This window comes from Zea mays, chromosome 6 (genome assembly GCF_902167145.1).
Source record: "Zea mays cultivar B73 chromosome 6, Zm-B73-REFERENCE-NAM-5.0, whole genome shotgun sequence".
NCBI lineage: Eukaryota > Viridiplantae > Streptophyta > Magnoliopsida > Poales > Poaceae > Zea > Zea mays.
In genome coordinates this window covers 41064838-41136926 of record NC_050101.1, presented here as the reverse complement: position 1 = coordinate 41136926, position 72089 = coordinate 41064838, and the positions used below count along the sequence as shown (strand labels likewise).

General features: G+C 44.2%; 2 long non-coding RNA genes across 4 annotated transcripts; both read left to right on the top strand.

The window, feature by feature from the left end:
- Positions 1 to 28284: 28284 nt before the first annotated feature.
- LOC103629214 (uncharacterized) lies at positions 28285 to 37656 on the top strand. Its single transcript, XR_554227.2, has 2 exons — positions 28285 to 28592; positions 37303 to 37656. It is a non-coding gene; the product is annotated as an uncharacterized lncRNA (long non-coding RNA).
- Positions 37657 to 42161: 4505 nt separating this feature from the next.
- LOC103629215 (uncharacterized) lies at positions 42162 to 51292 on the top strand. 3 transcript variants are annotated; one of them, XR_002263226.3, is made up of 7 exons: positions 42162 to 48557; positions 49085 to 49126; positions 49244 to 49949; positions 50015 to 50123; positions 50217 to 50304; positions 50547 to 50766; positions 50877 to 51292. It is a non-coding gene; the product is annotated as an uncharacterized lncRNA (long non-coding RNA). The 3 variants fall into 3 exon arrangements; XR_004850109.1 differs by having other exon boundaries at positions 42169 to 48557; positions 49244 to 49411; positions 49893 to 49949; positions 50217 to 50766; positions 50877 to 51285; XR_004850108.1 differs by having other exon boundaries at positions 42165 to 48557; positions 50217 to 50766; positions 50877 to 51285.
- The last annotated feature ends 20797 nt before the right edge of the window (positions 51293 to 72089 follow it).

The window sequence follows — 72089 nt, the reverse complement described above, 5'->3', positions numbered from 1 at the left end:
ATTCTAGCGATGATGAAGTAGACTATACTGATTTATTTAAGGGGTTAGATAGAGCAAAAGTAGATAAAATTAATGATTTAATTGATGCTCTAAATGAAAAAGATAGATTGCTAGAGAAGCAAGAGGACATTCTATATGAAGAACATGACAAATTTGTTAGTGTACAAAAGTCTCTTGCTTTAGAGGTTAAAAGGAATGAAATATTATCTTCTAAATTATCTGCTTGTCATGAAACTGTGTCTAGCTTAAAAAGTGTTAATGATGATTTAAATGCTAAGCTAGAAGTAGCTAATAAATCTAGTTCATGTGTGGAACATGTTGTAATTTGCAATAGATGCAAGGATTTTGATATTAATGCTTGTAATGAACATCTTGTATCCATTAGTAAATTAAATGATGAAGTGGCAAGTCTTAATGTTCAACTTAAGACTTGCAAGATAGATTTTGATAAATTAAAGTTTGCTAGGGATGCCTATACAATTGGTAGACACCCCTCAATTAAGGATGGACTTGGCTTTCGAAAGGAAGCCAAGAACTTAACAAGCCAAAGGGCTCCCATTCCCAACAAGGAGAAAGGAAAGGCCTCTATGGCTAGTAGTAATCAAAAGAATCATGCTTTCATGTATAATAGGAAAATTGCTAGTCATAATAGGAGTTATGATCATGATTCACATGCTATGTTTGCTTCTAGCTCTACTTTTGTGCATGGTAGAAATAAGCCTAGGAGACATCATGTTGTGCATTATGTGCCTAGGAAAGTATGCAATGAACCTTCTACCATTTACTATGCTTGCAACACTTCATTTGCGCTCTTATGTAAAAATGAAAAAGTAGTAGCTAGAAAATTGGGATCCAAATGCAAGGGAGATAAGACTTGTATTTGGGTTCCAAAGGCTATTGTGACTAACCTTGTAGAACCCAACAAGAGTTGGGTACCTAAAACCCAAGTGTAAATTACCTTGCAGGTTTATGCATCCGGGGGCTCAAGCTGGATTATCGACAGCGGATGCACAAACCACATGACGGGGGAGAAGAAGATGTTCACCTCCTACGTCAAGAACAAAGATTCCCAGGATTCAATCATCTTTGGAGATGGGAACCAAGGCAAGGTTAAAGGATTGGGGAAGATAGCCATTTCATTTGAGCACTCTATTTCAAATGTATTCTTAGTAGAATCATTAGGGTATAATCTTCTGTCTGTAAGTCAATTGTGCCACATGGGCTACAATTGTTCGTTTACAAATGTTGATGTTTCTGTCTTTAGAAGGAGTGATGGTTCATTAGCTTTTAAGGGTGTATTAGACGACAAACTCTACTTAGTTGATTTTTCAAAAGAGGAGGCCGATCTAGATGCATGCTTAATAGCTAAGACTAGCATGGGCTGGCTGTGGCATCGCCGTCTAGCACATGTAGGGATGAAGAACCTTCATAAACATCTAAAGGGAGAACATGTGTTAGGACTAACAAATGTTTGCTTCGAAAAAGATAGACCTTGTGCAGCTTGTCAAGCAGGGAAACAGGTGGGAAGCACTCATCACAACAAGAATGTGATGACATCATCAAGACCACTGGAGCTACTACATATGGACCTCTTCGGACCCGTCGCCTACCTTAGCATCGGGGGAAGTAAGTATGGTCTAGTAATTGTTGATGATTTTTCCTCTTCACTTGGGTGTTCTTTTTGCAGGATAAATCAGAAACCCAAGGGACCCTTAAGTGCTTTCTAAGGCGGGCACAAAATGAATTTGAGCTCAAGGTGAAAAAGATAAGAAGCGACAACGGGTCCGAATTCAAGAATCTCCAAGTGGAAGAGTACCTTGAGGAGGAAGGAATCAAGCACGAGTTCTCCGCTCCCTACACACCACAGCAAAATGGTGTGGTAGAGAGGAAGAACAGGACGCTCATCGACATGGCGAGGACAATGCTTGGAGAGTTCAAGACGCCTGAGCGGTTTTGGTCAGAAGCTGTGAACACAGCTTGCCATGCCATAAACCGGCTCTACCTTCATCGCCTCCTCAAGAAGACCTCGTATGAACTTCTTACCAGTAACAAACCCAATGTCTCTTACTTTCGTGTATTTGGGAGCAAATGCTACATCTTGGTGAAGAAAGATAGACATTCCAAATTTGCTCTCAAAGCTGTAGAAGGATTTTTACTAGGGTATGACTAAATACAAGGGCATATAGAGTCTTCAACAAATCATTGGGTTTGGTTGAAGTCTCTAGCGACGTTGTATTTGATGAGACTAATGGCTCTCCAAGAGAGCAAGTTGATCTTGATGATATAGATGAAGATGATGTTCCACCGGCCGCAATGCGCACCATGGCGATTGGAGATATGCGACCACAGGAACAACAAAAGCAAGATCAACCTTCTTCCTCAATGATGGTGCATCCCCCAACTCAAGATGATGAACAGGTTCCTCAAGAAGAGGCGTGTGATCAAGGGGGGCATAAGAAGAACAAGTTGTGGAGGAAGAAGCACCACTGGCCCCTCCAACTCAAGTCCGAGTGACAATTCAAAGGAATCACCCCGTCGATCAGATTCTGGGTGACATAAGCAAGGGAGTAACTACTCGCTCAAGATTAGCTAACTTTTGTGGGCATTACTCGTTTGTCTCTTCTATTGAGCCTTTCATGGTAGAAGAGGCCTTGCAAGATCCGGACTGGGTGTTAGCCATGCAGGAAGAGCTCAACAACTTCAAGAGGAATGAAGTTTGGAGCCTGGTGCCACGTCCAAAGCAAAACGTTGTGGGAACCAAGTGGGTGTTCCGCGACAAGCAATACGAGCACGGGGTGGTGACAAGAAACAAGGCTCGACTTGTGCCAAAAGGTTATGCCCAAGTCGCAGGCTTGGATTTCGAGGAGACTTTTGCTCCTATGGCTAGGCTAGAGTTTATTCGCATTCTATTAGCCTATGTCGTTCACCATTCTTTCAGGTTATTTCAAATGGATGTGAAGAGCGCTTTCCTCAACGGGCCAATCAAGGAGGAGGTGTACGTGGAACAACCCCCTGGCTTTGAGGATGACAGGTATCCCGACCACGTTTTTAAGCTCTCTAAGGCGCTCTATGGACTTAAGCAAGCCCAAAGAGCATGGTATGAATGCCTTAGAGATTTCTTAATTGCTAATGCTTTCAAGGTTGGGAAAGCCGATCCCACTCTTTTCAATAAGACTTGTGACGGTGACCTTTTTGTGTGCCAAATTTATGTCGATGACATAATATTTGGTTCTACTAATCAAAAGTCTTGTGAGGAGTTTAGCAGGGTGATGACACAGAAATTTGAGATGTCGATGATGGGCGAGTTGACATACTTTCTTGGGTTCCAAGTGAGACAACTCAAGGATGACACCTTCCTCTCCCAAACAAAGTACACTCAAGATCTTCTCAAGAGGTTTGGGATCAAGGACGCCAAGCCCGCGAAGACGCCGATGGGAACCGACGGACATGTCGAGCTCAACAAAGGAGGTAAGTCCGTTGATCAAAAGGCATACCGGTCTATGATAGGATCATTGCTCTATTTATGTGCTAGTAGACCGGATATTATGCTTAGCGTATGCATGTGTGCTAGATTTCAATCCGATCCAAGGGAATGTCACCTTGTGGCCGTTAAGCGAATTCTTAGATATTTAGTTGCTACGCCTTGCTTCGGGATCTGGTATCCAAAGGGGTCTACCTTTGACTTGATTGGATACTCAGACTCCGATTATGCTGGATGCAAGGTTGATAGGAAGAGTACATCAGGGACGTGCCAATTCCTAGGAAGGTCCCTGGTGTCTTGGAGTTCTAAGAAACAAACCTTCGTTGCCCTATCCACCGCTGAGGCCGAGTATGTTGCCGCAGGACAGTGTTGCGCGCAACTACTTTGGATGAGGCAAACCCTCCGGGACTTTGGCTACAATCTGAGCAAAGTCCCACTCCTATGTGACAATGAGAGTGCAATCCGCATGGCGGATAATCCTGTTGGACACAGCCGCACTAAGCACATAGACATCTGGTATCACTTTTTGAGAGACCACCAGCAAAAGGGAGATATCGAAGTGTTCTTGATAGTCGCCTAGAGGGGGGTGAATAGGGCGAAACTGAAATTTACAAATATAAACACAACTACAAGTCGGGTTAGCGTTAGAAATAAAACCGAGTTCGCGAGAGGGTGTAAAACAAATCGCAAGCGAGTAAAGCGGTGAGACACAAGGATTTGTTTTACCGAGGTTCGGTTCTTGCAAACCTACTCCCCGTTGAGGAGGCCACAAAGGCCGGGTCTTTTTCAACCCTTTCCCTCTCTCAAACGGTCCCTCGGACCGAGTGAGCTTCTCTTCTCAAATCACTTGGGAATCAAACTTCCCGCAAGGACCACCACACAATTGGTGTCTCTTGCCTCAATTACAAATGAGTGTTTGATCACAAGAAAGAATACCAAAGAAAAGAAGCGATCCAAGCGCAAGAGCTCAAATGAACACTACAAATCACTCTCTCTAGTCACTAAGGCTTTGTATGGAGTTGGGAGAGGATTTGATCTCTTTTGGTGTGCTTTGCAATGAATGCTAGCTCTTGTATAGTGGTTGGAAGCTGGAAAACTTGGATGCAATGAATGGTGGGGTGGTTGGGGTATTTATAGCCCCAACCACCAAACATGACCGTTGGTGGAGGCTGTCTGTCGTATGGTGCACCGGACAGTCCAGTGCACACCGGACATGTCCGGTGCGCCAGCCACGTCACCAATGCCGTTGGATTCCGACCGTTGGAGCTTCTGTCTTCTGGGCCCGCCTGAATGTCCGGTGCACACCGGACATGTACTGTTCAATGTCCGGTGCGCCAGTATGGGCGTGCCTGACTTCTGCGCGCTTCTGGCGCGCATTGAATGCGCCTGCAGGTGACCGTTGGTGCGAAGTAGCCGTTGCTCCGGAGTTGCACCGGACAGTCCGGTGTACACCGGACATGTCCGGTGAATTATGGCGGAGCAACCGCTGCAAATTCCCGAGGCTGCCAAGTTCCGAAGCCGCGTCCTCTTGGAGCACCGGTCACTGTCCGGTGTACACCGGACAGTCCGGTGAATTATAGCGCGCCGGCTTCAGGAAAATCCCGAGGCTGAGGAGTTCTGCGCGAGGTCCCCTTGTGCACCGGACACTGTCCGGTGCGCCACCGGACAGTCCGGTGCGCCAGACCAGGGAGCCTTTCGGGATGCCTTTGGCTCTCTATTTTGAACCCAACTTTGGTCTTTTTAATTGGCTTGTTGTGAACCTTTGACACCTGTATAACTTATACACTAGAGCAAACTAGTTAGTCCAATTATTTGGGTTGGGCAATTCAACCACCAAAATTATTTAGGAACTAGGTGTAAGCCTACTTCCCTTTCAATCTCCCCCTTTTTGGTGATTGATGCCAACACAAACCAAAGCAAATATAGAAGTGCATAATTGAACTAGTTTGCATAATGTAAGTGCAAAGGTTGCTTGGAATTGAGCCAATATTAATACTTACAAGATATGCATGGATCGTTTCTTTGTTTTTAACATTTTGGACCACGCTTGCACCACATGTTTTGTTTTTGCAAACTATTTTGTAAACTATTTTGTAAATCTTTTTCAAAGTTCTTTTGCAAAAAGTCAAAGGTAAGTGAATAAGATTTTGCAAAGCATTTTCAAGATTTGAAATTTTCTCCCCCTGTTTCAAATGCTTTTCCTTTGACTAAACAAAACTCCCCCTAAATGAGATGCTCCTCTTAGTGTTCAAGAGGGTTTTGATATATCATTTTTCAAATACTACTTTCTCCCCCTTTTGAACACAATAAGATACCAATTTGAAATTTACCAATTGAAAAATCTCCAATTTTTAAAATTAGGTGGTGGTGCGGTCCTTTTGCTTTGGGCTCATACTCTCTCCCCCTTTGGCATGAATCGCCAAAAACGGAGTCATTAGAGCCCTCGAGTTGCTTGGAGTGATGGCGAAGGAAGAATTACGGAGTGGAAGCCTTTGTCTTCGCCGAAGACTCCAATTCCCTTTCAATACACCTATGACTAGGTTTGAAATGGACTTGAACACACATTAGTCATAGCATATGAAAGAGACATGATCAAAGGTATATAAATGAGCTATATGTGCAAGTCAACAAAAGAAGTTCCTAGAATCAAGAATATTTAGCTCATGCCTAAGTTTGTTAAAGGTTTGTTCATCAAGAGGCTTGGTAAAGATATCGGCTAATTGATCTTTAGTCTTGATGTAAGAAATCTCGATATCTCCTTTTTGTTGGTGATCCCTAAGAAAATGATACCGAATGGCTATGTGTTTAGTGCGGCTATGCTCGATGGGATTATCCGCCATCTTGATTGCACTCTCATTATCACATAGCAAAGGGACTTTGGTTAATTTGTAACCGTAGTCCCGCAGGGTTTGCCTCATCCAAAGCAATTGCGCGCAACAATGGCCTGCGGCAATGTACTCGGCTTCGACGGTGGAAAGAGCGACCGAATTTTGCTTCTTTGAAGCCCAAGACACCAAGGATCTTCCCAAGAACTGGCAAGTCCCCGATGTGCTCTTCCTATTGATTTTGCACCCCGCCCAATCGGCATCTGAATAACCAATTAAATCAAAAGTGGATCCCCTAGGATACCAAAGCCCAAACTTAGGAGTATAAGCCAAATATCTCAAGATTCGTTTTACGGCCGTAAGGTGAGCTTCCTTAGGGTCGGCTTGGAATCTTGCACACATGCATACGGAAAGCATAATATCCGGTCGAGATGCACATAGATAGAGTAAAGAACCTATCATCGACCGGTATACCTTTTGATCCACGGACTTACCTCCCATGTCAAGGTCGAGATGCCCATTAGTTCCCATGGGTGTCTTGATGGGTTTGGCATCCTTCATTCCAAACTTGCTTAGAATGTCTTGAGTGTACTTGGTTTGGCTTAGGAAGGTGCCCTCTTGGAGTTGCTTTACTTGAAATCCTAAGAAATACTTCAACTTGCCCATCATAGACATCTCGAACTTTTGTGTCATGATCCTACTAAATTCTTCACATGTAGACTCGTTAGTAGACCCAAATATAATATCATCAACATAAATTTGGCATACGAACAAGTCATTTTCAAGAGTTTTCGTGAATAAAGTAGGATCGGCCTTTCCGACTTTGAAGCCATTAGCGATAAGGAAATCTCTAAGGCATTCATACCATGCTCTTGGGGCTTGCTTGAGCCCATAAAGCGCCTTAGAGAGTTTATAGACATGGTTAGGATACTCACTATCTTCAAAGCCGGGAGGTTGCTCAACATAGACCTCTTCCTTGATTGGTCCATTGAGGAAGGCACTTTTCACGTCCATTTGGTAAAGCTTAAAGCCATGGTAAGTAGCATAGGCCAATAATATGCGAATTGACTCAAGCCTAGCTACGGGTGCATAGGTTTCACCGAAATCCAAACCTTCGACTTGGGAGTATCCCTTGGCCACAAGTCGAGCTTTGTTCCTTGTCACCACACCATGCTCATCTTGCTTGTTGCGGAAGACCCATTTGGTTCCTACAACATTTTGGTTAGGACGTGGAACTAAATGCCATACCTCATTCCTAGTGAAGTTGTTGAGCTCTTCTTGCATCGCCACCACCCAATCCGAATCTTGGAGTGCTTCCTCTACCCTGTGTGGCTCAATAGAGGAAACAAAAGAGTAATGCTCACAAAAATGTGCAACACGAGATCTAGTAGTTACCCCCTTATGAATGTCGCCGAGGATGGTGTCGACAGGGTGATCTCGTTGGATTGCTTGGTGGACTCTTGGGTGTGGCGGCCTTTGCTCTTCATCCTCCTTGTCTTGATCATTTGCATCTCCCCCTTGATCATTGTCGTCATCTTGAGGTGGCTCATTTGCTTGATCTTCTACTTTATCAACTTGAGCTTCATCCTCATTTTGAGTCGGTGGAGATGCTTGCGTGGAGGAGGATGGTTGATCTTGTGCAATTGGAGGCTCTTCGGATTCCTTAGGACACACATCCTCGATGGACATGTTCCTTAGCGCGATGTATGGAGCCTCTTCATTACCTATTTCATCAAGATCAACTTGCTCTACTTGAGAGTCGTTAGTCTCATCAAACACAACGTCACAAGAAACTTCAACTTGTCCAGTGGACTTGTTAAAGACTCTATATGCCCTTGTGTTTGAATAATATCCTAGTAAAAAGCCTTCTACAGTCTTAGGAGCAAATTTAGATTTTCTACCTCTTTTAACAAGAATGAAGCATTTGCTACCAAAGACTCTAAAATATGAAATGTTGGGCTTTTTACCGGTTAGGAGTTCATACGATGTCTTCTTGAGGATTCGGTGAAGATATAACCGGTTGATGGCGTAGCAGGCGATGTTGACCGCCTCGGCCCAAAACCGATCCGAAGTCTTGTACTCATCAAGCATGGTTCTAGCCATGTCCAATAGAGTTCAATTCTTCCTCTCCACTACACCATTTTGTTGTGGCGTGTAGGGAGAAGAGAACTCATGCTTGATGCCCTCCTCCTCAAGGAAGCCTTCGATTTGAGAGTTCTTGAACTCCGTCCCGTTGTCGCTTCTAATTTTCTTGATCCTTAATCCGAACTCGTTTTGAGCTCGTCTCAAGAATCCCTTTAAGGTTTCTTGGGTTTGAGATTTCTCCTGCAAAAAGAACACCCAAGTGAAGCGAGAATAATCATCCACTATTACAAGACAGTACTTACTCCCGCCGATGCTTATGTAAGCTATCGGGCCGAATAGATCCATGTGGAGTAGCTCAAGCGGCCTGTCGGTCGTCATGATGTTCTTGTGTGGATGATGGGCACCAACTTGCTTTCCTGCCTGGCATGCGCTACAAATCCTGTCTTTCTCAAAATGAACATTGGTTAGTCCTAAAATGTGCTCTCTCTTTAGAAGCTTATGAAGATTCTTCATCCCAACATGGGCTAGTCGGCGATGCCAGAGCCAACCCATGTTAGTCTTAGCAATTAAGCATGTGTCGAGTTCAGCTCTATCAAAATCTACTAAGTATAGCTGACCCTCTAACACACCCTTAAATGCTATTGAATCATCACTTCTTCTAAAGACAGTGACACCTACATCAGTGAAAAGACAGTTGTAGCCCATTTTGCATAATTGAGATATAGAAAGCAAATTGTAATCTAGTGAATCTACAAGAAAAACATTGGAAATAGAATGGTTAGGAGATATAGCAATTTTACCAAGACCTTTGACTAAACCTTGATTTCCATCCCCGAATGTAATGGCTCGTTGGGGATCTTGGTTTTTCTCGTAGGAGGAGAACATCCTTTTCTCCCCTGTCATGTGGTTTGTGCACCCGCTATCGATGATCCAACTTGAGCCCCCGGATGCATAAACCTACAAAACAATTTTAGTTCTTAACTTTAGGTACCCAAACGGTTTTGGGTCCTTTGGCATTAGAAACAAGAACTTTGGGTACCCAAACACAAGTCTTGGAGCCCTTGTTTTTGCCCCCAACAAACTTGGCAACTACTTTGCCAGATTTGTTAGTCAAAACATAAGATGCATCAAAAGATTTAAAAGAAAGACTATGTCCATTTGATGCATTAGGAGTTCTCTTCTTAGGCAACTTAGCACGGGTTGGTTGCCTAGAACTAGATGTCTCACCCTTATACATAAAAGTATGATTTGGGCCAGAGTGAGACTTCCTAGAATGAATTCTCCTAATCTTGTTCTCGGGATAACCGACAGGGTATAAAATGTAACCCTCGTTATCCTGAGGCATGGGAGCCTTGCCCTTAACAAAATTAGACAATCTTTTAGGAGGGGCATTAAGTTTGACATTGTCTCCTCTTTGGAAGCCAATGCCATCCTTGATGCCAGGGCGTCTCCCACTATAGAGCATACTTCTAGCAAATTTAAATTTTTCATTTTCTAAGTTATGCTCGGCAATTTTTGCATCTAATTTTGCTATATGATCATTTTGTTGTTTAATTAAAGCCATGTGATCATGTATAGCATCAATGTTAACATCTCTACATCTAGTACAAATGGTAGTATGCTCAACGGTAAATGTAGAGGGTTTGCAAGATTTTAATTCTACAACCTTAGCATGTAACATATCATTCTTAGTTCTAAGGTCGGAAATAGTAGCATTGCAAACATCAAAATCTTTAGCCTTAGCAAGCAATTTTACATTTTCATTTCTAAGGCTAGCAAGCGAAATGTTCAATTCTTCAATCCTAGCAAGTAAATCATCATTATCATCTCTAGAATTGGAAGTTGAAACATTACAAACATGAGAATCAACCTTAGCTAATAAATTAGCATTTTCATTTCTAAGGTTGGCAATAGTGTCATAGCATGTGCTTAGCTCACTAGATAATTTTTACAATTTTCTATTTCTAAAGCATAAGCATTTTTAACCTTAACATGTTTCTTATTTTCCTTAATTAGGAAGTCCTCTTGGGAATCCAAAAGGTCATCCTTTTCATGAATAGCGCTAATTAATTCATTTAATTTTTCCTTTTGTTCCATGTTAAGGTTGGCAAAAAGGGTACGCAAGTTATCCTCCTCATTACTAGCATTATCATCACTAGAAGACTCATATTTAGTGGATGATTTGGATTTAACCTTCTTCCTCTTGCCGTCCTTTGCCATGAGGCACTTGTGGCCGACGTTGGGGAAGAGGAGTCCCTTGGTGACGGCGATGTTGGCGGCGTCCTCGTCATCGGAGGAGTCGCTAGAGCTTTCGTCGGAGTCCCACTCCCGACAAACATGGGCATCGCCGCCCTTCTTCTTGTAGTGCCTCTTCTTTTCTCTCCTCTTGCCCTTCTTGTCGTTATCCCTGTCACTGTCACTTGATAATGAACATTTAGCAATAAAGTGACCGGGCTTACCACACTTGTAGCAAACCTTCTTGGAACGGGATTTGTAATCCTTCCCCTTCCGTTGCTTGAGGATTTGGCGAAAGCTTTTGATGATTAAAGCCATCTCCTCGTTGTCGAGCTTTGAAGCGTCGATTGGTTGTCTACTTGGTGTAGACTCCTCTTTCTTCTCCTCCGTCGCCTTGAATGCCACCGGTTGTGCTTCGGACGTGGAGGGATCATCAAGCTCGTTGATCTTCATACATTCAAAGCTCACAAAATTCCCGATTACTTCCTCGGGAGTCATTTGTGTATATCTTGGGTTGCCACGGATTAATTGAACTTGAGTAGGGTTAAGGAAAATAAGAGATCTTAGAATAACCTTAACCACCTCGTGGTCATCCCACTTTTTGCTCCCGAGGTTGCGCACTTGGTTCACCAAGGTTTTGAGCCGGTTGTACATGTCTTGTGGCTCCTCCCCTTGGCGAAGACGGAAGCGACCGAGCTTCCCCTCGATCGTTTCCCGCTTGGTGATCTTGGTGAGTTCATCACCCTCGTGCGCGGTCTTGAGTAAGTCCCAAATCTCCTTTGCACTCTTCAACCCTTGCACCTTGTTATATTCCTCTCTACTTAGAGAGGCAAGGAGTATGGTTGTGGCTTGGGAGTTGAAGTGCTCGATTTGGGCCACCTCATCCTCATCATAGTCTTCATCCCCTACGGATGGTACCTGTGCACCAAACTCAATAACATCCCATATACTTTTGTGGAGTGAGGTTAGATGAAATCACATTAAATCACTCCACCTAGCATAATCTTCACCATCAAAAGTTGGTGGTTTGCCTAATGGGACGAAAAGTAAAGGTGTATGTTTAGATATGCGAGGGTAGCGTAGGGGAATCTTACTATACTTCTTACGCTCTTGGCGTTTAGAAGTGACTGACGCCGCGTCGGAGCCGGAGGTGGATGTCGATGAAGAATCGGTCTCGTAGTAGACCACTTTCCTCATCCTCTTTTTCTTGTCCCCACTCCGTTGCGGCTTGTGGGAGGAAGATTTCTCCTTCTTTTCTTTGTGTGAAGAAGATTTCTTCTCCTTTCCCTTGGAGGAGTCCTTCTTCTTCTCCTTCCCTTTGGAGGAGTCTTTCTTCTCCTTCCTCTTGGTGCGAGACTCTTCTGATGAAGTGCTCCCGTGGCTTGTAGTGGGCTTTTCGCCGGTCTCCATCTCCTTCTTGGCGTGATCTCCCGACATCACTTTGAGCAGTTAGGCTCTAATGAAGCACCGGGCTCTGATACCAATTGATAGTCGCCTAGAGGGGGGTGAATAGGGCGAAACTAAAATTTACAAATATAAACACAACTACAAGTCGGGTTAGCGTTAGAAATAAAACCGAGTTCGCGAGAGGGTGTAAAACAAATCGCAAGCGAGTAAAGCGGTGAGACACAAGGATTTGTTTTACCGAGGTTTGGTTCTTGCAAACCTACTCCCCGTTGAGGAGGCCACAAAGGTCGGGTCTTTTTCAACCCTTTTCCTCTCTCAAACGGTCCCTCGGACCGAGTGAGCTTCTCTTCTCAAATCACTTGGGAATCAAACTTCCTGCAAGGACCACCACACAATTGGTGTCTCTTGCCTCAATTACAAATGAGTGTTTGATCACAAGAAAGAATGCCAAAGAAAAGAAGCGATCCAAGCGCAAGAGCTCAAATGAACACTACAAATCACTCTCTTTAGTCACTAAGGCTTTGTATGGAGTTGGGAGAGGATTTGATCTCTTTTGGTGTGCTTTGCAATGAATGCTAGCTCTTGTATAGTGGTTGGAAGCTGGAAAACTTGGATGCAATGAATGGTGGGGTGGTTGGGGTATTTATAGCCCCAACCACCAAACATGACCGTTGGTGGAGGCTGTCTGTCATATGGTGCACCGGACAGTCCGGTGCGCCAGCCACGTCACCAATGCCGTTGGATTCCGACCGTTGGAGCTTCTGTCTTCTGGGCCCGCCTGGATGTCCGGTGCACACCGGACATGTACTGTTCAATGTCCGGTGCGCCAGTATGGGCGTGCCTGACTTCTGCGCGCTTCTGGCGCGCATTGAATGCGCCTGCAGGTGACCGTTGGCGCGAAGTAGCCGTTGCTCCGGAGTTGCACCGGACAGTCCGGTGTACACCGGACATGTCCGGTGAATTATAGCGGAGCAACCGCTGCAAATTCCCGAGGCTGCCAAGTTCCAAAGCCGCGTCCTCTTGGAGCACCGGACACTGTCCGGTGTACACCGGACAGTCCGGTGAATTATAGCGCGTCGGCTTCAGGAAAATCCCGAGGCTGAGGAGTTCTGCGCGAGGTCCCCTGGTGCACCGGACACTGTTGTGAACCTTTGACAACAGTGTCCTCTTGGAGCACCGGACACTGTCCGGTGTACACCGGACAGTCCGGTGAATTATAGCGCGCCGGCTTCAGGAAAATCCCGAGGCTGAGGACACAGTCCGGTGCGCCAGACCAGGGAGCCTTTCGGGATGCCTTTGGCTCTCTATTTTGAACCTAACTTTGGTCTTTTTAATTGGCTTGTTGTGAACCTTTGACACCTGTATAACTTATACACTAGAGCAAACTAGTTAGTCCAATTATTTGGGTTGGGCAATTCAACCACCAAAATTATTTAGGAACTAGGTGTAAGCCTACTTCCCTTTCAGTTCTATATTAGCACCGAGAATCAGCTAGCCGATATCTTTACCAAGCCTTTAGATGAGAAAACCTTTTGCAGGCTGCGTAGTGAGCTAAATGTCTTAGATTCGCGTAACTTGGATTGATTTATAGCATACATGTGTTTTATGCCTTTGATCATGTTACATTTATGCAATTTGTTGCTTACTCTTGGTGCTCAAGTTGTGCAAGGGATCCCTGGACCTCACAAGTCCATGTGAAAATGATGCACATATCTAGGGGGAGAAGTGCTACAACTTGACCCTTTGAAGGCTAACCTTTGTGTTTAAGTGTGTTTGATATAGTCTCAAAGGTGGATTGAAAGGGAAAGGTGAACTTGGACCATGCAAAGACTTCCACTGCACTCCGGTATTAGTGTACTCACCTCCAAGTTCATTCTTATGCTCTTATTGCCTTTTTGCTCTTAATTGACATTTTTTGGTGAGGCAATGGGGTTAAAGGGCCACTAATGATCCCGTTTTGGTGCTTAATACCAAAGGGGGAGAAGTTAAGGCCAAAGCAAATGGATCAGCTACCACTTGAGAATTTTTCGAAAACAATTGAGTTAGAACTTTTGATTTGTCAAAATACTCCTATTACAAAATTTGGTCTCTTGTGGGGAGATTTTATGATTATGGGAAAAAGGGGGGTTTCTGGTACTTGATCATTTTTTTCATTAGAATATCTCTCCTGTGCCTAAAACAAGTGTGTTTGACTTAGAGATAGGAAAATGAATTTGATTTGCAAAAACAAACCAAGTGGTGACAAAGAAGGATCCAAATATGCCAAATCAGAATCAAAAACAATTTGGTCTTCAATTTGAATCGATGTTGCATGTTTTGCATTGCTTTTTGATGTGTTGGCATAAATCACCAAAAAGGGGGAGATTGAAAGGGAAATGTGCCCTTGGGCCATTTCTATTATATTTTGGTGATTAAGTGTCCAACACATACTAAGTGAGTTGGTTATGTGTCAAACAAGCAAAAAGTGCAAATCATGTAACAAGGTATGTTTCTAGACTTAGTACATTGGTTTGAGTACTAACATATTTTGTCTAAGTGCTAGAAACAGAGAAAAAAGAAGGAGAAAAGGACTTGGCTCTGAGCAGCCAATACTCAGCTCAGTCTGGCACACCGGACTGTCCGGTGGTGCACCAGACTGTCTGGTGGTGCATCAGACAGTGTCCGGTGCGCCAGGTTGGCTTTCGGTGAACTGACCACTCTCGGGAATGTTTGGCGGCGTACGACTATAATTCACCGGACTGTCTGGTGGTGCACCAGACTGTCCGGTGAGCCAACGGCCGCCAGCGCAACGGTCGGCCGCACAATCCATGGGCGACGTGTGGCCCGCGCCAACGGTCGGCAGGGGCACCGGACTGTCTGGTGCGCTAACTGCCACGAATCTGCAACAGTCGGCTGCACCAGAATTGGAAGGAAATCGCGCACCGGACATGAACAGTGGCTGTCCGGTGGTGCACCGGACTGTCCGGTGCGCCACCCGACAGAAGGCAAGGATAACCTTCCTTATTGGCCTCCAACGGCTCCTAGCTGCCTTAGGGCTATAAAAGGGACCCCTAGGCGCATGGAGGAGTCACCCAAGCACACTCTAAGCATTCCAAGACTTCTAGTCCTCATTTTCACGCAATCGTTCATCGTTCTTGAGATTGGAGCACTTTTCGAGTTGTAAACTCCCCGCGCGTGTTTTGTGTGCTCATTTTCTCACTTGTGTGCGTGTTTGCAGTGTGGATTTAATTCTAGTGTGTGTTGCTCTTCCCAACCTTACTCCGTGCTTTCATTGTGATCTTTGTTGTAAGAGCAAGAGACTCCAGCTTGTGGAGATTCCTCGCAAACGGGGAAAAGAGATAAGCAAAGAAAAGTCGTGGTATTCAAGTTGATCATCGAATCACTTGAAAGGGGTTGAGTGCAACCCTTGTCCATTGGGACGCCACAACGTGGAGGTAGGCAAGTGTTATACTTGGCCGAACCACGCGATAAACCACTGTGTCTCTTGTGTTGTCTTTCTCTGTGATTATTGTGATTCGCAAGAGCTCGCTCTATAGCCACTTGGTTCTATTGCACTAAAATATTTATAACCAAGCTTGTGGCAATTTAGTATTGAATTTTGCAGGATCACCTATTCACCCCCCCCCCTCTAGGTGCTCTCACTCCTCCCCTGAGATTCCAGTAGAGATAGCGCCCAATCCGTTGCGCGGCGATGGCGGAGGACAAACACCCTCGACTTCCACGCTAACATATCCCCACATCCCATGCCAACATCCTCATCCGGGAGCCACTAACCATATCCCATTCTGCATACCCCTGCTCAATCCTCTGTCCCCTACATTCCCCCGCCCCCGCCACTGGAGAGTAAGGAGCCGAAGGAGAAGGAGCTTGCCCCGCTGCCGGAGAGGAAGGATATCTTATATTGCTCAACCGCGTAGGCGTCGACCAAGGTATGCCATGAGGCTCGACTCTACACTTTTGTGTGGTATTATTTTTGCTTACTCTGTTTGTTAGGAACCAAACAATCACCAATGCAAATGGATCAGCAGGGCCTGACCTAGCCAAAAAATGAGTTGATTCATTTTTTTGCTAAATTTCTACAACTGCATAAATTAAAAGTACTCTAAGCTAAATAGTGGCACACTCGATTGGTCGATTACTGCATCAATAATATGTTAGTTTCGTGAAACACTCATTTGGTCGAGTACTAATCAGTTGTTACTATGTTTTTTGTAATTTCTATTTTTTCTAAAACATTTTTGTTCCAAACTTGTGTGTATAGGAATGCGTAAGAACATTTACTAATTTCTATTTTTTTGTTCCAAACTTCATGCGAATCCAATTACTGACTGTTGGGACCATGCTTCGTCGCCGAAGGTCCTGCAGGAAGAAACAGCTTCGGCTGAAGCTGTCTGTACGTGATGTCGAAGGGTGTCGTTCATGAAGCTTCGGAATTACAAACCGACTTAAAGATAGAATGACCTTTTAGTCCATAAGAGTTTGAGTCATTGTTGTAAACTTTTATGAGGGGTATGATTGTAATTGCTCACAGGCTGTGTCCTGTGCCTATAAATAGTGAACAGTATTCCTTTACTGTTCACGCATTCCTGTAATTGCAATCACGTCACTCGGAAATTATTCTTTGCCAAGGCAGAGGTATAAATGTACCTAAACATTATATTTGAATATCTTAAGTTTATATATATGTAAATGATGTTGTTTGCTTTTAATTTACTTAACTTTAATGCTTTATGTCTCGTGTTATTTTATATTATCTTTGAGAGCTCAATTACGAAGATATAACCTTCGTAATTGTGTCATTATAACCTTCGTCCGAAGTTCATTAAATTCTTGGGGAAATAATATTTTAGCGGACGAAGGACATTAATATTTAACATTTTATGTTGCCTTGTTCTTAATTCATAGCATTTGAGAACAAGTCCCCAACATTGGCGCCCACCTCCGGTGAACTCACTTCCACTTTTTTGAGCTGATGGCTTCGTTCAACATTCAAGCTGGAGCTGCTTCGGCTCCGAAGCTGGTACTCCCGATAACAGGCGGTTCATGCTCAGAGCTAGCCAACAAGAAGCAGAAGAAGGAGGCACAGAGAAGGGTACAGCACGTCGGGGTGCAAGGACCCTTCATCAAGTCAAGATGGTCTCATATTCCTATTACCTTCGCCCAAGAGGATCTTCAACTCAAGGATTACCCACACAACGATGCTATGGTTATCTCTTGTGTTATCAAAGGATTTCTGGTCCACAATGTTTTGGTTGATACAGGCAGTGCAGCTGATATCATATTTGCTAAGGCCTTCAGACAGATGCAAGAACCCGAAGATAAAATTCTTGATGCCACACATCCCCTTTGCGGCTTCGGAGGAAGGCAGATTGTAGCACTCGGCAAAATCTCAATGCCAGTGACCTTCGGATTTATCAACAACACAAGGACTGAACAAGTTGTGTTTGATATTGTTGACATGGAATACCCTTACAATGCAATCATTGGTCGTGGTACTCTCAATGCCTTCGAAGCAATTCTTCATCCAGCTTATCTTTGCATGAAGATACCTTCGGACCAAGGGTCCATTGCTATTCATGGAAGTCAGGAAGCTGCCAGAAGGGCCGAAGGAAATTGGACAGACTCAAAAGCAATCCATAATATAGATGGAACTGAAGCTTGTGAGCAATACAAGTTCAGAAGGGAAAAGGCTGCTTCGGCTGATCAGCCGAAGCCCATGCTCTTATTTGAGGATATAGCAGAGCAGAAGGTGCTATTGGGATCTCAATTGTCCGAAGAGCAGGAGAAAACCTTGATAAGGTTTTTGTTCAACAATAAAGATGTTTTTGCTTGGTCAGCTAAGAGCATCTCCAACAATGCCTCAAACTAGTGCCTCAAATTGAAATATGGGGCTCTACACAGGAAAAACTACTCCAACAGTGCCCCATTTCATAAAATTTTGTCAAAAAACTATAGGGCACCCTCTCAAGTGACTCAAATATACTACACCGTAGTGGACTGCCCTATAATCTAGATTTGGGGCTTTACCGTTGGAGCGGTGTGTTTTGTTGGTGCCCTAAATTCTATAAAATATACTTATTTTCAAATTATAAAGCATTTTTATAGGTCACGTTGTTGGAGATGCTCTAATGATCTTTGTGGAGTTAACAGGGATGTTATTGAGCACTCGCTCAATGTTGATCCATCCTTCAGACCCAGAAAGCAGAGGCTTCGGAAGATGTCTGATAACAAGGCCGAAGGTGCTCGGAATGAAGTGAAAAGACTCCTCAGTGCCGGAGTTATTAGAGAGGTAAAATACCCAGAATGGTTGGCTAACACTGTTATGGTGAAGAAGGCCAATGGTAAATGGAGAATGTGTATCGATTTTACTGATCTCAATAAGGCCTGTCCGAAGGACGAGTTTCCATTGCCAAGGATAGATTCCTTAGTCGATGCAGCAGCTTCATCAGAGCTTATGAGTTTGCTGGATTGCTATTCAGGCTATCATCAAATCTGGATGAAGAAGGAGGATGAACCGAAAACCAGCTTCATAACCCCTAGTGGGACATATTGTTACGTTCGGATGCCTGAGGGGCTTAAAAATGCTGGAGGAAGCTTCAGCAGAATGACAACAAAGGTTCTCCATTCTCAGATAGGCAGGAATGTGCTAACTTATGTTGATGATATCATTGTAAAAAGCACGAAGCAAGATAACCACATTGCTGATCTGCAGGAGACCTTCGCTAATTTTAGACAGGCTGGCTTAAAGCTGAATCCAGAAAAATGTGTCTTCAGAGTAAAGAAGGGGAAATTTCTTGGTTGCTTAGTTTCAACAAAGGGAATTGAGGCTAATCCAAGCAAAATCGAAGCTATACTTCGAATGGAACCACCAAGTACAAAGAAGGGGGCCCAAAGATTGACGGGAAGGCTGGCATCTCTCAACAGATTCATATCTAGATCAGCAGAGAGAAATCTACCATTTTTCGAAGTGCTGAAGTCAGCCAAAGTTTTTTAATGGGGACCAGTCCAACAGAGAGCCTTCGAAGAACTGAAGCAATATTTGATAGATTTAACAACATTAACTCCACCAACGCCAGGGGCTCCTTTGTTATTATATGTGGCAGCTTCGCACTCAGTGGTAAGTGCAGCACTTGTCCAGGAGAAGCTTGAAGGCCAAGTTAAGAGGCAGGCCCCAATATATTTTGCATCCGAGGTTCTTAGTTTATCAAAGAAAAATTATACAGAATTGGAGAAGGTACTGTATGCTGTTTTGATGGCCTCTAGGAAGCTTCGGCATTATTTTCAAGCTTACAACATAATTGTTCCTTATTCGCAACCTCTGAAGGATATTATGAGAAACCGAGAAGCTACTGGAAGGATTGGAAAATGGGCTGCAGAGCTCAATGAATTTTGTATTGATTATGTCCATAGATCTTCGATTCAGTCCCAAGCGTTGGCAGACTTCATTGCTGACTGGACGCCAGGGGCTCAGGAGGAAGAAACAAATAAAGATGCCGAAGCATGGACAGTGTTTTGCGATGGGTCTTGGGGAACCTTCGGAGTAGGAGCGGCTTCTGTGTTGGTTTCACCATCCAAAGTTAAAACTTGTTATGCGGCAAGACTTGATTTTAGTTGCACAAATAATATCGCTGAGTATGAAGCTCTGCTCTTGGGTCTTCGGAAGTTAAAGGCAATGGGAATCAGAAGGGTCATTCTTAAAACTGATTCTCAAGTTATTTCTGGTCATGTTGACAAGAGCTATAAAGCAAGAGACCCGAAGCTTGAAAAATATCTGGATACAGTCCGAAGGATTGAGGCTTCCTTCGAAGGTTTCTCTGTCAAAAATATTCCTCGTGGAGAAAATGAATATGCTGATCTATTGGCCAAGTCAGCAGCCCAGGGGCTGCCTATACCTTCGGAAGTATTTTTCGAAACAATAAAAGCACCTTCGGTCGAGCTTCTTGAAAGAGCAATCCTTAACATATCCCCTGTTTATAGCGAAGATTGGAGAACTGAGATCATCTCTTTCCTTCAGGGTAATTTTCTTTCAGACGACGAAGCTTATAACAGGAGAATAGAAGCAAGAGCTCGACCATATGTCATAATAGAAGGGGAGTTATACAAGCGTGGGGTCTGTTCCCCATTGCTCAAGTGTTTATCCAGATCCGAAGGTATAGAATTAATGAAGGAAATACATGCAGGCCTGTGTGGATCTCACATTGGATCTAGGCCCTTGCTTGGGAAAGTTTTTCACCAAGGATTTTATTGGCCAAAGGCAGCTTCGGATGCAGCGGATCTGGTCCAAAAGTGCGAAGGTTGTCAGAAATGTGCAAAAGATCAAAAACAACCTTCGTCTTTAACCCAATTAATACAACCCACTTGGCCGTTGTAAAGGTGGGGCCTCGATTTACTAGGCCCATTACCACCAGCACAGGGGAACCTAAGATATGTAGTAGTGGCAGTGGAATATTTTTCCAAGTGGATTGAGGCAAAGCCCTTAGCCACAATAACTTCATTTACTATTCAAAAGTTTTTCTGGCAAAACATTGTTTGTCGCTTCGGAGTGCCGAAGGCTATTACTGTGGACAATGGGACACAGTTTGATTCTGAAGCCTTCAGAGAATTTTGCGATCAAATTGGCACGAAGATCCATTTTGCATCAGTCCGACACCCAGAGTCAAATGGACTTGTCGAAAGAGCTAATGGGATCATAATGACAGGAATAATGAAGTCAATCTTCAATCAGCCCAGGAAAAGTGGCCAGACGAGTTAATCAAAGTGGTGTGGAGCCATAACACAACTATGTCAAGGTCAACAGACTTTACGCCCTTTAAACTATTGTTCGGTGACGAAGCAATAACCCCAGAAGAGGCCAAAGCAGGATCAATAAGGACAGTAGCTTCGGCAGAAGGCGAAAATGAAGCTGATTGCTCTGTAGAAAAAGATGCTATTGAAGGGTTCAGACTTCAAGCCGTGGAAAACATTAATAAGTATCAAGCCGAAACAATAAAATGGCGTGACAGAAAAGTTAAGCTGAAAAACATTAAACCAGGACATTTGGTGCTTCGAAGAGTAGCCAACCCTGAGACAGTAGGCAAATTACAGCTGAAGTGGGAAGGCTCCTTTTTGGTAGTATCTTCGTCAAGACCCGGTTCCTATAGATTGAAGGATATGGATGGCAACGACATTCCAAGATCATGGAATGCAGATGAGCTTCGGCGATATTATGTTTAGCTTGATGTAATTTTTTCTATTCTTTTTTGTGGCACCCTTTTCCTTTCCAAAGGGGGAGAAAGGTTTTTAATGGGGCCACAATATGTAATTTTCCTTATTTCAATTCTATGAGAGTGATATCCCCCAAAAAATGTAAATGTAAATGCAAAGGAAAAAAGAAAAGGAAACAGGGAGAAGCTCAAAAGTCGTTCCTAAGGGAATGCAGAGCTTACAACGAAAAATAAACGCTGATTCCGCCGAAAGTAAAAGGCAAAGAAGCTCCTAAGGGAGGCTTACAGCGAAAAATAAACATTGATTCCGCTGAAAGTAAAAGGCGAAGAAGCTCCCAAGGGAGGCTTACAGCGAAAAGTCAATGCTGATACACCGAAAAGTAAACGGTGAAGCCGAAAAGTAAACGACAAAAAGATTTGAATCATTCCTAAGGGGATGAAGGGTTGTGTTTATGGTTTTTTGAACGTGTCCCAATATTCATTTGCACAATACATTTCATCATGTCATTTGCATTCATAAACATTCATTTAGACATATATAGAATCATCATCATACCACACAAAAAAGACAGGTGCTTCAGCAATGAGGAAAAACTTCGAAGGAAAATTTTATGCTTCGTTGTGTACGAAAAGAAGGGAAGGTGTTTTTCGCCTTTGGCTCAAAAGAGAAGTTTCGTCCACAGCAAAGCAGATTGTACACAGATAGCAGAAACAAAATATATTACAAGGTATGTACAAATTTACATAAGTTGTTCCATAACTATATTACAAAAGTTTCTTCAGAATTTTTGCAGGAAAGTATATTGTAAACAACTATCAAGCTTCAGGCTAGGCTTCGTCAAACTTCAGCTTCGTCACTCTTCAGCTTCATCATCCTGCGTATATCAAACAGCAGAATAAGAAAGGTGCAAATTTCAAGGAGAAGGTAAAAGTAACAAATATAAGTTTCTTACCGGCTTAAGATGACTTCGAGCTTCGTCACCCGCCATTTTTCGCCCACCACTTACCCAGATCTGGGTCATGAATCTATTTCCAATGCTTCGGGCTAGGCTTGGGATATCTATCAGATCTGATGCTGATAAGCTGAAGTTTGGTCTATTCACAATATTTCCATGCGTACAGCCAGCCTTCAGAAAAGCGGTGGCTGTGCCCCGAGAAGCTACCAGGGCGCAGAAGTCGGCATGCCCACCAATAACTTCGTCAAGGGCATCAACCTCGCCTTCAATATATTCTAATGTGCTGGGCAGATTTTTAGCTGAAGGTGTAAATTTTGCAGAGCTGGCTCCGACAGAATGAAACACATCCTTCAGCCGCTGCACGCATCGGCTGCCGAAGCTTAGGCATTTCTCTTGAAGTTCTTTAAAGGATTTCTGCAAATTTGAATTTTTATCCACCTCAGTTTTCAGGCTTGCTTCAAGATATTTCTTTTCTTGCTCAAATTTTTCTGACTGTTGGAGCAATTCATTCTTTAAGCTGTTATTCTTAGTTTGGACTTCAGCCAAAGAACCCTCCATAGTCTGAATAACAAAATCTTTCTTTTCTAATGCACCTTCGTGCTCTTTAACCATGATTTCAAGGTCCTGGATGGTGAAGTCTTTCTTTTTCAGATTAGCTTCGTAATTTTCAACTTTTTCAGCCAAATCTTGGACGACGACTTTGTTCTTCTCTTCTTCGAGATCTTGTTGCATTTTTAGAACCTTACTTAATAATATGCTCTGTCAAAACGATCTCCGTTAGAAAACGACCTAAAAGGTAATAATAATAAAAAAAACAAAAATATTTGTTACCTTAAAGTTAGCATAAAGCAAGCTTCCGGCGATATGGTGTCGTTGGTAACGGCAGAGGTCCGCTTCTAGCTTCGGCAAGCCAATGTTTTTGCAGAGAGTTCTAACAATTTTAGCTTCGCTGCGGTTTCGAAGGCACCTTAGCTTTCCTTCGTTAACCCCACCGAACAGTGTAGCCCCTGGTTTATATCCGCAGGCTATGGCACATTTTTTAAGCTCAGCTTTTTCAGCGTCTGTCAGTTCTTGCCCAAGTAAATCTTGAAATTCAAAATCTTCTTCCTCCAAAATGTCTTCAGCCTGCTTTTTCCCCTTTTCAGTAGCTGTGCTCGCCGCGGCCACAACAGATTCTTCCTCAGTCATTTTTAGGAGTATGTTATCAATAACTTCAAGTGTCTCTTCCAGGTTCGGATCTTCTGTGGCCCCGGTCTCAGCCCCGGCAGCTTCGGCTGCGCCAGTTTCAGCTTCGAAGGTTTCCGCTCTGGTGGCTTCGGCTGCGGCGCCTTTAGCTTCGGCGGTTTCGGCAGTCTGGTCAACAACAATTCTTGACGCCGGTGTCGGTGACGGTGTCCCATGATTTACATCTGCTATTTGAATAATCCTTCGTTTTTTCGGCAGTGCAGGACCTTCTTCTGCCGAAGCTGCCTTGTCCTTCTGAAAAAACTTCGTCAGTTCCAGCGCCAGCGGACTTAGCTTGACAGGCAAGGGTTCAGTCATTACCTTCATAATCTCTTCTACTTCAACAGCAGAAGGCGTTGTAGGAGTACCTTCTTCTCGAACCAACGTTTTTGGTTCTGGAGATGCAGTTTTCCTCTTTCTTGCAGTGGCCACCTTCGGTTCAGGGTTCAACTCTTCAGGGCTAAGTTTTTCAGAATCTTCCCTTTTCTTTTTGGCTACCTTGGCGACCTCTTCGTCAGCAGCGCTGGCAATTCTTTTTCGCTTCGGGCCTCCAGCATCTCCGCTCAGTCGACCATAATCAGCATATTCAAATCCTATAGCATCAAGCACCTTGTTCAACCTTCGCTTCGGTCGAGTGCCGAAGGCTGCTGTCATCAGCTGGTCCTCTTTTTTGGAGTAATTTCCAAGAATTTCATTACTCATTACTTCGATTGTATCGAGCCATTCTTGGCAGGGTGCTTTAAAATATTTCTTAAACTTATAATAATAGGGTAGTCGGACAAGCTCCCCCTCTATCTTTTCTCCTTTAAGCTTTGGAATAGTCCACTCCTTCATAGTTGGAAATACTCTGAAGGCCAGAAATTCCTGCACTAAATCTCTAGTGCCAATGTGTTCTGCAATAATTTTGAATTCAGCCAGTGCAGTCCAAGTTGGACCTTCTGCTGCCATATTGCATCGGGGTCTGGTTTCTCCGAAGATCAGTTCAAGAGGGCTCTGTACCAGCTTCTCTTTGTCATCGTCAACTTTGACATAAAACCATTCTGACTTCCAGCCTGTCGGCCATTTGCTTCAGTAGCTAATCACAGGAATTTTTGTGGTTTTCCGATAGGCAAAATTATAACAACCAAAATTTTCATGCAATCCATCCTTTCTGGCCTTAGTCTGGTAATGCAGCTCATGTACCCGACAGAAGCTGCGGCAAACGGCTCCACCGCCTGGCTTCGGAGAGCCCAGATATAAACGCTAAGCCTGACAATGGCGTTAGGAGTCAGTTGGTGAAAATAGATCCCAAACTTTTGCAGCACATCAGAAATCATTCTATTTAAAGGAAATCTCAACCCAGCTTTTAGAAAACTCTTGAAAATAACTATTTCATCCTTTTCTGGCTTCGGGGTAGTTTTCTTCTCCCCCGAAGCGAATCAGTTTCTTCTCATCTTCACTGAAATAGCCCGACTTCACCATTTTGGAAAAATCAGCCTTGGAGATAGTCGACTTTCCGAAGTCCAAATGGCTAGGCTTGCTCGGTACTGCGATATGGTAATCATCGTCAGAATCAGCTTCCTCAATATCTCCTTGTTCCGCTTCGGCAACAGCTTGTTCTGTTTCGGCAGTGGGGATTCTTTCCGAGGTCACTAATCCGGATCGTTGCATTGCTTCAGAGATAGGAACAGTCTCCGCACCTTCGGCTTCGTCTCCCTCACGCTCAACTCTAGCAGTAGAGCGCACTCTGGCCATTTAATTTTGAATTTCTTGAAAGATTTCTTGGGAATTAAATAACCTTTTCTCGCGAAGCTTTTCTTCTGACGAAGTAGGCACCAAACTAAAGCTTCGTCTGAATACGAGAGTCAAGCTTCGGCTATGGTTAAATTTTTTGGCAGCAAAACAGTGCAATAGCAATGAATGTTGTGGTAACTTCACACCTACCTGTCTGTTTATATAGTGCTGCAGGTAAGAAGGTGAATCGTCAGGATTTTTACACCAGGCAAACAGCTGCTCGCACCCGCTGCGCGGTGGGCCGCAAAGACCAAAATAATGAACCTGCATGGTGGGACCGCTACGCGCTCGGAAACTGTATCGTTTCTCGACAACGAGCTCAGGGAAGGTGTTTTTCGGACCTTCGGCTTCCCGAAGCCTAAGAGACTTTTTTCACGGATCAAGCTCGTTGCGAAAAACGATCTAGCACCGCGAAGGGGCTACTGTTGGGACCATGCTTCGTCGCCGAAGGTCCTGCAGGAAGAAACAGCTTCGGCTGAAGCTGTCTGTACGTGATGCCGAAGGGTGCCGTTCATGAAGCTTCGGAATTACAAACCGACTTAAAGATAGAATGACATTTTAGCCCATAAGAGTTTGAGTCATTGTTGTAAACTTTTATGAGGGGTATGATTGTAATTGCTCACAGGCTGTGTCCTGTGCCTATAAATAGTGAACAGTATTCCTTTACTGTTCACGCATTCCTGTAATTGCAATCACGTCACTCAGAAATTATTCTTTGCCAAGGCAGAGGTATAAATGTACCTAAACATTATATTTGAATATCTTAAGTTTATATATATGTAAATGATGTTGTTTGCTTTTAATTTACTTAACTTTAATGCTTTATGTCTCGTGTTATTTTATATTATCTTTGAGAGCTCAATTACGAAGATATAACCTTCGTAATTGTGTCATTATAACCTTCGTCCGAAGTTCATTAAATCCTTGGGGAAATAATGTTTCAGCGGACGAAGGACATTAATATTTAACATTTTATGTTGCCTTGTTCTTAATTCATAGCATTTGAGAACAAGTCCCCAACACTGACTCTGTAGGAATGTGTGCTAATTTATAGTGGCAGTGTGTCGTTTGCTAATTTGGACAATATGTAGTTTGTGTATTGTTTACCTTACCTTTCTAATGCATTGTTTAGTTTACCTTACCTTCTTTATCAAGTAGGGTTTATTAGTATTTTAGTATATTTGTGACTGGTAGGATGGAGCCATCATCACTCACATTGTGCTTATAAGAAAATACCCTTCCCATTCTCTGTCGTGAACCATAGTGTTTGCTTGTTGTCTGTTTATATGAATGTAATAGAACTAGCTAAAATCCTGTTGTCCAGTTTTGTGGATATATTCAGTTTAATCTGTTTGCTAGGAACCAAACAGTTCACCAATGCAAATGGATCAGCAGGGCGTGACCTAGCCAAACAATGAGTTGATTCGTTTTTTTGCCGAATTTCTACAACTGCATAAATTAAAAGTACTCTAAGCTAAGCAGCGACACACTTGTTTGGTCGATTACTGTATCAATAATATGTTAGTTTCGTGCAACACTCGTTTGGTCGAGTACTAATTAGTTGTTAACTATGTTTTGTGATTTCTATTTTTTATAAAATATTTTTGTTCCAAACTTGTGTGTATTTGGGGTATTTATTGGGGTATAAAGTTTATACGCATGCTTTCAGTATATAGAGGTTGATGCTAATTATAGTGGTAATTTTTAGCTAAACGTATGCTTTACTTGGCTAATAGTTTGCTTTACGGTGAGTTGCATACATTCACATCTATTTCTCACCCGCTTCTTTTCCTACTTTTTTGGATCGGCCATTAAATAAAAAAACAAACCATTTACTGCGCAAATGTAAACACTGATGGAACCAGCTATATATGTGTTCACTTCAAACGATGACTGTTCTTATATGTATGTCCTGAACTATAATGGTCTCTCTAATGTCACACGTACAATCCAAAATAAGTGCTCCACCCACCAACCCATACTGCTCCCATGTCGTGCTTTATTAATGCCATTGGACCATTTTACATTTTAGTTTTAATTATTATTTTCAAAGGATAAAAGGTTTTGATGGAACCAGCCGTATTGAACCGTGAAAGAGTTGCATTGGATAAGAAAAAAGGATGCATATATAAGTTATATTATAAAAAATAGTTAACACAAGATTTCACTATTCAAGTTATGAACGTTATTTAGTCGCATGTTTAATATAGCTTCAGGTTGTTCGACGACTATCATGATGAAGATTTTTCTGGACTACAACGAAAGTATAGTATTGTCGCTCAAGTTGAAGTAAAATTCTCGATAGAACCACGTTATCGTGACAGGCAACATTATATTTTGTCTGACATCAATATAATCTATATCACCCACTATAGTGACCATCTCAATCTTTTCTTGCAAAGAGTGGTAATTACTACCATCTCGCGACTCAATCTGCCTATCTGACCAACTAGTAGAGCATTCTGTGCACCTTTGCAAAATAAAACAAAAATATTTACGACATCTAAAATAATATATTGGAACATACAACTTGCATGCATTAAATATTCAACGTTAGTAAAATAATAACCATGCTTTATAAAACGAATATATGATTATGAAAATCTAAACCATCATTGAATGATATATAAAATATAATACTGTTCTAAATGTGATATAAAATATTAAAGGTGGTCAAACATTCAAAATACCATAAAATCTCGAAATTTATATGTAATTAAATAAAAAATAATCCACGTTGACTTCATAACGAACAATGATGCATAGAAAATATCTAAAGTATGCAGCAAAAGCAAAATATTCCAAGATATTATTTGCAAAATTCTAAATCTCATAAAAGCATTTTCTATTTTGTATAACTTTTTCTTTTATTTTTATTCAATCTGCCGAAATAAAGAAAAAACCAATTCTTAATTCGCTGCAAATAAAAATGGGCTGCTTGTCCTCTGTCGGCCTTTGGGCCCGTCTCTGTGCCGGTTCAGGCAGTGCGGCCCGTGCGCCCGGGCCGACCCCCCCCCCCCCCCCCCCCCCCCCCCCCCCCCCTCGCGCCCGCATCGCCATGGGGATAAGGATCGACGGCCAAGAATACACGGATCACTGTTTATCCATTCATAATAAGCCGGAAAATCGGTCTCGTGAAACCCTACCCATTTTCCCCGTTTCTCTCAGCCGTGCGCCTCTCGCCTGAAACCCTAGGCAATCTCCTCGTCGCTTCTGTTCACCGGCGAGGTGGAGGACTGATCCGGCGTCCATTGTTGCGCTGTCGTCGAACTCCCCGCCGGCGAGCGCTTTCCTGCGAGGGCGCCGCCGTCGGTGAGATCCTCGGCGGTGCTTCTGCACTTGCAAGGAGGTACGGCGTCGGCCTGAGGGTTGCGAACTGTGAACTACCGACGGCAAGACCACGGTGCGTTCTCCTTTCTTGTTCCCTTGTTCTAATCCCCATCTCAAGATGGCTGTTGATTTCCCATTTGGGGATTCGGGGCTCGAATCTGGGGATTTAGGGTTCCATAAAGATCCGATCTGTGTTCTTCTTCCCACGTTTCTCACTAATCTGAGTTGAGATTCGGTCTCCTGTGCTCTTAATCCATCACGCATAGTTTGTGTGCGCGGAAGGTGGAGGCTGACCCCAAAGAGAACTAGTGTACTTGTAGATCGTGTGAGCGTGTGGCGGACGCAGACCCCACAGAGACCCAGAGGGGTGGACGTTTGACGCCGGAACGGCGACCGGTGAGCTACTGTTTCACCCCGTCGCGCCTGCTTGTTCCACTATATACGCGAACATCCTACTCTTTAATCTGGCCATGAAACATAGAATTAGAATACTCCCCCTCTTTTTTTACTTACTTTAGTTCTTTAGTTTTGGGAAAATAAATAGGGGGTACTTCTTTTCTTTCATATTGGGTGTCAAATGGATCCTGTAAGAATTCCCACTTCATAGATACGGGGTATAAAGTTTATCCAAAAAGTTCCAATTTCAAAACACATATGAGTAATGAGTAGTAGGGGCATATCCTGAATGTGCCTGATAGACAAGATTTTTTCATGAAAATAAAGATATTAAATTTGACTGGAATTGACACTCTATTTTTTGTTTTCTGAGAAAGAAAAAAAATGCTTAGAAATGCATCTAATCTACGAGTTCAATACACTGCACGAACAGTTGATCTGATAGCATGGTGTGCTCCTAGAATCGATGGCGGCACCCAACGACCCCAATCTATTCCACCATGCATCGCAGCTCTCTCCGTGGGCACGGCCGTACCATCCTGGCCGCGTCGTCCTGGTACAATGGTCGCCGCCACCTCGTAGTTGGTACAAGCTCAACTTTGATGGATCCGTCTACCATGATGGCTCAGCGCGAGCCAGTATCGGTGGCGCCATCTGTGACAGCGACGGCTGTGTCGTGCTCGCATTCGCTGAGCTCACGGAGCACTCCACGGTGGGCATAGTGGAGGCGCGCTCGATGGCTCGTGGCCTTTGCCTGGCGCTTGGGCTTAACCTGCAGCGTGTGGTGGTTGAGGGCGACGATCTCGTGCTTGTGCGGCTGCTCCGCGGCGAGGACACGCAGACACGAATCCCTGTGGCGCTGCAGGAGGAGATCCACGAGTAGAGATGGCAATGGGTACCCGAAACCCGAAACCCGATGGGTTTTTACCCTATTAGGGTACGGGTTTGGGTCAATTTTCATACCCATGGGTTTGTTAATGGGCATAAATGTATACCCGACGGGTTCATGGGTACGGGTTTGTTTCTATAGTACCCAAACCCGTGAACCGTGGGTTTTTTAAACCCGATCAAACCTAGTGCATATTGTCATTTTATTTTATAAACTAACAACAAACTTGTTATCTACCTATTTACTTCCTAATTTTTATAAAATAGTGAATGTATAAGTAGTTGGTGATAGTGTTGCTTGCTTGCTATTATAGTTATTGCTAGCGTTATATATGTGGTGGATGTATAACTTAGTGCAAGGTAACTTGATTATACAACTTATTATTTGTAATTAATTCTCTCTACCAATATTTTTTATACCAAATCATGAACTCGTTGATCATTACATAAATTTTGGACCATGATCTCATTAATCATTACGATACTTATTGATTATAAAAAGAATAAGCATATTGGAGATAAAAAACCCGCGGGTAACCCGTGGGTACCCGCAAACCCGATGGGTACGGGTTTGGGCAAAATTTCAAACCCGTCATGGGTACGGGTTTTTTTAATGGGTGTAAATATTTTTCATGGGTACGGGTTTGGGATAGCAAAACCCGGCGGGTTTATACCCGTTGCCATCTCTATCCACGAGTTGCTTCGCTGTTTTGAAGCGTGCGATGTGAGGCATGTGTACCGGGAGGGGAACAAGGTGGCGCACACCCTTTGCCGTCAGGCCTACCACTGCCCCGGCGTGTGGGTAGGGACTGTACCGTTTCTCGTGTTTGACAAGGCCGAGGAGGACCGACATGGCGTGTTGCATGAGCGCGCGGTGGTCCGATGATTGGCCGGGCATACAAAGTTCTGGACGAGAAATTTGCAAGATCACCACCCTGGAAAGGTGGCTTCGCTGCATTGCCACCGTTGATTGTGACCACGCTGAAGTGACAATATCAATCACTTGCTGTTCTTATGCCATCATGCCTCATTCACGAGTTCTTTTCAACTGTGCAACCCAAAAAAACGGCCCTGCCCTTGGCTGTGCTTGCGGGCTTTGGCTTGACATTTGGCCAAAAAACAGAACTAGACAGCCTGCAATTGCTCTCCAGGCAACCGCCATCAGTTTTGGCATCATGCTTGTTCTCTATACTGCTGACACCAATCTCCTGTGCCATGAACCTTGATGCGTGGTGAACAAATCCTTACAAGATATATATGCACAACACCCATACATGTTTAAGACAAGCAAACATCTTTAAGACAAGCACCCATACTGAATATATCAGCCATAAAATATCTCAGTTTAGGACTATAGAATCCAAAACAAACTGCACAATTAAACATGTGACACAGTTTATCACTACAGCCACAAATATTTCAGTTTAGGACTACAACCACAAATAGAATCCTAAGAGTTATTTTTTTCTTCCTTGGGGTCAGTTTCTTTTGAACTGTCTTCTTGGTTGGCGTTGTTATCTTGGTTGGAGTTGAAGTAGGCATAGTGGTCTGAGAAGAATTGCTTTCTAACAGAGCAGCAAGTCGCCTGCACAAAGACATTGCTAATGGTATTGAAAAAGAACATATTTCAAACTAGAGTGCTTGTAAAATTTTTGGAATTACCTCCTTGTCATTGTTGCTCCAGGGCGCTCTTGAATTATGGTTTCCCTAGTTGTTATTAGCCTATAAGGTGTTGACATCTGACTTTTACCACTTGATTTAGTACTATTCTTCCTAGGCTTTCTCTTCCTTTTCTTTGTACCATTGAGTGGGCATTTGTAACTAACTTCTGTGTGACCCAATGTACCACATCTTTTGCACCTACGTTTCCTCTTATCATCGTTTTGGGCTTTTCTTGTTCAGTTTGTTTTGCCTTTGAACTGCTGCCACCTTCATCATGTTTTGTCTCTGAACTGTTGCGCCTTCAAGGAAACTTTTGAACCTCAACATTCTCTGTCTGCCAACAGTTCTTTTGCAAATTGGTGCACCCATATCAAATGAAAGTTCTACTGTGGGCCATTGTGACTTGTCAGGCAGTGGCTCTATCGATCTTTTATATGCCTCTCTGAACTTTGCAACAGAGTAGTATTCATGAACAAATCCTCAAGCTTCACATTTCTGTTTTTTACTGCGGCTAGCAAGGCCAATGCATGCTCGCAAGGCTTGCCCGTATGTTGCTACTCTTCACAAGTACAGTCATGTAAATGTGCCTTGATAGCATGTCGATCATGATAATTGTGGCTGCTGTTGTACACCTCTGCATCATGTATGTCAACTTTCACAACATTTGAGTGTCCCAACCCTCTAGTTCTTGCATTCAATTGGTGTAGGACAGCTGTTAGTATCTTGCCTTGAAGTCGTTCTCCAATTTTTCTCATCTTCTCCCATAGAATCATTATCATTTCCCTTATCAACATGATCAGTCACTGGCAAGTCCTTTATGTCTCTACTCTCTAATCCAATTGTTGAAACACTCCGCTAGATTGTTAGTAATATAATCACACTTAATTTCTTGGTTGAAGTCACATCTCATCCATTTCAGTGAATGATGTTCATCAAGGTACTTGAACACATCATTGCTACCTGAGAACATTTGGGTCATGTGGTACTGAAATTTGTCCTTCTTGTAAGCCTCAACAGCAGGGTACATACGTGAATAAATGCTCTTAATAAAGTTTTGCATGAGGTGCCTAAAACATTCCCTTTGATCAACATAAGGAAACACTTGTACCACTGCTTTTTCTAATCCTTTACAAGCATCTGTGCAAATTGCTAGTTGAGGCATGTCTCCTATAGCCCTACACAACTGCTTCATAAACCAAACCCAGTTATCCTCTGGTTCAGATTGTATTAATCCAAATGCAACATGATACATCCAGTTATGACCGTCTATATCTGTTACTGATGCCAATTGGCCATTCTACCTACCATTTAGTGCAGTTGAGTCTACACTAAGATAAGGCCTACATCCTGCTAAAAAACCCTCAATGCAAGGAGCAAGTGCACAATAAAATCGAGTTAGAGGGGCGACCTATCTTTTGTTAGCAACTCAAACAGCTGAAATATTTAAACAAAACCACATAGCAGAATAGATTATATACCTTAGGTTCATGTCCCAAGAGTTGGAGTTGGGTTCCATGTCCAAATCTGGTATAGCACCACCTCTCCAAGGGCAATGGATCACAGATTTAGAGCCAACATCACAAAATCTATTGGTTCATGCGTCCAAAAAAACAAGGGATTTTAGAAATCGAAGGAGGATAACAGAAAATGAGGGAATACAACTGGAACACCATTCTTACCTCAAATCTGCTGCCTGTGGGCTTGGAGGAGAACAAAATGTTGAGTTATGCGTGCTTGAGTGTCCAACCCTCTATGCGCCGCCGGGGAGAACTCAACGCTCGTTCATTTTTAGTCCAAGCAAACAGAGGCAAGATGACCTTATCTTGACCTAAGGATAGAGCTGTCTTTTCCCGTGGCTGGAGATCTGTAAAAGAACAAGTTGATGGATTATATGAGGCCGGATGGCATAACAACAGTGAGGGATTAGTTGATAGTGGCAATGCAGCGAAGCCACCTTTCCGGGGTGGTGATCTTGCAAATTTCTACGACTGCGTTCTGGAGAATGGAGGATGCCTAAAAAGGTTGATGCCCAACATGTTTAGGACTTTCAACCTATTAGCCTTGTGCATAGCTTTGCTAAGCTCATTACAAAAATCTTGGCCAATAGGTTTGCCGGTAAGCTGGAAATGATGGTCTCTCTCTCTCCTAATCAAACAGCCTTTACCAAGATGGATTGAGGGGGATTGAGGGGGTTTCAATCCCTAGTAAGTCAAAATATCTCACAACCCGTATCAATCTCCTCCAATCCATATGGATTGAAAATAACCGAACAAGCCCTCAAGTATTTTGGCCTCCCTTTGTCTCTCAAGAAGCTTAATACAGATCAATTACACTTTACAAGCCATCATCTTCAAAAGCATAGGATTTACTTCAAAAACTTTGTCGGCAACACTATTTGTTTTCTCTGCACTGTGTTTACCTTACCCTTTTTGGTTATTATTTTTAAGGCATGATTGCATGAAGAATCATTACCTATTTTTAAAAGGAGATTGTTGGGCGACCTGCTTGATTTTTCTGGAAGGGTGGTCTTCAGGTACTCCTTTTCAGGACATGATCTGGCTGCTAAACATGGAGCTCTATGCTTGTGTGCAGAATAAGAGTTAGACCTTTTGTACTATTTCATTAGTGGTCATGCCCGCTATCATGATAGTTGCTAAAGGTTTCTTCTCCAATTCTGTATGTCAGTAGTGCTGATGTTGGATATTTCTATTGCAGCTTTAGGCTGGAGTTTTCCATTTGATATTTGGAGTGTTAGTTGTATTCTTTTTGTTATTTTGGTTTTATCTGTTTTTATTGCTATAAGATCTCGTTTGCAAGCTGGCAGTTATTATACCTTTAGGTTTTCCTTTGTCATGTCAAGGTGTGATAATTTCTTCTCCCATAATCGAGATTGTTGGATTTTGTGTTTGTTGTTTACTTATTTATTATGTGCTTGGTATCAAGGTGTTATTTACTAGTTTCAATAGCTAGAATGTTGTTTGGTGAGATCCTAATATTACTTCTATTCGATAGCTATAATGCTCTTGAGAAAGCTCCGTAGGGGGAAGTCATGGGGATAGTTCTTTGTTATGTATCAATTACTGTCACAACGTTTTTATGATATCTTGTAGGAGGATGGGTTGGATTTTCCTCATATGATACAGTGTGTTATGTTAAAACAAAGAAGCTTCCTTTCAGTAAGGCACCACATGACAATAGGAACCTTTCTGGCATTCATTTAGGCCTCTATAATAATGTCATTGTGTTTGATCATGGTGAAAAGGTATGCACCATATACACCATCCTTTTATATGTTTTGGTTGATTAGATAATACTCTAATTTGTAATTTATACATGGTTAGCATACTCGGATTATAGATGTTTCTTTTATGAAGCTAATCAAGCTATTATAACAGTGCATGCTTATAAATCAAATGATTTTGTGCTCCCCCGTCTCAAATTAGAGTTACATGGTTTTGCCACATTGCCTTCAAAGCATTCTCTGGTGACTGACTCAATTGCTCATGTGATCTTAGCATCAGAGTAATTGTGATGTCAAGGCCACACAAGCACCATGTGATCTCAGCATCTGTTTACCTGATCTGATAGGGAACCTCCTACAGTTCATGAAAAGCTCAAAACCTAAACTTGTCTCCCTCGACCTTGTCAGTCTCAGAAGCATTCTGATTTACCATGTGCCACTGCTGCAATGACAGCATAATCCATGGAACACCAATCAACGAAAACTTCTACAGTAGGAAGCAACAGTACATGCTACTAAATAACAGTAGCAGACAAGTCGTAGCCTTGACCTGAACCAACCAGCCTCACCCAGTAAATAACCAAAACCTTTTCCCAATCAACAAACAAGGGAAACGAAAAATCGCACAAAGGTCATCTACGAACCCTAGGGGTGGGGTGAACAGGTTGATCGAACTTGTCACCCTTTCTACATTGGGTCCAGCCTCCCGATTAGCAGCAGAAACTAGCAAATGACGAGACAAAGACACAATACGAGCAGCGGGGTGCACCCTAATATCCACTAAAGTGGACACGATCGGAGAATAAAAAGAACAAAAGGGATGATTTCGGCGTGCGATATGAACCCCAGTGCTCAACTGTTCCGTTCATCATGGCACGTCGAGGAAGAAACACTGCCGAGATTATTGTGATTATGGCAAACGACAAACTGGGCTTCGCTCTTATGGAAGCCGTGGCGTGGGGTTCGACCGGATAGCAACAAGACACGGCAAAAACTTCCCGCTTAGAAACACTGGCCTCAGTTCGCGCTTTTAGCTCTGATTAAGGCCAGATCGTCGCCATCACCGTCCTGTCGCGTCGCCGCCTCCAAAAGTTGTCCCCCTGTCATTCTCACCATGCCGTGACTCCGAGGAGAGAAATCCGGTGAGTTCGTCACCCCTTTCCCTCTTACTTTCTTCCTCCTTAGCTAACTAGTTTGAACTTCACCAACCGATGGATGGCGCCATAGATGGAAGTTCGCTGGCGTCCTTAGGGACCGCCAGCTCCTAAGTTGCCGTGGCGGCGGCCACTGACCCGTCGACCCTAAATTGGGTTTCAAAAGAACTTCGGGCTACATCTTCAAAGGCTGCTACTGATGAAGGGGTGCTTGAAAAAACAACTCAACAAACTGCAGACCAAGAAGTGGGTGCTACAATTTCAGCAACCCGTATAACAACACAATATCAGCAGGAACAGCTGACTGTCGGCCATGAAACGCTGACTACACTTTCAGCAGGAACTCCACCACACATGAAAGGATGGCTTTTCTGATGATCCTCGGCGGTCAATCCAGCTTCGCCTGGGCCTGCAACAGTGAGGGATCAGTTGATAGTGGCAATGCAGCGAAGCCACCTTTCCGGGGTGGTGATCTTGCAAATTTCTCAGTTCCGGACATCAACGACGGCGTTCTGGAGAACGGAGGATGCGGGCGCGGTACGAAGAGTGGACTACTGTCCATGCATGCATGCTGACTTTTCGGCGTCATAATCGATCAGCGCCAAGAATGATGAAGACACGAGCTTGGTAGATGGAAGGATTAGCAACGCCAAGGCGTCAAGGCTATGCAAGAAGAACATGCGATGCGAGCAAAGCATCACGGACATTTTTTTTATATTTTTTTTATCGAACGCGCAGGAGAACTGCGCATCTTATATATTAGAGAGGAATAAAAAACCTTACAAAAAGGAGATCTTGCCTAGCAAGTCTCCAAAGGCCCCTACACAAAAAACCCAAAGGAAATTACAAACTGGAACCGTAACTTGACCCGACCTCGGCTAGAGCTACAACTAAGCCTAGGCTCTCAAGCTCCTTAGCTCTTCCTATTGCCCAGCTAACACACTTATCTTTGTTTTTATAATGATAGATGAGAACTGAGAAGGTAGAGTTCCATAGTTCTTTTATCTTTGTTCTTCAGGTACAATTCTTATAGTTCTTTTTATCTTTGTTTTTAGGTACAATTCATATAGTTCCATAATTTTCTTGTTTTTTTTTCTCTTTTTCTCTATAATACCATAGCTTCAGCAAAACTGGATCAGTCAATGTTCAATATTAAAAAGGGCAGGCCAGCTTTAGATATAATCATAGAATAAAACACAATTTTTATTATTGTTTGTTAATGCTCCCGCGACAAGTTTGATGCAAGGATGCACACTTAGTTGGCATCGTGCAAGTTTGGGTGCCATGCCAACCTGCTTACATTACATTAGAACATGACAAGAATGAGCTTATCAGTTTATAGCATGCATGATTGGTGAGATAGCAAGCATGGAGACAAATTTGTTGGTTTATAGCTATGTAGAAAATGGTAACATGCTCACAAACCTTCATGGCATCTCCAGGATTGATTGTGGTGAGATGTGCTGTCTGGATTACGAGCAGGAAATTCGGCATTCTTCAGTTTCATGTTCTTCTACGAATCAACACCACTGAGATGATTTGCAGTACTGAAAAACAAACCGGATCTGAAGATGAAGCAACTGAGCGGTGTCCCGATAGGGTGCCCGTAAGGGCGCCTTATGTCTGCTTGTAGAAATGCATCGCGCACTTAGAGGAATAATGCCCAGTTTCAGTTTGAAAAAGGTACAACGCTCAGGAAATGTAAAAAATCAATCGCCATATTACTTATGTATGTCTTTGAATGTAAAAAATGTTAATCGAGTGTTTCAAGGATTCAAGTGGGAGGTCATATATTATCTAATTTGGCGAGTTCAGTCACATATACAATGAGGATATGAGATAAATAGCACCATAAACTAAATATGTGTATCTATGAAGCAGTCATAATGCACAGAGAGAAATGCAATATTAACTCTTAAACAAAAATGTTATGTAGAACAAGGATATATACCATCTGCGTTTGGGAATAATGGAATAGCCTGTGGAACCTCCTCATCAGATTCATCATCAGAAACATCAATCGCCATATTACTTATGCCAAGTGATAAAAAACATTAGGGATGTTCAATACTGAAAGAAGAGAAGCATTACCTTCTTTGGTAGTTGTGACACTGTCATATTTTCTTTTGCAATGCCAAAATTTGTAGCCAAGGGCAGAGATGGTGCTGGTTTTTGAGGTGACATTCAGGGCAAGAGTAGGTTCCACTTTCAAGCTTTTTGGCCCAAATTAGAGGGTTCTAGGACGTGGTGGCTTCTTGGCCTTCGATTTCTGATGGTCCTTGCCCTCTAGCTACCCTTTCTTTAAAATAAGAGTTGTTGCTCGTGGGTTGCAGAGTTGGAGTGCTAAAAAGGTGGGGCATGTGAAAAATCAAGTTGATTTAACTAAAGAGCTCTTGCATCAACTTGAAATAGCCCAAGATTATCGAACTTTGTCACCTTAGATGTTTGGCTAAAGAATTTGTTGGAGAAACACAGTCTTGCTTTGGCATCCTTCTTGCGCGACATGGCCAGATTAAAATCTCACATTGGATGGCTAAAAGATGGGGATGCTAACACCCGTTTGTTCCATTCTTATGCTAGGTACCGAAAAAGGAAGAATTTTATACCCACTTACCTAGTATCACTACTATAGATGGTAGAGTGCTGACTGTGCATGAGGATAAAGCAACAAAATTTCTCAACTTCTATAACGAGTTGCTGGTTATAGTGGAGCCTAGGGACACTACCATTGACCTTGATGCACTGGGGATTCCTTTCTCATGATTTGTCTGCTCTTGAAGTACCCATTTCGGAGGTGAGGTGTGGAACACCATCGAGCACCTTCCATCGGAAAGGCCCCGGGGCTGGATGGCTTCACTGGGTGCTTCTATAAATCTTACTGGCCGATGGCGATTATTAAGGAGAGTGTCATGGCTGCTATCTCTTGTATGTGGGCTCAGAAATTCAGGAATATGGAGCTTTTGAATTCCGCCTTCATCTCGTTGTTGCCTAAAAAGGTTGATGCCCGACATGTTCAGGACTTTCAACCTATTAGCCTTGTGCATAGCTTTGCTAAGCTCATTACGAAAATTTTGGCCAATAGGTTGGCCGGTAAGCTGCAAATGATGGTCTCTCCTAATCAAACAGCCTTTACCAAGAAGAGATTTATTTAGGATAACTTTATGTTAGTGCAACGAACAACCAGGTTTCTTAACGATCAGAAACAACCCAGAATTCTTTTTAAACTTAACATTTCAAAGGCTTTGATTTCAGTCTCTTGGGCTTTCGTTCTCGAGGTCCTGAAGATACTTGGTTTTGGTGTTTTTTGGTGTGACTTGATTAGTGGGCTTTTGGATTCTTCATTGACAAGAATTATTTTGAATGGTGTGCCTGGTGACTACATTGCCCATCGACGAGGATTAATGCAGGGTGATCCCCTATCCCCTATGCTTATCATCCTCGTCATGGATGTTCTTTCTCACCTTGTGCAGCGCGCTTCTGAGGATGGCCTTCTACAACTTCTTTCTTCGGTTACAACACTGTATGTCTATGCCGATGATGCAGTGGTCTTCTTAAAACCTATCCTATCGGACATCATTTTGACTGTGAACCTCCTGATACTGTTTGGTATTGCTTCGGGATTGAAGACTAATGGTGAAAAAAGTAGTGTTTTCCTATTCGTTGTACTAATGAGAAGGTCGAAGTCATCCAGGAGTTGCTGCCCTGTGTGGTTTCAGAATTCCCTTGCAAGTATTTTGGCCTCCCTTTGTCTCTCAAGAAGCTTAACACAGATCAATTACAAGCCATCATCCATCGTATTGCGGATATGTGGCCAGGATGGAAGGCGGAGCTTATGTCTAGGGCTGGTCATGCCACTTATGTCCAGTGTGTGCTAACAGCTAGAGTTATTTACCTAGCTATGGCTTTGGATCTCCTTGGTTGGGTTCTTAAAGCTATCGATAAGCTACGTAAAGGTCTTTTGTGGAAATGAAGAAAATAAGTAAAAGGTGGCCAGTGTCTACTGTTTTGGCCTAAGGTCACCAGACCAAAGGAGTTGGGTGGCTTGAGTATTCATGATCTGCAAAAGCTTGGGTGGGCTCTTTAGGTCAGATGGTTATGGTTGAGGCAGGGAGATCCCCTATCCCCTCCGTTTTTATACTTGTAATGGATGTTCTTAACAACCTCTTTGTCCAAGCTGATGAGTATGGCCTTTTGCAGCCCCTTGCTGGTAGAAATGTCAACAAATAGTCTCTATGTTTGTGGATGACGTTGCACTATTTATTAAGCCTGATGCAGTGGACTAGGTATTCAAAGAAACCTTGAAAGGCTTCGGTGTGGCCTCTGGCCTCCAGACTAATCTGCAAAAAAGTTTGTCTTACCCAATTCGTTGTGACTTTGAAAGGGTGGAGCTGGCTGTTCAAATTCTGGGTTGTGCCTCTAAATGCTTTCCAACACCTTATCTTGGCCGCCCTGATCAACAAAGGCATATTGTTGGAAAGCTCACTCCTTGGATTGAGAAAATTGCTGATAAACTTCTAGGATGGAAAGCTGGTCTTTAAACCTTGCTGGGAGAATCACCCTTGTCAAATCTGTTCTCTCTGCTACCACAGTGTATCTGTTCATTGCCCTCATTGCTCCAAAATGGGCTATTAGAGCCATTGACAAAATTAGGAGTTTTCTGTGGAAAGGAAGAAAGGAGGTTGGAGGAGGAAATTGTCTTATTTCTTGGGATAAGGTCACTAGGCCTTTTGATTTGGGAGGCCTTGGAATTTCCAATCTCCTCACTATGAACTGGGCCCTGCAAATTCATTGGATTTGGCTCCAGAAAACTGGTCCTTCCAAACCTTGGAGTGGATTGGATCTCAAAATCTCTCTCTAGGCCAGAGCTCTGTTCCAAGCTGCAGTGGCTACCACTATTGGCAACGGTTCGACAACCTTTTTTTGGAAGGATAGGTGGATTCATGGGTGCTCGTGCCCAGTTCGTCGCTCCCTCCTTCCCTAGGCGTAGCCCCGTACAACGCATCTCCGGCAAGGAGCGGCCTGATGTGGCACACACCCGCGAAGGGATGAGGTCAGCATCGGCTCACCATCTCCCTCCCTTCCTGCAGATCTCGACGCAAGTTCACCCTGCAGATTTCCATCTCCAACACGTCAGCAAAGAAGAAGCTCTGCGGTTCGGAGGAGTAAACCCTGCTCGCTGTCTCGCGTCGATTGCTTGGTGCGGTCAAGATCCGAGCTAAGATCTAGGGCGCCGGCCATGGAAAGCTTTGGACTCGCCTACCCCATGTCTACGGCGACAACCAGGTGCGTCCTGCCCGGTCCGATCTGCTCAGTTTCGCCAACCCGTCTGTTTCGTGTTTGTTTCTTTGGTAGAGTTTTCATCGAGTGTTTGCTTTTTCTTGCATGGAAAAGCATCGCCACAAGAGTTGGTCCTGGTGCTCACATTGACACGAGGTCGGTAGTACCGACTCTGCTTCTTAGAGGGGAGGGGAGTGCACAGCTTGCACTACATCTTTAGAATGTTGTGTTCCCTGATAACATGGCTGATATTGTTCTTTGGGAAGAGATCATTGTCTTCATGTTTAACCTGTGGTGAAAGTTCCACACTTGCCAATAAGAAGCATGTTTCTTTAGGTTAAAGTGAACTGAATACAAGGGATGAATGGAATGCTTGCAGAGTTGTATCATAAGTGGTCTCTCGGTGTTAGAGTATATATGGTAGGCCCATGTGACTAGGCCCATGTGGCCCATGTATAATACTATATAGCTACCCATTAGGGTTAGCCCAAGTATGGATTTACACTGCAATATGGTATCACGCTAGGTTTTCCACCTTCCCTCTCCTGTTAGCCGCCGTCTCCGCCTGTTAGTTGCCGCCGCCACCCCTTCCCTAGGCGCGCGCGGCCCCATGGTCGGCGAGCCGCGTCCCTCTCTCTCTCCCCTCCTCCTTCCCTCCCCTCTATTCCTAGGCGCGGGTTGTCTCCCCTGGCGGACGACCGACTGCCGACGTCCCTGGTTGCGCGGGCGCTGCAGCCGCCGCCATGCGGGGCCCGGCGAGCCCTGGCGCCGCCGCCGCCGCCCTGGGCGGGCCCCCACCCCTCCCCACTCCCTCCCAGCTGCCGCTGCCGCATCTCCTGCAAACGCGCAGGCACTGGTGGCAGGGACGTGGAGGCCGTTTCCTGCCTCCCCTGCACTCGGGCCGGCGTGGGGGACGCTGGTGGGGCTCTCCCCGCAGCAGGCACCGCCACGACCCTTGCGGCTGTGGCGGGTGCGGTTCCCGTGGGTGCTACTGGTCCGGACGACCCTCCCCTGTCGATTCCTCCGTCGCTTGACATCGATCCGCCGCCTCCTCCACCGGTCGCCCACCAGGGATACACCATCGCTACCCTCACCGCTGCTCGTGCGGAACACGCGGCGTGACAGGCCCGTTTGCGGGAAGCGGCCCTCGTGTGGGAGCGCGAGCGCGAGGCCACCGACGCTATCGCTGCTCAGATTGCTGCGGCGGAACAGCTCCTCGCCTACGACCCACGACGGTGGGGTCACCTCCTCTGCCACCATGGGCGGCACGACCGTCGGAACCGTGCCCCGCACCATCCCCACGATGCTCTGGCATGACCCGGCTAACCCGCTCGTGGCTCAACTCAACCTTCAGGCTGGGAGTGTCCAAAACATTCGCCTCATGGTCCACATCGTCCTGGAGTCAGAGTCGCCATCCTACGCACGCTGGCGGGACATCCTCCTACTCACCCTTCGCCGCTACGCCCTCGATGACCACGTCCTCTGCGATCCCATCGGTGTGGCACCGACTACCGCGTGGGTGCGCCTCGACAGCATCATGCTCACCTGGATCGTGGGGACGATCTCCGTCGACCTACACAGCCTCCTCCGGAACATTCCTCACGCTCGGGCTGCTTGGCTGGCCATCAAGGGTCAGTTCCTTGGCAATGCCGAGGCCCGGGCTCTCCGCCTCGACGCGGCCTTCCGGACTTTTGTCTAGGGGGACCTCAGCGTCAGTGAGTACTGCCGCAAGATGAAGGCCATGACAGACTCACTTGGCAATCTGGGCTGCCCCATGGAGGACCGCATGCTCGTCCTCAATGTTCTTCGCGGCCTCAGCGATCGCTACACCCACCTCCGGTCGTTGATCATGCGCCAGCGCCCCTTCCCTACCTTCCTCCAGGTCCGCGACAACCTTGCCCTGGAGGAGATCACAATGGGTACTCAGGCTGCATTGATCTCCGGCCCGGGGTCCTCATCCTCCTCGACAGCCCTGGTAGCTCTCACCCTGATCCGTCCACCTACTCCGGCACCGTCCGGGCCGAGCAAGGGTGGCGGGGGTTGACGTGGCGGCAGCGGGGGCGATGGTGGGCGTCGCCGTCGTGGTGGCCGCGGTGGTGGTGGTGGTTCCGACAGTGGTGCCCGTGCCCACGCACCGATGCCAGGACCTCAGCAGGGAGCGCCTTGGCCCACTTTCCACCACCCGTGGTCAGGACGCATCTCCATGTGGCCGTTATAGGGGCCCGATTCTGAGGCTCGTCCCCCGGCGGCCATGTTCGCTGGCGCGCAGCCGGGGTTCACCTCGCCACTGGGGTTTGCCTTCGCTTCTTCGTCACCCTGGACCTCGCCTGCCGCTTCGTCGTGCCCCACACCGTCGCCTGCTCCACCGTCCGGGCTGGTTGGTTGGGACGCAGCCACCCTGGCTGCCTTCCAGACTCCCACTCTGACTCCGCCGATGGGTCCCGAGTGGATCGCGGACACCGGTGCTACCTACCACACCACTCCCGACCCTGGTATACTCACCTCTGTTCGCCCTCCTTCTTCCTCTCTCCCTTCGTCCATCATGGTGGCGAATGGCTCGTGTCTCCTTGTCACATCTATGGGCGCCGCCGGCTCTCCCGGCTCTTTTCGCATTCCCGATGTTCTTGTCGCTCCTTCTTTGGTCCACAATCTTCTTTCTATTCATCGTTTTACTACTAATAATTCTTGTTCTGTCGAGTTTGACTCTTCTGGTCTTACTGTGAAGGACTCGGAAACCCGACGCCCCCTCCTCCGATGTGATAGCACCGGCCCCCTATACACCCTTCGGCTTCCGCATGCCACCCCTTCTTCGTCTTCGACACCTACCACTGCTGCTGCTTTTGCTGCCACCACGTCTTCTACCACCTGGCATCGTCGCCTTGGTCACCCCGGACACGATGCCTTGATGCAGCTTACTCGTAGTGCCACTATTCCATGTACTAGATCAAATGATGAGCATCTTTGTCATGCGTGCTAGTTAGGCTGCCATGTTCATCTTCCTTTCTGTTCTTCTTCCTTGCATGCTACTCATGCATTTGATCTTGTACACTGTGATTTGTGGACTTCACCTATTACCAGTATGTCAGGCTACAAATACTATCTTGTGGTACTTGATGATTTTTCTCATTATGTGTGGACTTTTCCTTTGCGTGCCAAGTCTGAGACTTTCCCTGCCCTCCGCCACTTCTTCGCCTGGGTGTCCACTCAGTTCGGCCTCCCCATTAAGGCCATTCAGTGTGACAATGGTCGGGAGTTTGATAACTCCACCTCCCGCGACTTTTTTCTCTCCCACGGGATGCAGCTGCGGATGTCTTGCCCGTATACCTCCTCCCAAAACGGGAAGGCTGAGCGCATGATCCGCATGACCAACGACACCATCCGCACTCTTCTTCTCTAGGCACACCTTTCGGCACGCTTCTGGGCCGAGGGCCTCCACACCTCTACCTACCTCCTCAACTGTCTTCCTTCCACTGCATGCCCGGCCCCCACTCCTCACCAGGCACTCTTCGGTACCCCTCCACGCTATGACCATCTTCGTGTCTTCAGGTGTGCATGTTACCCGAACACTGCTGCTACGGCTCCTCACAAGCTTGCACCCCGGTCCACCCTCTGTGTGTTTCTCGGGTACTCCCTAGACCATAAGGGCTACCGATGCTTTGACCTATCCTCTTGCTGGGTCCTCATCTCTCGCCATGTGGTGTTTGATGAGTTCGTCTTTCCCTACTCCTCCACCACCACACCACCCTCCTCCGACCCTGACCTTGACCTCTTCACTCTTTTTCCGACTGACGCGGTGGTCGAGCCACCTATTCTTCCTCTCTCTGCAGGTACTCGCTCACCACTTGTCGATCCTACTCCTAGCCCGGTGCCTTGCCCGGGTCCGATGGGGTCGCCTACGGTGGTGTCGCCTCTCTGCGGCCCCGTCTCCGCTCGCCCCCGGGCCTAGCGGGGGTGGTGGGTCTGCACCACCTGCGGGGCCGTCGGTACCGACCCCTCCGGCCCGCTTCGCGCAGCCTATGTGGGTCTACCAGTGCCGGCCTCCGGTGCCCACGTCGCCGGCTGTGGGACCGCCACCGCCGGTCCCTCCAGCACGCTTCGCCCAGCCGGTGTGCGTCTACCAGAGCCGGCTGCCGCCGCTGGGGTTCGCACCTCCACCACCGTCGTCGCCACCACCACCGCCGTCCCTACCCATGACCTCCCCTCCGGCGGCACCGCCGGTGGCCCAGTCCCCGCCGGGGATGCCTATCCCTCCGCCGCGGCACGTGTCGCAACACCGGTGTACCACCCACCGCTCCTTCATCGCGACCCGCGGCACGTCCATCCGATGGTGACGCGGCATGCGGCTGGTACCCTACCGCCCCGAGCCATGGCGACCACGACCGGAGACTCCTAGATTTCTCCAGTACCCTCCTCCGTCCGCACCGCCCTGCTGGACCCCCACTGGCGTAGGGCGATGGAGGAGGAGTACGCGACGCTCGTCGCCAACCAGACGTGGGATCTGGTGCCCTGTCCGCCCGGCACCAACGTCGTCACCGGCAAGTGGATCTGGACTCACAAGCGGTGGGCCGATGGTACCCTGGAGCGGTACAAGGCTCGCTGGGTCCTTCGGGGCTTCACTTAGTGCCCCGGAGTCGACTACAATGAGACCTTCAGCCCGGTTGTGAAGCCGACTACTGTCCGCACGGTGCTCTCACTGGCCCTTGCTCGCTCCTGGCCAGTTCACCAGCTCGATGTCAAGAACGCCTTCCTGCACGACGCCCTCACCGAGACCGTCTACTGATGTCAGCCTGTGGGGTTCGTAGACTCCTCTCGCCCTGACATGGTCTGCCGACTCAACAGGTCCCTCTACGGCCTTAAACAGGCCCCCCGAGCGTGGCACCCCAGACTGGCTATGTTCCTGGTGACACTGGCCTTCGTGGAGGCCAAGTCAGACATGTCTCTGTTCGTCCACCATCATGGAGCAGAGACTGCCTACTTGCTTCTCTACGTGGATGACATTGTCCTCACCGCCTCCAGTCAGTCACTTCTTCGCCGCCTCGTCGACGCGCTTCAGCGGGAGTTTCCAGTCTGGGCGTCCTTCATCATTTCCTGGGGGTCACTACTGAGCCTCGCCCCTCAGGACTCCTCCTTCACCAGCGGCAATACACTCTTGACATTCTAGAGCGGGCCAAGATGATTGCCTGCAAGCCCTGCTCTACCCTAGTTGACACGTAGGCGAAGCTTTCTGAGGCCACGGGTGACCCAGTCGAGGACCCCACCGGGTACAGGAGTCTTGCCGGTGCTCTTCAGTACCTCACCTTCACTAGGCCGGACATCTCCTACGCCGTGCAGCAGATCTGTCTCCATATGCACGACCCCCGAGAGCCCCACCTCACGGATCTCAAACGCCTCCTTCGCTACCTTCGGGGCACTGTCGACTACAAGCTACTTCTTCACCGGTCTACCTCCTCCGAGCTCGTCGTCTACACCGACGTCGACTGGGCCGGGTGCCCAGACACTCGACGCTCCACCTCCGGCTACGCCGCTTCTTAGGCGGCAATCTGGTGTCCTGGTCATCGAAGTGCCAGCCGGTCGTCTCTCGCTCGAGTGCCGAGGCGGAGTACCGTGCTGTGGCCAACGGTGTGGCGGAGGTTGCCTGGCTCCGGTAGCTCCTCGTCGAGCTTCATAGTCCCCTCTCCAGGAGCACATTGGTCTACTGCAACAACGTCAGCGCGGTCTACCTCTCCACCAACCCCGTGCAGCACCAGTGGACCAAGCATGTAGAGATCGATCTCCACTTCGTCCGTGATTATATCGCCGCCGGTGCTGTTCGGGTCCTCCACGTCCCGACCACCTCCCAGTTTGCTTATATCTTCACCAAGGGCCTTCCGTCCTCGACCTTCGCTGAGTTTCGCTCCATCCTCAACATCAGTAGTGGCTAGTTGCGACTGTGGGGGGATCCTATGGTGTAATGTTCGGTGTAATGTACTCTTCCTTTTTTGAGTCCAGTCTGTAAACTCCGCTGCGACGGAAGTTCAGACTGCGGGGGGGTGTTAGAGTATATATGGTAGGCCCATGTGACTAGGCCCATGTGGCCCATGTATAATACTATATAGCTACCCATTAGGGTTAGCCCAAGTATGGATTTACACTGCAATACTCGGCATGTCGATGTAATGCACATTATTAACTAATTTAATAATTTTATATGGAAGAAAACTAGGTCCATGTAAACATCAACTGCTTCTCATAAATATCCCATATGCTTGAATTGCATATTCCACACCTCTGAGACTTGCTGAGTCCAAGAGGTCCAAGATGTCAAGGAATTGAAGGACTGAACCGTCCATATGGTGGTGTTTTGTCTGGTACTACAGTTAGAAAGAGGTGATCATTTTTTCGCATCTCGTGCTCATCTGTCATCTGTTAAAATGATTGATTGTGAAACTAAGACAACGCTAAAGTAACAATAGTTTCTTCACTCCAGTTTTTCTTTTCTAGATCATTATTTTTTAATCATCCTCTATTCAGTTCTGTGTTTCTACAGATTTGCTTGAGAATCCATAGATATGCAAATAAGCATTTACGTTACAATTTCATATCACTGGTTGAAGGTAGTACAATACACGGGCTCGAACGAAGTAGTGGAATTATGAATTACAATGGTTTGAATTGTTTGGTTTGGTTTTTGTCCCAAAGAAAATGGGACCAAACTAAGAGAATTTCTTCTACTTCAATTAAACTCTAAAACTGAAATAAGATATAATATTATGAGGCTGGTTCAACTCAAGGAAAATGGCCATTTGTGATTTCCTTCTGTCTGGGTTCGTTCAGCCAGTAAAGTCAAGTTTTGGCGGAGATAAAAATCCCACCATATTATATCTCGTCATATCAGCAAATTTTAGACACAAATTTTCTTATGAAGAAATTTGTCACAGACATGAAATGTAAAGGTACTGAAATGAAGTAATGCAGGCTAGAATTTATGATCAATGCTGATATAAAACAACAGATGTTTTGTATTTCTACAGAAATGAAACAAATACTCTTTATCAGATGACATGAACTAAGAACTAGTCATGGTTTCGCTGTGCCTCCTGTTTCGTGTTTGTTAGTTTGGTGGATTTTTGATCGACTGTTTGTTTTTTCTTGTATTTGTCACGGACACCTTGTTGGGTACAAATTCATACCACAAGTTGTGCTACAAAGAGCTGCATCATCCAAAATGTGATGTCTCCCTTCAGTTTGTAAGGTTTCCTCAGAAACCTGAATGATCTGCACCACATACTGATAAATTGCATATGCATTAGTATTTGTACAGATCCTAACGAAAAGGAGTGGCTTGATAGAGTACAGAGCCCACCCATTCTAGGGCCAGAAGTATTGCCGTTTGCATGAGCATGATTGGACGCGATGTTGCTGCAACTGTGAAGAAATGGAGGTATAAATACTAGAGAAAAGTGGTCACAGTCTGATTACTTGTTTTCAAACTAGGTTATCCATTACCTGATTATATTCAAGGGCATTTTTACCATAATTTTTTTCTCACATAAGCAACTATCTGGTATTCGATGCATGCTATCTCCTAGCAACTCTCCCCTTCCCCTAGCTGTACCGGCATTGATCTCTTACAAGCTCATAACTTTGATCTCCATTGCTTTCAATCCCTTAGTGGTATGTTATCTACCTAGGAAGCGGGAGATCATCTACCGCTATGTTTAAGCCCATCTTCCCATTTCTAGCATATTTATATTTTTTCCATTTTTTGTTTGGTACAATTTATTGTCCATTTTCTAGCACATGTTCATTTTCACAATTTGTTTAGGGTCAGATGAATCAAGAGTAGCATACTGATGATTAGCATGCATTATTCATACTCATGATTAGAATTGGCCCTTTGCATTTACCAGAAAATTTTAGCAGATTGGTTCTTAATATTGACGAGATGTTTCTAATGTCTTGGTATAGGTTAAGGGATGATATTTCTAACCATGGCCACTTGGTAAGCTGGTAAGGACTAAGCCACTAATGAGGATAGGAACTACTCAAGTGCGTAGTTGCAAGCACTATGCTCATGATTCATGAAAGATAATTTCCCTTTTTCTATTGGTTCAATGAAACATACAGAATACTCCTCGGTCTGCATCTGCCGAAAACTCGTGTAAGGCACATTGCCAGACTCTTGGCCTCCATGCTCCGCCTTGAGCAGGGCTGTCTCATGGGGGAGACAGCCTCCATCAACAAGACCTCCTGCCCGGTCCCGCCACTGGAATGCCGACAGATGCAGCTCTAAAGGTGAATATTTCTAAAACTTATACATGCTATTCGCATTCTACTATTTTTTCAATCTTTGAATACTTATTAGTTAACTCTGATTCACCAGCTACAAATGTAGTTGATCATCAGGCTGCAAACAGCCTCCTAGATATAGTACAACTGACAAACTAAAACTGGTGTTCTCACATGTGTTGGTCCAATGCTAATCAGGACAAGATTGTTGTCTAGAAAAATAATCACTTAAGTATATGGTTTCGAGGTTTGTCTTTAATTAGCAAATCATCAATATCTTGGTAGTGATAATTCTTGGGCTACTTATAATGATTACATTGTTCATGCATGAGCTGCAGTTTTATCTCACAACATACACAATGCATCAGGTATGATTGGTCATAACTTATATTTTCATGTCTGACTGCTATATGCAGACATGTATCTATTTGTGTTATCATTTGCTTGTATATATGCAGCTTATGTCCATCATTCTTCGGGTTTGCAGATGACTGCATCTTCGTGTATGAAGGGCTATCTATTCCTGTTTTGTTCAGTTATGCAGGTATGCATACGAGTATGCATACAACTAAATTTGGATCCATTTAGCTTATGTGCATCATTCTTCAGCCTCACGGACTCCTTCCCCTTCTGCTCCCTCGGATACAAGGCGTGTTAGAGTTTGAGACCGCGAGCAAACGTACCCATCCATCCTTTACTCTTTCTCCAAGCCATATAGGTACAACAATAATTCATCTATTGGTACTGAGACATCTCTCCTCTCGTGTGCATTATCTATGTTTCATACTAATTTTTTACTCTCGTGGCAAAGTATGAGCATGAACCTAGTATTAAATAAAGGAAGAAACTCTTCCAGAGAAGATTCGAATGCGCACCCAGCCATCAGCCGACATGCAAGAGTTGAGTACTTTCTTCAGAACCATAGACAGACTTCCAATATTCATCCACCATTTTTTAGTTCCCAATGCATTGTACATTTCAACACAAAAGATACAACCACTACTTTAAAAATGTGCCCTCTACAGATAACATACCCAAGCATGGACCAACTCCATAGGAGCAAAAACATCATAAAAAGAAAAGAAAAATTAAACAGACACCACCAGATTAACAGGATATGCTTGCTACTGTGTTTTTGCAGGGTGTAAGATATACATCACAAGGCCAGTACGTTCTGCATCAATTATCTTGTCCTTGAGGGTCGCCCTTCCGCTTCGTGGTGCCTCGGGGCCAAGATGATTTGTTGGCTCTTGACAAGCGCCTATCCTCCTGCTCTTGCTTGTCATCCAATAACTCGACTGTCAGCTCGGTGGTTGTTTCAGGCCATGGAGTGCGCTTTGCAGGGACGACGACTTCCAAAGGTGGCTCTTCAGATCATAACCAGCTACTAGCCTATTCATTCTGCTTACCAAATACTTTCCATTGCAAAACTATCCTACCATATGCTTCTAATTCTCATGGTCAATACCAGGAAGGGGAGATTATCAGGCAACAGCAAACAGAGATGAATCCTCCAGATCCTCCACCGGTTGGAATCGATCAAGTGGTTGCTGCCCAAATGCCGGTAATACAACAAATGGCAGAAGTGGTTAACGAAATGCAAAATCAGATAAGACACAAACGCCAGAAAATACGTCAGGACCGACTGGAGATGCGACAAACAATAAGACAAGCACAGTTGGAAAGACAACAACAACGCCCACTATCTCTACCACCACCACCAGCTCCACCAAGCTACATAAACATATATATTACTAATATTTGTAAGACCTAAATGTTACTTTAGTTAGTGGTTGGTATGATACTATTTTAGGAGGAATAATAAGGTCTAATTGACCCCATGTGTTGCTAATAAAGTATGGATCATGCTGAGATTTTGTTTGTGCATATGTTTTGAGACAACATGGTTATACACCCTTTCCTTACAAATCTCGAGAACGAGATTTCTGTTAGGGGGTAGGATTTGTAAAGCCCAAAATATGTATAGGAAAAAAATAGGATAAATAAATAAGTACACTTAGGTGTTAATGTTTTGAGAATTATTTGATTTTCTTTTCTTTATGCGCACTTAATTAAGGGAATCAAAGTAGTCAAATAGCAAAACAAATAGTACTAAAAATGGTGTAGTTCAAAACCTTGAAGTAAATCTTGAAACTAAAGGATTAAGTTGAAATTAATAACTAGAAGAAAGATTCTTCATCTATTCATTATTTCCTTTGTAAACTATAACACTCTTTAAAAGTATTTTTGAGTAAAATGAAACCTAGCAAAGGTTAGGGATGGCAATAGGTACATTTTACCCGCGTGCCCGCGGGTAAAAACCCTATAGGGTGCTGGTTTGGGTGTGAGTACGGGTTTGATTCTCAACCCGACGGGTTTTTTCTCATGGGTATGAAAATGTTGTACCCGTGCCCGCAAACCCGCATACCCGCGTGTGTGTCTGTGTAGACTGTAGAGCACATGCATCTCAATTTAGTGCCACCCCGAAAGCTTTGAGCGAGCGGAGCCAATCAAATGATATAAAAAAAGACTACAGGCGCCACAAAACTCGTATAACTTTTGGCTAAGATCGGTACATGTTTTTATCAGTTTAATAAATATTTATTATTATGTGCTATGAGTTTAATAAATATTTATTATATGACTGTGCCCGCGGGTGCCATAAACTCGCGGGTAGCGGGTTTGGGTAACATACGCTACCCGTCGCGGGTAGTGGGTGCGGGTACGGGTTTAACATTAATCTCGCGGGTACGGGTTTGTAATCTCTGTACCCGCGGGTTTTGAACCCGTCGCCATCCCTAGTAAAGGTTATGTATTACTTTCCTCTAAATAAGTGAAATAATGGATATTCATTATTGGTTGATCTTGGAATTTGATCACACTAGTAATAATTTCCTAAAAAAATAATATGGGTGCATGACATACTCTGAGCCTGTAACTAAACAAAGGAACAAAATAATTAAAATAAATATATAAGTTTATAAAAATATATATACTTAGCCTTCATACCGCTATTTTGGATGTTGCATTTAGATTAGAATTTGAAGCTCATATTTGAACATGAATTTTGAATGTGGAATTTAAAATAGAAAAGAGAACTGAAAATAAAAATGAAAATGGAAAAGAATAAAGGGAAACCCGCGTTTAGGCCAATTTTCCTGGCCGACCAATTTTCCCCACCGCGCCAGCCCACCTTTTCACTTCGCGTGGCCTGGGCCCGCTCGACCTGCGGCCTGTTCGCACGCGCCGTTAGGATGTGGGGCCGCTTCGCTAGTCACGAGCTCTCTGTCATGTGGGACCCTGTGCGCAGTGACCCCGACCTTCTCTATTCTGATGTGTGCATGCTCCTCCCGTGAATGTCGCACAGAGCATTCCTCTCCATGGATGAGGAATCTAAAACCGAAATCGCTGGGGTCTGCGTCGTGGATTCCGCGATCTCCTGGGCTCCCGTGAACAAGCATCGAGCCCCATGGTGCCTTCTCCCCGCCGACCAAGCGTCTCCCCACTCGCTGTACGAGCTCCGCCTTCGCCTCGTGTCCGCGCTTGAGCTCCGTATTCGCCGGGATTCAGTTGCGATAGGACCTATTCTCGCGGGGAAGTGGGGGCATAAGACGCCCTGGCGTCGCCCATCCTCTGGCCTCGCTAATCTTCCGAAATCGCACGCGCATAGAAAACCTAGAGCCTCGCCCAAGCTCGGGTCCGCCGTCGCCGTCTTGCGCTTCTGACGCCACTTAGTGTCCGGGAGGTAGTTAGGGAGCTTCGCGAGCGCACTAGGAAGGCATGGCAACCCTCAATTTGGTGGTTGGAACCTCGGATGGTTGGTGATTGCTCACCATCGCTGGAGCACCGCCGCAGCGCCGCCTCATGCTACGGACCAAGCTCTGCACAACCCAAACGCCGGTAAGTCTGCGACCGTCATGTTTGCCTCGTCCTCCTCTATGCGTAGCATTATTCGGTTTAGGACCTGTGGCTCGGGATGGCCTCACTGGCCATGGCGCCGCCGTGGTTGGCCTTTGGCCACTAGCGCCTTCGGCTGGAAATAAAGTGGGGTGGGTGATTGTCACACCCGAATTTTGGGGGCACCAAGACCCAGGCGCGAACATAATCACCAGGTGTGCTAGGACCAAGTCTCACACATATGATGAATCATGGCACATGATCGAATGTCACAACTTTACTATATAATAGGATTTCTATACAAAATAAATAAATAATTACATTATACGGAGACAACGGTCCAGCGACCCAAAGTTGACTGGGAGACGACGGCCTAGACCTCTCACGAACACATCGCAGCATCCTCCAAGCGCCTCATCCTGCGATACCTGTTCTTGACCTGTGGGGGGGTGTGAGACAGCAAGAGTGAGCTCACATACGTTCATCGCTCAACAAGTTGTGGGGAATAATGTGCATGAACTCGCCAAAGGTGGGAGCTCACGTGAAGTGTAAGGCTTACCAAAGAGGATGGTTAGAGCTGAGCATTGCTTTTAAAGTTGGTCAAAATTTTATTAGCAATTACTAAGTATAAGTAAATACCAACCCAATTAAGTAGCAGAACAAAAGTAACATCACCTGCGATGCGATGCATATGACAAATTGAATTTAGTTTCATAATTTAATCATGTGAGTGTCCGAGCTGCTCATGACCGTGAGCACGGCTAGTATACCAGTTTTACACTCTGCAGAGGTTGCGCATCTTTACCCTGCTCATGACCGTGAGCACGGCTAGTATACCAGTTTTACACTCTGCAAAGGTTGCACATCTTTACCCACAAGTCATGTTACCCATCTGCCAAGAGACGGCCAATCCCATAGACCTCTACCGAGGAGGCGAGGCAGGGTAACACTACGAGGCCTTTACAAAGTTCCACTAGCTTCAGAAAACCCGCTACAGTTTATAGGAAGCTCCAGTGCAGGAATCCCTCGCATGACCGTCATCGCAGCAAAATCATCCCAAGGGCCTCCCTACACTGACCACTCCCCTACTGCCCTTGCCCCTTTCGGGTAAGGTAGTCATCCACTAGCTTTCCTAATTAATCAGCCAAGGGCGTCCATAAACCCTTGTGGTAGCACTGTTTTCCCGGGTGGTTCTCCATGTTCCAATTAACATAATGATCTTAACATGAACAATAAATAACAACTGATAACAAAAGTATAATCATGAATAATGTAATCTTTATACCCAAAACCACATAAAGCAATAGCAGGTCCTACCCAAAAGTTTAGTGGAGTCAAGGTATAAAGATAATCAAACTAGGGTAACCTGTTGGGTCCCATCAAAATTAACCTATGCAGATCATTATGATTAATCAGAATATGACTGGATAAAAAGAAGTGATCAAGGGCACAACTTGCCTGGCGTTTGAGATTCCAGGTACCAACTTGCTCTTCAGGTGACTCGTGTCCTCACCGCTAAACGTAGCAATACAGACAAACATGGTATAGGCAAAATTAACATCACACCAAACATACATTGCATAATAATAATCTATGCGTCGCAACGAGATTGTGGGAACCAGAACCACTAACTTCGGAACTACGGTTATTAAGTTATGATTTTCCGAAATTATTTAGTACTTAGAATAGATTAATCCAAATGAATAATTTTAATTCACGTTTCGTGGCTAAACAGTGTTAATGGTTGATAGACAATATTAGTACAAAATTATTGCAACTGGAATGACTCAATTTGGAGCTAAAATGAATTAACTATGAATTATACAAGTTTATAGAATTATTTTCATACTAAAAACCTATTTCTTTATTATTTTCTGAATATCCTAAGTGTTCTGGACCGGGCACAATATTTCTTAAAAGGTCAGGGGCCTAAATCACATTTTCCCTAAGACTCAGTATTCACTGCGCAGGATGGCGGGTTTATTTTTGATCAAGATGAGGGTTCTTTTGTGAAAAACGCACGGCGAAAGGGTATTTTCACGCCACAGCCGCTGGATCATCCATCAATGGACCAGATTAGACTTAGGCTTTTTTGAGTTCTTACCTGGTGACAGCCGTCGGATCTTCAAATTTGCGGTCCTGATTCAGTACGATCCCTGGAATGCCTACATTCATTCTTGGCCCTCGATCTGAGATGCACGGCTAGGAGCGCTTCTTCCTCCCAGGGGCCGAACGAAGAGGCACCGAGTGCCTAGAGGCAGCGAGCACACCGTCAGCAGCCGATCCAGTTCGTCATGGCACCACGGCCGGCCATATATGCCGCAAGCACGAAAACAGGCGCCACGCGCGGCAAGGTTCCACCCCAGGGCGACGACGGCGGCCAGTGACCTTAAACCACGGCCACACCCCGGGGTCATCGCGGCAACCGTGCGTAGCCACATGGCGTGGTCCGAGGTGGGGGCTGGCAGGGTTGGCGAACCGGAGCGTGTTGGATCGCTTGAGGACGCACGGTGCCAACTCACTCTGTCCCTTTTCTTGCCAGCGATCGATCCACAGTTCTTGCCTAAATAGCCATGGCCATGGGCAGATAACGACGGGGTTGGTGACAAATCCCGACACACGCGGCATGGAATCGGATTTGGTTAGGATTTTGCTTGATGTGCGCTCCACTGGGAAGAAGATCGGATGCAGGCGCCCCTAGATTTCGGTGGTTCTGTTGGTGGAGCCTGATTTACCGTAGAGGAGGAGCTCACCGGCGGATTCGGTGGAGTCGGTCGCGGTCTCCACATGCTGTTGCGAGAAAAAAAGGGACGAAGCTGCATTGGGAGATACAGAAACCTGTTGGGATTGGGGCGCGGTGGATGGAGTCCGAGCCAGGGATCCGCCAGAATCGCGCGTTCTGCTCAACGGAGTCTAGTTTGTTTGCGCGTGTGGTAGAAGATAGAGCTGACGACTGGGCCCACATGGCGGCGGAAGAGGAGACTGACCACTGGGGCCCGCACGCAGAGAAAAAAACTCCAAAGCGCGTGCGACAGGGATGCTGGGCCGCGTGGGGGGGCGAAATGCCCAATTGGGTCGACCTGGGACAGATTTGGCCGAGGCGTCGTTTAGGAGTTCTTTTCTCTTTTGTTTATTCCCCTATTTTATTTTCTATTTTAAACTTTAAATTTGTGAATTTCCAAATTCAAATTTCTGTTTTGAATTTTCAGATCCCAATCACAACATAATCCTAAGGTGAATATAAATCCTATTATTATTATTTATACTTCTTTCTATTATTTTAATTCTAGAAAAAAAATGACTCTATCACAATTTCCTTTCACATTTTTCTATTTTATATTTCATTTATAATTCAAGTTATGATTCTTTTTAAAAAAATGCAACACAACAAAATCACCAACATGAGATACACATTTCTGTATTTATTTATTTGTTATTTTACCAATATAATTCCATCAATTGAATATGCACAAATTAAAGAAAATCAAATAATCTCCAAAGCATTTTTTTATAAATGCATGTACTTATTTATTTTATTATTTTTATCTTATACAAATTTTAGGCTTTACAGTGATGGCGTGCCAGCCGTTAGATCCATGGTGGGCGCGCACGATTAGATCTGGGTGGCCTCTTGGCATCAGAAATCGTGGGCCGTCCAATCTAGATAGGAGGGATGCAGATAGGTTGGCCTTCATTAGCTTTGGACCCTTGGATCTAGATCCGATGGTCGCAGTTTCGTTCCGGTTCGTGCCTTGACGCATTTAACTGTGACCGTTGAAATTAGATCTGGCGGCTCATATTGCACCATACCCCATTGCCAAGACAGAATAGCATAAGAGACCCTGAATTATTTATAAATTAACCCGCCGTCCATGCGGTTGTAGCTCTGAGTCTTGGAAAAATTTATGCCGAGACCCCTGCGCTTTCTAATAATAATGCGCGCAGTCCAGAGACATAGGAAATTGGATAAATTAATACAGAAAATGCTTTTCTAGTATAAAAATAATTCTAGATCTTGTTTAATTCCTAGAAAATTCATTTTAACTCCAAATTAATCTATTCCAGTTCCTGTAATTTTGTAATAATGTTGTCCATCACTTTATGTCTCTGTTTTGACATGAAAACAATAATAAAATTCATCCACTAATTAATCTTATATTAAATACATAAAAACTTTGGAAATTCATAACTTCCCCATTTTAACTTCGAATTGAACCATTCCAGTTGCGTTAACTTCATATGAATATTTACTATGCAATAACAACATTTATTATACCATATCTCATTATGTTATGATTAGATCTTCATTTAACTTATGTTGATTAGTCTTGTTAAACTGCTTATCATTATAATCTACTAGAATGTGATCTATGGTCAATTTATAAATTAGATTAAAGTTGAGGTAATTATTTATAGAATAATCTCTCATATGATTTATATTAACCAAATTATAATATAGTTTAATATTTTAATCACACATATCTTCTATTAAATCATAACTCCTTAGTCGTAACTCCGATCTTAGTGGTTCTCGAACGCACGATCTCGTAGCGACACATAGATCGTTATTATGCAGTATGTTCTTATACTTGATGTGATGTTAATTTTGTCTATATCATATTTGTTTGTATTGCTACGACTAGCGTGAGGTCACGAGGATCTGAAGAATCACCCTGGTAACTGGAATCTCAAGTGCCAGGCAAGTTGTGCCCTTGACCACTTTTATACCCAATAATGTTCTTTAATGTCATTTATTCATGCATAGGTTTAATTTTGATGGGACCCAATAGGTCACCCTTGTCTGTTTATCCTTTTACCTTGTTTATCCCTGAATCATTTGGGTAGTTATGCTATTGCTTTACATGGTTTTGGGATTAATATTTCATTATATCCATGTTTCAATTATTATGTATAAGAAAATAATACTAATAATAAAATAAGTACATGAAGAAATGAAATAGCAAATTCAGATATCTCAAATTATACTTGAGAGTTGAAAATTGAGAACTAAATCTTGAAAACCAAGAGCTATTTTAGAAAAGGAGTAATAGAAAAAGTTTTCTATTCAACTAAATGATGATGCATAACATTAAAAGGTGCACCATAAGCGTTCATTTACATGAATATCTAATGTTGAAGTAACTTTTACTTCTTAACCCACCTTCAAAATAATATTTTTCTAAAAAAGGAAAGAAAACAATTGGAGTGTATTTCATATTTCAAACATCTACCAAGCAAATAAAGTAATTAAAATAAATATACATCTATTGCATCATAGTTGATTTTGAGCATGTATTAAAGAATTGAATTCCTAAACTTTATCTTGGATTTGAATTTTAAGTTTGTAAATCAAAAGGGGATAGGAAATAGAGAATGAGAAGGAAATTCTAGAATTTAGAAAAGGGAAGAAAATAAATATTATGTGGATAAAAATAAGTAAACAAAAATATATTATTCCTACACTAGAGTTTGAATTTGTATAATTCACTCAAAGGTGAAACTCATATTCAAATTCAAATTTGGATTCAAAATAATTATGAATAAAGAAAAACAGAAAATAGAGGAAAAAGAAAAGGAGAAATACTTGAATGGGCTGAGGTCCCGCTTTTCGACCCACTAGGGAATTACTACCGCGCAGCCCATTACCACCTTAACACTGTGCCACTTCCATGCGGGGCCCACATGCAGCCACTCCATGCGCGCGCAGACGTCACTGACTGACAAGCGGGTCCCTCGGCCATCCTCTGTCACGCGCCACGCGCGTCAACCTGGCCTCTGCCGTGTGGGGCCCCTCTTCCAGGGCTTCTTCTTCCCCCAACGAACCGAGCGGACATCGCACGTGACCCCGAGCCGTCAGTCAACTACCTCGCTGTGAATGGCGCGGTCCGGGGCAGGATTATCGGAGCTTGTGGCCCGGCCGTAAACTCCGGAGCCCGCTGCAATCCACCTATCCACGCATAAATTCAGTTGCGCCGCATTCCTCTCATCCATTGTCGACTCGCTTCTAACTGTGGGTTGCCGTGAGAGTAGGGAGGGCTCGAACCGATAGTGGTCGTGCGAGAGAGGTAGCGTCGCAGTAGATTCACAAGTGCGCTACTGCTCTCGCCTGTGCTGGTGGTCGGGGTTCATCGCTGGGCCACCGGGAAGGTTTCTGAAGGCCAATTAGCTCGAAGGGCCTTCGGTACGCGTGGGAATTGCTCACCGTGGTTCGCCTTCCGCCACCACACGAAGGCAGGGGTCGTCACGACGGCAATCACTGGTAAGAAGACTCCCCAGACATCCGCCTCTGCCTGCGCATAGTTTAGCATCGATTGGATTCAAGTTCGGGTGACAGATTCATCGTGTCGCGCTCGCCGGTAATGGCGCCGCCGCGGGGGTTCTCGCGCCGCCGCGCCCAATCATCGGGAGGAGAAGGAATGCGTGCGCCGTCTGATCTTAGCGGACAACTGAGATCAGAAGCGACACATACCCCTTCGCCGCTTAACCTAAGTCGTTGATCCGTGCGCGGATGGCTAGGATTAGATGGCACTTACCCTTTCGGTCTATTTTAATCTGTACTATTGATCGTCGATCTGGCGGTGCTGGGTAACTCGCGCTTCGGGCCATCTGATCTAGATCCGATGATCTGCGTAGCGTACTGGTTCGGGGGTGTGCTCGATATAATCTGGGTCGTTAGAATTCGATGCGACAGTGGGGAAACAGTGATACCCCTTCGGCTAAGTACTTTTCTTAAAGAGCCCCTGTGATTTCCAGAAAACAACCCGCCGTCCCCATTCACTGTTCGCTGAGTCTAGGGAACCTTGTGCAGTGGCCCCTGAGTTTCTATTTATTTGGTGCGCAGTCCAGCCAACAGTAAAAATCTGAGAAATTCATTTCTAAAATGATTGTTAATGTAAAATAATTACTAGAACTTGTATAATTCCTGGAAAATTCATATTAGGTCCAAATTGGTCCATTCCAGTTCCTATAATTTTGTATTAATATTGTCTATAACTATGTAATACTGTTTTGACATGAAAATTTTATTAAAAATTATTTCCTAATTAATCTTATATCAAATACATAAAACCTTAGGAAATTCATAACTACTCCATTTTAACTCCGATTTGATCCGTTCAAGTTGTGTTAGTCTCGTATAAATATTTACTATGCAATAACAACACTTATTATACCATGTCTTATTATTTTATAATTCCATCTGTATTTAACTGATGTTGGTTAGTCTGGTTAAACTGCTTATAAACTACTGGAATATGATCTATGGTTAATTTATAACTTAGATTAAAGTTGAGATAATTATTTATAGAATAACCTCTTATATGATTTATATTAACCAATTTATAATATAGTTTAACATTTTAATCACATAAATCATCTATAAAATCATAACTCCTTAACCGTAACTCCGATTTTAGTGGTTCTCGTTCCCACGATCCCGTAGCACGCGTAGATCATTATTATGCAGTATGTTCTTATGTTTGGTGTGAGGTTAATGTTGTCTATACCATGTCTATTTGTATTGCTACGACTAGAGCGAGGTTACAAGGATCTGAAGAATCACCCTGGTAACTGGAATCTCAAGTGCCAGGCAAGTTGTGCCCTTGACACTTTTTACCCAATAATGTTCTTTAATATCACTTATTCATGCATAGGTTTAATTTTGATGGGACGCAATAGGTCACCCTAGTTTGTTTATCATGTTTACCTTGTTTACCCCTGAATCATTTGGGTAGTTATGCTATTGCATTATATGGTTTTGGGTTAATATTTCATTATATCCATGTTCCAATTATTCTGTTATGTTATTTATGTTCATGTCAAGATCATTATATTTAATTGGAACATGGAGCTTAACTTGAGAAACACGTGCCACCACAAGGGTGGAATGGGACGCCCTTGGCTAACTAATTAGGAAAGCTAGTGGAAGACTACCTAACCCGAAAGGGGCAAGGGCAGTAGGGGAGTTGCATTCAAGGAGGTTCTCGAGTTGATTTTGCTGCGATGGCGGTCAGACGAGGGATTCTTGCAAGTGCTCTTCCCATAAACTGTAGCGGGTTTTCAGAAGCTACTGGAACTTTGTAAAGGCCTCGTAGTGGATCCCTAGCCATTCACCTCGGTAGTGTCTAAGGGTCTAGCTAACCCTGGCGACATGGGATACACGACTTGGGGTACAGGGTACAACCTCTGCAGAGTGTAAAACTAGTAAACTAGCCGAGCTCACGGTCATGAGAAGCTCAAGACTCTCGCATGATTAATCTATGGAACTTAAATTCAATTTGTCATTTGCGTTGCATGGGATTATTTATTAATTTTGTTCTATTATTTATTATGGTTTGGCATTTACTTACATTTAGTAATTGCTAATAAAATTTGACCAACTTATTAAAAGCAATGCTCAGCGTTAACCTCTATTGTTGATCAGCCTTACACATCACATGAACTCCCACCTTTGGTGAGTTCATGCCACATTATTCCCCATAACTTGTTGAGCGATGAACATGTGTGAGCTCACCCTTGCTGTCTCACACCCCCACAGGAGAAGAACAGGTGGTTCAAGAGGAGCCACACAACGAGGAGTTCGATTCGATCTAGGTGGCGTCTCCCAGTTGACTTTCTGGCGCCAAGGATAGATTTTAGTTCGATCTATATTTATATTTTATTTTGTAAGACTTTCGCTATGTAATAAGTACTCTGATTATATTGTGACATTTATATTTATACACTCTGTTATTATATATGTTATCTTATTTGGCGCATGCATGAGATGCACTCGGGTTTGTCCCTTAAATCCGGGTGTGACAGAAGTGGTATCAGAGGAATGTTGACTGTAGGACGAGACCTAGATAGAAATGGACATAACCATTACCTACTTACCTTACTCTGATTATTTCTATACTTTTCTTGATCCTGTCTCATCTTCTACTGTTCTACTATGAGTAACCTTACCTTTGCTACTCTGATTCTTTCTAAAACTTTCCTTAATGTTTTCTCATCCACTGCTGCTTTACTCTGATTATTCTTACTTTTCACTTCTAAAGACAAATGTGGATTTCACAATTTGAAATCCTGTGCCTAAAGTGACCTTTAGGAATAGGAGACCTACTCTTAGGGACAAAAAAATAAAACTATTTTTTTATAAGTATCTATATGCTTGAATGCTTGTCCTTATGATATTTGTCTGATTTGGATCTTTGATTGAGTGTGATGAGTTGTGGAGTAATGTCCACAATTACATCTACATATACGTATAGACATAAATATAAATAAATAAAATTCATGAGATAACTAAACAATTTAGATTATCCTCCACTAAAGTCTATCTATTTTATATAGATCCCTCTCATCTTAAAAGATACTCTCTTACCTTAATAGATTCATCTCATCTCGAAAAGATTTTCATCTTATCCCAATAGATCTAACTAATCTCGAAAGAGTCTATCTTATTCTTAGAGACTTATCTTGTCCTAATAAGCATACTTATCCCCACCACTTTTCCTATCTCATAATAGTGTAACAAACATGATCTATTCCAAAATAAAATTAAGTAGATCTTATCTAGTCTAATCTGATTACACCAACTTAATTATGATCCCGTCTAATCTGGTCAGAACTAATCTAATGGACAACCATGTTAGATAATACTGGTAAAATAAGATTGGATCCTACTCTTATAAATATGTTTTAACCTAAATTGGAGTCTTAGTCCAACCTGGCCATATGCAATTACCTTAACCACCCGATAGTTGTATAACCCCTCTATTTTAACCGATAGAGATTCTGACTTACCTATAATCCATCTTACCTAAAAAGGTTCTAACATATCCTAATAATATATAACATACCCTAGTAGATCTATCTAACTTAAACTAGTCTAATCTAGTTGTATCCAATCTAACCTAGACCCTGCCTAATCTAATATGGTCTAATCTATGTTACAAGTATTAACTAAACCATATTCCTATAAATGGGTTTTAAATATAAACTGGTGTCTTAGACCAACTCGTCCATGAAATCACGACCTAGTCTATGTGATAGGTTGCCCAACCCATTTATCTCAAAGGCAAAGTAAAACTCTGTTTAATTTACCTACCCCATGTACCTGCAATTGTTATCCCAACTCAGATAATGGCATCCAACACCACGACTGATGGTCCCTAAATCGGACCCAAGAAGAAGGTTAACTTCGACAAGGAAGGATATTAGTAGAAATAGATCTTCAGATGAATCAAGATCCACCACCCGGGAAAAAAATATCTCCTACCAAACTTTCTTCTGCCCCAAATCTTCTCTACACTCACCTAATAGCTAAGACCTGAGGTACCCTTGTTTCTATACCACACCTGCTAATGGCATAAAAAGAATTTCAGGTGTATAAATATATATATATATATATATACTGGAATTTCATAAAGATAAGATCCGCTTGATATGCTTAACTAAATGACATTCTTAAATAGGATTATAGAATCTAATGTGATCTAATTTAATGTGATCTGAACTAATGTGGTCTACTTAAACAGATCAATGATATTGGTAGAAAAGATTAGACCCTTCTATCCAAGTGTTAACTTAACTTAGCACATTAGACCAACTCAACCATGAGCATAAGAGCTAACCCAAACCATAGAGTCATGATGAATGGCATAATCTATCTGTCCCCACCAAATGTCAAACAAGTTTTTGACCTACACCATATAGTTCATCTCATCTTGACAAATTCTATTTTAACCTTGGATATTCACCATATACAACTAGTTACCCCAAGGTTGATATAAAACAACAGATTAAGCCACGGCAAAGAATCTTCAGATCATAACCAGCTATTAGCCTATTCGTCTGCCTGCCAAATAATTTTCCTTGCAAAATTATATTACCATATGCTTCTAACTCTCATGGTCAATACCAGGAAGGGAAGATTATCAGGCAACAACAAACAGAAATGAATCCTCCACCGGTTGGAATCGACCAAGTGGTTGCCACCCAAATGATGGTAATACAACAAATGGCAAACATGGTAACCGAATTGCAAAATCAGATAAGACAAGAACGCGAGGAAATATGTCAGGACCGGCTGGAGATACGTCGAGAAATAAGGCAAGCACAGTTGGAAAAACAACAACAACAACATCCACTACCTCCACCACCACCAGCTCCACCAAGCTACATAAATATATATACTACTATTTGTAAGATCTAAGTGTTACTTTAGTTAGTAGTTGATATGATACAGTTTTAGGAGGAATAATAAGGTCTATTTGACCCCATGAGTTGCTAATAAATTATGCATCATCCTGAGATTTTTGTTTGTGCATGTGTGTTGAGACAATATGAGTATACACCCTTGTCTTACAAATCTCGAGGACGAGATGTCTGTTAAGGGGGTAGGATTTGTAAGGCCCAAAATCTGTATAAGAAAAAAAATAATAAAATAAATACATGAAGGAATGAAATAGGAAATTCAGATATCTCAAATTATACTTGAGAGTTGAAAATTGAGAACTGAATCTTGAAAACCAAGAGCTATTTTAGAAAAGTAGTAATAAAAAAAGTTTTCTATTCAACTAAATGATGATGCATAACATTAAAAGGTGCACCATAAGTGTTCATTTACATGAATATTTAATGTTGAAGTAACTTTTACTTCTTAACCCACCTTCAAAATACTATTTTTCTAAAAAGGAAAGAAAACAATAGGAGTGTGTTTCATATTTCAAACATCTACCAAGCAAATAAAGTAATTAAAATAAATATACATCTATTGCATCATAGTTGATTTTGAGCATGTATTAAAAAATTTAATTCCTAAACTTTATCTTGGATTTGAATTTTAAGTTTGTAAATCAAAAGAGGATAGAAAATAGAGAATGAGAAGGAAATTCTAGAATTTAGAAAAGGGAAGAAAATAAATATTATGTGGATAAAAATAAGTAAATAAAAATATATTATTCCTACACCAGAGTTTGAATTTGTATAATTGACTCAAAGATGAAACTCATATTCAAATTCAAATTTGGATTCAAAATAATTATGAATAAAGAAAAACAGAAAAATAGAAGAAAAAGAAAAGGAGAAATACTTGAATGGGCTGAGATCCCGCTTTTCGGCCCACTAGGGAATTACTCCCACGCAGCCCATTACCACCTTAACACTGTGCCACTTCCATGCGGGGCCTACGGGCAGCCACTCCGCGCGCGCAGACGTCACTGACTGACAAGCGGGTCCCTCGACCATCCTTTGTCACGCGCCGCGCGTGTCAACCTGGCCTCTGGTGTGTGGGGCCCCTCTCCCAGGGCTTCTTCTTCCCCCAACGAACCGAGCAGACATCGCGCGTGACCCCGAGCCGTCAGTCAACTACCTCACCGTAATTGGCACGGTCCGGGGTGGGATTATTGGAGCTCGTGGCCCGGCCGTTGGCCGAGCACTTCCCCAGTTTATAGCTCTCTCTGTCTACCTCGCAACAACATAGCCGAACCTGCCGCGGCGACTTCCTCGCGCATGTCGTGACCCGGCCGTAAACTCCGGAGCCCGCTGCAATCCACCTATCCACGCATAAATTCAGTTGCGCCGCATTCCTCTCATCCATTGCCGACTCACTTCCACCTGTGGGTTACCGTGAGAGTAGGGAGGGCTCGAACCAATAGTGGTCGTGCGAGAGAGGTAGCGCAGCAGTAGATTCACAAGTGCGCTACTGCTCTCGCCTGTGCTGGTGGTCGGGGTTCGTCGCCAGGCCACCGGGAAGCTTTCTAAAGGCCAATCTGCTCGAAGGGCCTTCGGTACGCGTGGGAATTGCTCACCGTGGTTCGCCTTCTGCCACCACGCGAAGGCAGGGGTCGTCACGACGACAATCACTGGTAAGAAGACTCCCCAGACATCCGCCTTTGCCTGCGCATCGTTTAGCATCGATTGGATTCAAGTTCGGGTGACAGATTCATCATGCCGCGCACGCCAGTAATGGCGCCGTCGCGCCCAATCATTGGGAGGAGAAGGAATGCGTGCACCGTCTGATCTTAGCGGACGGCTGAGATCAGAAGCGACACATACCCCTTCGCGGCTTAACCTAAGCCGTTGATCCGTGCGCGGGTGGCTAGGATTAGATGGCACTTACCCTTTCGGTCTATTTTAATCTGTACCATTGATCGTTGATCTGGCGGTGCTGGGTAACTCGCGCTTCAGGCCATCCGATCTAGATCCGATGATCTGCTTACCGTACCGGTTCGGGGGCTTGCTCGATCTAATTTGGGTCGTTAGAATTCGATGCGACAGCGGGGAAACAGTGATACCCCTTCGGCTGAGTACTTTTCTTAAAGAGCCCCTATGATTTACAGAAAACAACCTGTCGTCCCCATTCACTGTTCGCTGAGTCTAGGGAACCTTGCGCAGTGGCCCCTGAGTTTCTGTTTGTTTGGTGCGCAGTCTAGCCAACAGTAAAAATCTGAGAAATTCATTTCTAAAATGATTGTTAATGTGAAATAATTACTAGAACTTGTATAATTCCTGGAAAATTCATATTAGGTCCAAATTGGTCCATTCCAATTCCTATAATTTTGTATTAATATTGTCTATAACTATGTAATACTATTTTGACATGAAAATTGTATTAAAATTATTTCCTAATTAATCTTATATCAAATACATAAAACCTTAGGAAATTCATAACTCCTCCATTTTAACTCCGATTTGATCTGTTCAAGTTGCGTTGGTCTTGTATAAATATTTACTAGGTTAGAGACCCGGTCTTTGTAACCACCTCAACGGGGACTAGGTTCGCAAGAACCGAAGCTCGATAAAACAAATCACTGTGTCATCCGCTTTATTTCTTTGTTGATTTGTTTTCGCCCTCTCTTTCGGACTCGAATTTAATTCTAACGCTAACCCCGGCTTGTAGTGTGTACTTAAGTTTATAAATTTCAGATTCCGCCTATCCACCCCCCTCTAGGCGACTTTGAATTGGTATCTGAGCCCGGTACTTCATTAGAGTCTAACCACTCAAAGTGATGTAGGGAGATCACGCCAAGAGGGAGATGAAAACGACCACAAGCCACGGGAAGGCTCCATCAAGGGAGTCTGGCGCCAAAGGAAGGGAGGAGTCACCTCCTTGCATCAAGTCGCACCAGAGTGGCGACAAGAAGAAGAAAATGAAGAAAGTGGTCTACTACGAGACCGATTCTTCATCACCTTCCACTTCCGGCTCCGACGCCGCGTCCGTCACTTCTAAGCGCCATGAGCACAAGAAGTTTAGTAAGATCCCCCTACGCTATCCCCGCATTTCTAAACGCGCTCCTTTACCTTCCGTTCCATTAGGCAAACCACCAGTTTTTGATGGTGAAGATTATTCTATGTGGAGTGCTAAAATGAAAGGTCATCTAACCTCACTCCACAAAAGCATATGGGAAGTTGTTGAGTATGGAGCACAGGTACCCATGGTGGGAGACAAAGACTACGATTCGGACGAGGCCGACCAAATTCGGTACCTTAACTCCCAAGCCACTACTATACTCTTCGCCTCTTTAAGTCGAGAGGAGTATAACAAAATGCATGGGTTAGAGACCGCCAAAGAAATTTGGGACGTCCTCAAGACCGCGCACGAAGGGGACGAGGTGACCAAGATCACCAAATGGGAGACGATCGTGGGGAGCTCGATCGATTCATCCTCAACCAAGGAGAGGAGCCACAAGCCATGTACAACCGGCTCAAGACCTTGGTCAACCAAGTGCGCAACCTCGGGAGCACCAAGTGGGATGACCATGAAATGATCAAGGTTATTCTAGGATCACTTGTTTTTCGTAATCCCACTCAAGTTCAATTAATTCGTGGTGATCCTAGATATAAGTTAATGTCTCCCGAGGAAGTGATAGGAAAATTTGTGAGCTTTGAGTTGATGATCAAAGGCTCCAAGCAAATCGTCGAGCAAGGTGGCTCCTCCACACCCGAGGTGCAACCCGTCGCATTCAAAGCGACGGAGGAGATGAAAGAAAAGTCTACATCAAGTAGGCTCCCATCGACGCCTCTAAGCTCGACAACGAGGAAATGGCGCTCATCATCAAGAGCTTTTGCCAAATCCTCAAGCAAAGGAAGGGGAGAGACTACAAACCCTATTCCAAGAAGGTGTGCTACAAGTGTGGTAAGCCTGATCACTTTATTGCAATCTATTTCCAGTGATAGTGACAGGGGCGACGACAAGAAGGTAAACAGGAAGGAAAAGAAGAAGTACTACAAGAAGAAGGGTGTCGATGCCCACGTGTGTCAGGAATGGGACTCCGACGAGAGCTCCACCGACTCCTCCTCCGACGAGGATGCCACCAACATCGTCGTCAACAAGGGACTTCTCTTCCCCAGCGTCGGCCACAAGTGCCTCATGGCAAAGGACGGCAAAAATAAGAAGGTAAAATCTAGAGCCTCCACTAAATATACAACATCTAGTGATGAGGGTAGCTCTAGTGAAGATGAGGATAATTTGCTTAGTCTTTTTTCCAACCTTAACATGCAACAAAAGGAAAAACTAAATGAATTGATAGGTGCTACTCATGAGAAGGATGAACTCTTGGATAGCCAAGAGGAATTCCTTATTAAGGAAAACAAAAAGCATGTTAAGATGAAAAATGCTTATGCTCAGGAAATAGAGAAATGTGAAAAATTGACTAGTGAGCTTAGCATTTGTCATGACACTATCTCCAACCTTAGAATTGATAATGCCAAATTGATTGCTAAGGTTGAGAAGTCAAATGAATGTGATGATTCAATTGCCAATCTTAAAAATGATAATGCTAGTTTAATTGCTAAGATTGACAAATTGAATGAATCAATTTCTAGTCTTAAGTTTGAAAATGATAAACTAATTTCTAAGGCTAAGGATTTAAATGTATGCAATGTATCTATTTCCTGTCTTAGAGATGAAAATGCCATGCTAAAATCTAAGATAGATGAATTAAAATCTTGCAAACCCTCTACATCCACTGTTGATCATGTTTCTATTTGCATGAGATGTAGAGATATTAATGTTGATGCTATCCATGATCACATTGCTATGATTAAACAAAAAATGATCATATAGCCAAACTAGATGCTAAAATTGCCGAGCATGAACTAGAAAATAAAAAATTTAAATTTGCTCGTAGCATGCTTTATAATGGGAGACGCCCTGGCATTAAGGATGGCATTGGCTTCCAACAGGGAGACAATGTCAAGCTTAATGCCCCCAAGAAATTATCTAATTTTGTTAAGGGTAAGGCTCCCATGGCTCAGGATAACGAGGGCTATATTTTATATCCTGTTGGTTATCCCGAGCATAACATTAGGAGAATTAATTCTAGGAAGTCTCATTCTGGTTCTCATCATGCTTTTATGTATAAGAATGAGACATCTAGTTCTAGGCATTCTACCCATGTTAAAATGCCTAAAAAGAAATCTCCTGTTGCATCAAATGAACCCAATATTTCATTTAAGACTTTTGATGCATCTTATGTGCTAACTAACAAATCAGGCAAAGTAGTTGCTAAATATGTTGGGGCCAAACACAAGGGCTCAAAGACTTGTGTTTGGGTACCCAAGGTGCTTGTTTCTAATATGAAAGGACCCAAGACCATTTGGGTACCTAAGAACAAGGCCTAAAATTGTTTTGTAGGTATATGCATCCGGGGGCTTGTTGGGAGCCTTCGTCTTTCGAAGGTCCTCAAAAACATGATTTAACAACGTTTCTGGAGTATAATACATGAACAGGTACCTTCGGACTCGGATCAGAACCACAATATGAAGAAGTACAAAGAATGCGAAGGTTGGCGCAGAGCCGAAGCTATGCGCAGGGGACCTTCGGCGTGATAGCAGAAAGGGGAACCGACTTAAAAGGGAAAAGACTATTCAGACCTCGATGGATTACTATAGAGTCATTAGCAAATGTAAAGGGTATGAGTGTAATTTTACATTGGCTGCGTCCCGTGCCTATAAATAGATGAACAGTGCCCCCCGTACTGTTCACACTGACTTGGCATTTTGCTTTTGTGTCACGCTTGTACCCTTACCTTCTTTCGAGCGAAGGTACATTTGTAACTTGATATCATTTCTATTTTTCCATAATAATAAAATAGAAATGAGTTGGTAATAATATATAATTATTCATGTTATCTTTTATATCTCATATGATTCTCTCTTCATTATTATATGTTGTGCTTATGAAGGTATGTCCTTCATAACCTTCGTTCAAAAATCATTATATCCCAAGGGAAATAATGCTTCGAAGGACGAAGGACTTTAACGTTTAACATTTTTTGTGTTGCCTTGTTCTTAACTCATAGCATTTGAGAACAAGTCCCCAACATTGGCGCCCACCTCCGGTGAACTCTTTTCGACCACCTTCGGCAAGCACTGACCTTCGTCATGCCACCGAAGAAAGCTTCAGCGATAGGGACTGCCGCTCTGCAACCGCTGGACCCGAACCAGGAGACCCTTTCTCTTCGAGAGGTCCGAAGCCAGAAGAGGAAGGCCACTAGTCCAACACCCCAGGAGGACGAGTTGGACCAAGAAATCAGAAACATGGAGATGCTTCATCAACAAGTACAAAGGAAGAAGGAGAAGATAGCCCGACTAGCCGACCTTCAGAGGCAGATTGACGAAGCCACTGAAGAAGTACGCCATCTTGCTCAAGATGAGCAAGAACGAAGGCCCCAACATGGGGAGCTTCATCAAGAAGGCTTGTTCGATGATGATGGATGGTATGATGATTCTAATCATGGTACCTTTACTTTTGACGATGCTTCTCCCTTGGCAGCAGAAATGCAGGCTATCCCATGGCCCCCATCGTATAAGCCACCTCAGCTTCCGATGTATGATGGGCATTCAGACCCGAAGCAATTTTTGATGAGCTATGAAGCAACCATATCTTCATATGGAGGCAATGCAACTGTCATGGCCAAATCCTTCGTCATGGCACTTAAGAATGTGGCCCAGACATGGTATTCTTCCCTTCGGCCAGGAACTATCACTTCATGGCAGAAGCTCAAAGACATGCTGGTGACAAGCTTCCAGGGCTTCCAGACGAAGCCAGTCACAGCTCAGGCTCTGTTTCAATGCACACAAGATCACGAGGAGTATCTCCAGGCATACGTCCGAAGGTTCTTGCGTATGAGAGCACAAGCGCCTACAGTGCCCAATGAAATTGTCATTGAGGCCATGATCAAGGGGCTTCGTCTAGGACCTACTGCTCAGTATTTTGCTAGAAAGCCTCCACAGACTTTGGAGAAGCTGCTGCAAAAGATGGATGAATACATCCGCGCTGACAATGACTTTCGTCAAAGAAGGGAGGAAGCCTACAGGTTCTCTGAGATGACCAGGGGCTTCGGAGGGAGAATACACCCAAGGCATGTCAGATCAATCCACTCCACCTAGAATGGTGACAGAGGAAGTCAGCAACAGAGGCCACAATATTCCTCGCAAGCTTCGGGGCAGCAACAAAGCTATCTTCGGCCGCCAGCTCCAAGAGGCAGAGACGCCAGGGGCTTCGGAGGAAGGTTTGGGGATCAACCTAGAAAAATTTATTGCCTATTCTGTGGTGAGGACAAGGGCCATACTACAAGGATGTGCCATGTCACCATTCAGAAACAGAAGGAAATAGCAGAAGCTGCAGCCCAACAGAACCAGCCGAAGCAGGTCATGCACACTGCTTCGTATCACTCACCCTACATACCAGAGTATGTGGGTAACCATCGTGCAGCTTCTGTTGCTTCGGCTAGCCAGCCACAGGCATCATGGCAACAGCCTCCACCTCCACCACCATTACAACCTGCATATCCATGGG